Source organism: Hyalella azteca, unplaced genomic scaffold (assembly GCF_000764305.2).
Source record: "Hyalella azteca isolate HAZT.00-mixed unplaced genomic scaffold, Hazt_2.0.2 contig17082, whole genome shotgun sequence".
In the NCBI taxonomy this organism is placed as follows: Eukaryota; Metazoa; Arthropoda; class Malacostraca; order Amphipoda; family Hyalellidae; genus Hyalella; species Hyalella azteca.
This window is the reverse complement of record NW_025946882.1, coordinates 88,884-160,972: the sequence shown is the minus strand read 5'-3', so window position 1 is coordinate 160,972 and position 72,089 is coordinate 88,884. Positions and strand designations below refer to the sequence as shown.

The 72,089-nt window shown below is 37.0% G+C and overlaps 2 protein-coding genes across 2 annotated transcripts; one reads left to right on the top strand and one right to left on the bottom strand.

The window, feature by feature from the left end:
- Nucleotides 1–40,582: 40,582 nt before the first annotated feature.
- LOC125179382 lies at nucleotides 40,583–45,507 on the bottom strand. The gene is made up of 2 exons (XM_047885149.1): nucleotides 45,389–45,507; nucleotides 40,583–41,534 (listed from the first exon to the last, which is right to left on the bottom strand). The coding sequence occupies exons 1-2, from the start codon at nucleotides 45,499–45,501 to the stop codon at nucleotides 41,306–41,308; spliced, it is 342 nt and encodes a 113-aa protein (XP_047741105.1). The 5' UTR covers nucleotides 45,502–45,507; the 3' UTR covers nucleotides 40,583–41,305.
- Nucleotides 45,508–50,004: 4,497 nt separating this feature from the next.
- On the top strand, nucleotides 50,005–71,161 carry LOC108665062 (E3 ubiquitin-protein ligase XIAP-like). The gene is made up of 6 exons (XM_018151779.2): nucleotides 50,005–50,070; nucleotides 61,755–62,588; nucleotides 62,907–63,176; nucleotides 64,081–64,226; nucleotides 65,331–66,645; nucleotides 67,573–71,161. Exons 2-6 carry the CDS (start codon nucleotides 61,847–61,849, stop codon nucleotides 67,767–67,769), a joined length of 2,670 nt encoding a protein of 889 aa, XP_018007268.1. The 5' UTR covers nucleotides 50,005–50,070; nucleotides 61,755–61,846; the 3' UTR covers nucleotides 67,770–71,161.
- Nucleotides 71,162–72,089: the final 928 nt, after the last annotated feature.

Below are 72,089 nucleotides of genomic sequence, written 5' to 3'. Positions count from 1 at the left end.
GGTATGTTTCAATACACCTCATTATGTCCATCGTAAGTCGTGGGACATCATTAAGGTCTATTTGGCCCAGCAACTGATACATACAAACTCCCTGCGCGACTATTTGATACAAACTGCCTCGTCTGAACAGATATGCTAAGCGCTACCCACGGACTGAGACTCGTATCTCCCTAAACCATTCTATACATTTACCTGCCCTAACAAATGGCCGCGGCTCGTGATCATTTAACTGTTGACTTTAGATCCCCATCCTTTGCCGCTTAAATATTGGCTTTGGCATCTTATTTCGTTTCTGTCCAATAATAGAAATAAATATTTGTAGTTATTGCGGTGCACGTCTGGTTCCGGCGAGATTGCTTTGGGTTGAAGTTAAATTGAAACAGGGTGTTAGGATTCATTTCTATGCCTGTGAACTTGTCCCTCGATCGTGCTTATATCTGCATGCGACGTTAGTAAACAGTTTGCTTCAGAATCTCATTAATTCAACACTCAACCTCCTTTACAGCAATAAGACCAGCATGTTAGGGCGCCGAAAAAGAATGCGACAACACTTGTTATTATCTGGACCAGAAATCTTTATAAATAAAACATTTTTCATGAAAGTGTGCATCTTGATAAGATATGGTTCATGTTTTTAAAATAATCATCCTCTTGATGTTATGACTGGATTAGATCACCCAACATTTATTTTCGTTAATATTAGCAACTAGGATAAATTACGCTTGAATATTGTTTGCTGTACTGTATTTCAATAAATTGAGGTATTACAATTAAGTAGTATATTATTTGCAGGACTCCCTGCCAATATAGAGGTCCCGCAACTCCGCCTCGCATCGCAAATTTGACTATGCAAAATCGATAGTTTTTTAATAACATGTGCCATATTTATGCAATGATGGCTCAATTATTTTATTTCATTTAATTTCACTATGTGTGTGTATATATATATATATTATGTCAGACAGTTAGATATGTCATACAATATATGTTAGGCATTTTTAAATGCATGTGCACATCTTTATATGTACTTTAAGCAAACTAGGATCATTACTGAGCTGGCATTGCAGTCTCCTGTACTCGGTTATATGCTGTAGTGGGACAAATGTGCTTCATTTAAACATTAAGTTTCTGCCCCTGCATGTCACATATGAGGATGATGATAAACAACTAACGAAATCGATGTCAGCACAAATATATTTCATCAGACGTGAGAACAATGTAAACTTATACGGATTCGAGGAGACATTCACATAATAGAACCAGATCGTGGCAGTCTGACAGAGATAAGATTTAAACTAACGCATATAAATCAAATTAGTTTACCAAGAATAGTTGATAGTTGCAGAAATGCTGATACTGTCATTTATGTAGGAACCAGCTAACAATGGATAATGATTCTGGTAGGAGTCCAGCTGTCTTTAGCTGAATTGATAGCCGAAATTTGAATATCGGTATATGGCGATATGGGAGGAACCAGTCACAAAACGGTATTTGTGGTGCACTAAAATATTGCCAGATCAATAAAATAAAATATGAAAAAAGTTTCACCTTAACCTTTATTTGGTTGAGACATTACCCGTCTTCGATATTACTCGCGTCTAAAAACCTGGCAAATAGATCCGAGTTGCAATTGGCAAAGAATGAAATTATTCGAGTATCTTATTAAATCATTTGAAAAAAGTCTCCAACTGGTTTGTTCCAATAAATTTCATGTATATTTTTTACAAACAAAACTAGCAGAATTGTCGTGCACAGAATTTATATTTGGTACCATCTCACCAAATTCCACTTTGCATGAAGCCCGTAACATGTTATTCGTTACCGATGTTCGCATGGCGTAGCTATATATAATGAGGCTTACATCACTTCCACCTCGGTTGGGGGAAGTTTATACATCCTGCGATTACACAAACATTCCATCCAGCGATAAGTGAACGCACAAGCGAGTGTTCACGACCAGCTTCCGTCCAGATAGAAGACCAATTAACTTCTCGTATCAATGAATTATTAGACTGGGTGTAATACATGTATCTGCAGAATATGATTAGTGTCTGATACGGAATAATAACTTATTTGAAAAATAATGCAATTGTTGATGAGAGGAATGCAGTGTCAAGTATTATATTTATTACAATGGAAAAAAGACGGATGTGTTTGTCACATAATCACAACACTTGACAAATCCATCACTTACGTAAAAGTTCTAATTGCACCGTTTAGTTTAATGGAATTGTAAGCGTCATTTTTAAATAAGAATCTAAAGGCAAAATGAGAGAGCTAGAAAATGATTACGTATGGAAGTTTTCACAGCTAATCTCTCCCTTCTTATCAGATAAGGAGCCCGGCCAACACACACTGTAATTAGGGAATCAAATTGGACAAGTTTTGGCGCTAAGCAAAAACTTGCAGGAACAAACTCACTCTGCAAGACGTGCTTCATCACAAGATGAAAGACCTCCTCAAATTATAACCTTACAGCCAGAAAAATAACTAGATCTGTCTCCATTTTTCGCGAAGACGTCTGTCTTGATGGTTAACTAATGATCCTCCTCAAATACGTCATTACGGACATTGATGGACTTTTAGCATAAGTTTGAGAGGAAAGAAAGTAAAGTAGAAGACGATGTTTATGTTTGTTTCGAATGCTTGGGCAGCATCTGGCGTTAGGTCCTTGTCTTAGGATCCCTCGACAACTTCTTATCTCATCAACAATGTTTATTTGACAAATTTTAACATTATAATTGGCGAGCAAAATAGCTCACTATCCAAAGTATTCGTTTATGATCCAATCGATAAATATCGCGTTCATTGACACAGACATGTTGGTTGGCCAGATTGCAGAGTCGAAATTGTATACTTAAAACTCGAATATCTGTTGATATTGACTTTCAGTGTTAGGAGTTGTTGAAGTGAGAGAGGATTTTACGCTCATTGGCAGGGTCGGAACTAGTTTTCATTGAGAAGGTTTTTTTCATGCCTTTCTTCCATCCGGACCTTCCATCTTGCTTTGCACGAACTGACTGAGTGACGAAAGAGATTCCAATTTAAAGTCAATGCCGATTCCATTTGATGCTCTAATTGATTTTCTTTTTATGTTCGGAACTCATTGTTGGGATCTTGTTTGGAAGAATTGCATTAACTCTGCAGCAAATTAAAATTTTTACGTGGCTTTTGTGATCCGAAGGTGCGGACCAACGACAGCTCAACGAACTAAAGAAGTTGCCGAAACTCCTGCCCGCTAAGCGCCGGCGTCCGATGATATCGAAGACCTTTACACAACAATTTAATTTGAAAGCTCTTGAATTTAAAATCCACTTCTGGGATACAATTTGTTGCGGGAAATTGTCCAGAGTTACATAAATAAATATTCTGGTTCTAGCATTTAAAGGCTGCAGTATACAAATTTATATAATGGTGCATGAGCCTTCCTCATATTCGAAGCACTTAGCTTAATTATTTTTATTTTTTATACAACATACAGTGATGTTTGCAAAAACTTTTACAACTGAAAATATATCGATTTAATATACGAAATATATATAAATGAATGTAAAAATAAAGTTTTGCTCGTCTCGGATAATTTTTTAATTGCAATCCAGTTCTCGATTTAACGATTATTTTCTTGATTTTAATCATTGTACTAACCAGCTTGTTGCAGTTACGAATATTTAACGCATTTTAACGCTCAATGCAATTTGCTTTGGCACTTTCCAGGCGCAGAGCTACCGCGGCCACGCACGTTTTCATGCACGCTTCATGCAAGTTGTGAACTCTTTAACGCCGATTTGCGCGGCAGCTCCGCAAGATTTACTTCTCAATGCAGAACCCTTGCCATTTTATCTTAGCTCTACAAATTTTCCGTTGAAATTCAGAACCCTTTCGGCCGTTTTATTTCAGTGGCAAAAGTTTCGCTACAAAATGTAGAATCTTTGAAATATTTTCAGATTTATTTTTTATTTCAGATTTGCAATAAATTTTGAACACCGATCATAGGCATGCTCCTGATGGCAAATTTAACTTGCAGATGAAAATTGAACATTCAACGTCCACTAGAAAATATTCCATAAGGAACCTTATCGCTTGAAGCTGTGGACTGTGGACCACCGTACTCATATTTCACTGATGGTTAGGAGAGATGCACTTTTTAGTGCATGTACTCAGATGGTTTTATTCAAAGTATTAATATATGAATTTTGCTACCGTTTTATTCAACTCACTTTTTTAATTAAACTGACCATTGATGAAGATGAATTTTTCTTGTTTCTAGAAATAAGAATATGTTCCAAAGCTTTGCATCACTACGTTATTGACTTCTTTACACTTATTAGGTCGAAATTTGTTGTAAAGTCTATGTCAATTATTCCCGGATTTCAGTCATAGACGTAAATTCAAATACAAAACTTCATTTATTATCAACCACGAATGGCATTAAAACCTGGAACTTCATCAAAATATTTTACTCCTCATTTTCTAATTATCTTAACATCACTTTTTAACTATCTTACACCTTTTACAATTATAGCCTCCTCGGCTGTGATGATATTTCAAAAGCTATTCACCATATTCCACTCCCTCTGATCTTGCTTGGGATCTTTGCAATCCTGTGCAGATCGCGACTCATGATCTCTTAAGCCTGAAAGATCTCGTATGAAAGTCGTACCAGGGAAGGAGATCTTCCTGCTGACGATATTTCAAGATCCCGCGACACACACAAAAAGCATCTAAGAATCTGGCGCGTTCACGCTGGCCAAAAAAAAAATATTGCAAACAAAACCCGGCAAAAAAAACGCTTGGTCAGAGCGGGCCACCCACGTTGCTGCGCAGGCGCTCGTATAACAGACGTGCCTGTTGCAGCGTCTGTTGCTCTCTCCTGTTCCTTCTTTTTATCCTTCTTCTATGTCATCCTGCAGGCTTTGTTGCTCTCTCCTGTTCCTTCCCTTTATCCTTCTTCTAGTCAACCTGCAGGATCTGTTACCCTCTCCTGTTCCTTCCCTTTATCCTTCTTCTAGCCATCCTGAAAGCTCTGTTGCTCTCTCCTGTTCCTTCTTTTTATCCTTCTTCTAGTCATCCTGCAGGATCTGTTGCCCTCTCCTGTTCCTTCTTTTTATCCTTCTTCTAGTCATCCTGCAGGCTCTGTTGCTCTTTCCTGTTCCTTCCCTTTATCCTTCTTCTAGTCATCCTGAAGGCTCTGTTTCTCTCTCCTGTTCCTTCCCTTTATCCTTCTTCTAGTCATCCTGCAGGCTCTGCTGCTCTCTCCTGTTCCTTCCCTTCATCCTTCTTCTAGTCATCCTGAAGGCTCTGTTTCTCTCTCCCGTTCTTTAATTTTATTATATCCTGCAGGATCTGTTGCCCTCCTGTTCTTTCTTCTTCATATCCAGAAGCGTCTTTTGCCCCTTTTCTTTCATCTTTTTTTCCTGCAAAGTTCTCCTCAATTCACCTTTTCTCTGCTATCCTATCTATTGTCTTTCATCTACTCTACTCTCTATGTTACTACTCGTTTCTCTTGTTCCTTCGTCCTTCAGTGTTGGGCGTGTTATGCCTTCTGTCTGTTGGCTTTATTGTTTACTCTTCTTGTTCCTTTTCCTTCTCTTTCCGATGCATATGCCACTCCTTTAATCCTCCTACTCTTCATTCTATTCTTCTTCCTACTCCTACTCTTACTCCTATTCTTCCTCCTACTCTTCCTCCTACTCTTCCTCCTACTCTTCCTCCTACTCTTCCTCCTACTCTTCCTCCTACTCTACCTCCTACTCCTCCTACTCCTACTACTACTCCTCCTACTCGTACCCCTCTGATCTCATGTTTCGTGCAGCAATTACACCGCAACGCAGCCAGCAGCACGGCAGTTCTGTCACACCGCAGTCGCCATCCTCGGTCACGGCGGACTGAATTAAATCCCTTGAAACAAATAGCGGCGCACGCGACTGTGGTGGCGTTCGATGCGCTCTTGTGGTTTGGATTTTTCTGCCGCCGGCCATCATAAGAAAATAATCGAACCGGTAGCGACGGTCACAGCAGTTCTCGCTGTCGTCATCTTCGAGGAATTTCATTATAGTTCATTAACTTTCTTTAAATCTCTGTTGTTGATTCTGTAACAATTTATATGCTCCTTTTGTACATAGTATTGAGTAATTTGACATAAATTTGAGATGAATAATCCAATATGTTTCTTGCCGTCAGAGGTTCCTCTCGTCAAGCTAGAAAAAATCAAGATATTCCGACAAACCAATCACTCATCTACAGGTATTAGCATGCTGAAGATGATATATCTTTTTGAGATGAGTCATGATCAACACACACCGTCACTAAACGTCTCATGCACCAACACAAACGTCTCGACGTCTCGTCCACACAGGGCGTCATATTCTGCCCTATAAAAACAATATCATCAGGCTGTTGCCCCTGGGCTATTAACAACAAAATAATATTCTTATTGCTAATCATTATGTGATTTACTTACACCAGCCCCCGGCGATTGTCTGGCCGCCCATGAAATGCCTGAGATTTTTAGTCAAAATTATTTTGTATGACCTATATATGACTCCGGTTCCATGAGCGCAGCTGATGGGACAGAAATTATTGGTAGGCCTATCGCTGGCCTCCGGTCGGCCTCCGATAATTTTGTTGAATTTAGCCTCCGTTAAGTAAGTAATAAATAGTCCGGGGTTTTGAAGGACGGGACGTATGGATACCAAGCGTGGCTTGAAAAGATAATTCCACGATATAAAAACATGGAAATATTGTTCCATCAAAAATGTCCGTCAGTTATTTTCATTACGCTATATTGCGCGAGTTTGTGGAAAATTTGGATAAATGCTTTGACTGAGGCGAAAAATCCTTATAGTTTTCCTAAAGAGCTTGGTATTACATACGAGAATATATTTAGCATAAGAGGTCTTACCAGTTTTGGCAGTCTACAAAACATGAAAAATGCAGCATGAAGACTAAAAAATATGAAATGGCTTGGTATTTTTTATGTGAGAGTAGTGGACACTTCATAAATTACCTTACCGGCAATTGATTATTTACTTCATTGTGCTGCGGAAGTTGAAAACAAAGGTATAACACGCAATGTATACACACATCTCAAAACAGCTCAATGATATCAATGTCCTTCTATTCCAAGCATATAACGTACAACAAGCAAACAACATAACAGAAGCTAATGAGAGAAGAATTAACTCTCGCACGGCTACATGGTTGCAGTGACTGCATTCCTGCTATTCTCATTTATAAATTTCAAGTCAATTATGTCGCATATTATTTTCAGGTACAGCAGTTCCTGTAGTGGTGCATTATTTTGCAAGACCAGATAAGATCGGAACAGGAATAGAGAGGGGGGCGCCGAGCCAGGCCAGTGCTTATCTGAACAAGTCATCTCTATAAATTAATGGCAGACTTTGAATAAATCGACTCTGTTATTACTGTAATAATATTTTATACCGTAATACTGACAGTGTCGTGCATATGTTAAGCGCTTTATCAAACATGCCTTTTTCGTGGTCTTGGCTGCATTATAGGTCGAGATTCGGCCTTATTTATTATCAAATTAGTGATAAAGCTGTTTATTATTCTGATTATTCGGCTTACATTCTGATTATTATTCTGATTATTCGGCCTACAGCTGTTCTATATGAATGCTGACGTTGTCGTAGGTACAGCAATGGCTTACAAATATGCATTGAATAATTAATTGTATATCATTATTAATTAGCGACTTACATGAGTTCTTATCTAGTTACTGAATTTAATATACATATGTAAACTGCATTCTTCTGAAATAAAGTTCGCGTGCTGTATCATTAATTTATATAGTTGCATCGCCCCATTGCAAGTGAATGTGATTAAATTATAATGAGCACTTTCTGGTTAATTTAATGATTTAATAAGAACTTAATATTTAAGAGGCTATTTAGCGGTGTTCCTGCATGTCGGCATAAGTGAAGCCTGCTTGTATGTAACTGCAAATATTTTACCTGCTAAAATGCTGCGCTCAGCTCATGTGTACAGAGTTGAGCTTCACTGTTACATTGAAATATTATAATAGTTTATATATGACATGTTAGTACAGGTATTAGTTAGCTAATATTTTTCACAATATTAGTGCGATATGAATTTATATTCCATTGCTTCATGTATAATAATTAAATTGTGGGAAGATTCAGGTGAAACGTGTACAGAATTCATTTCGTTTTATAAACCGTCGGATGCCAACAAAATCCCTGCTAAAAACGTTTTTTGATGTTATTTATATAATAGGCTAAACTTACTTGGCAGTTTGACGATACTGATATGTCGAGCCTATGAGATAGCACGATTATGTTAAATATTACAATATATTACTAAAAAATGCGCTGAAAAGGGATACAATTAAGTTTTAAAACGCAGCTGTGTGAAATTAGAATGCTGCTTCCCCGATAACTACCGAAAGCATCATGCGCCGCATCACGAAAGTATTTTCATGATAGAAAAAGATCTCACCATGTATATATAACAGTACCACTTGAACTGAAAAAATTTCGTCAATTATAATATGACCAATGAACTTGCAAATTTCAGGACTCCTCCTTTAATCTCACCATTTCAGATTTCATTTAAATTCTTCACGGTTAAAGCGGTTAAGTTTTGGATGAATAATGACTCTGTAGGTACATGGAATTCCTAACTTTCCCACAAGACTATAAATCTTGCAAGGTGATAAATGAAAAAAAATTATACATGTATTCTTTTCGTCCATAGAATTTTGATAACATTCAATTGATGTCTTCGTGGTATCATGACGGTGCTTCTAATCTAAACATTATTTTCTCTAACGTATACTAAGCTGCAGGATCGAGGCTTGTGGCAGTTCCTGTCGTTAAATCTAATTGCAATCTTTACGATGTTACATTGTAAACATCATTATTTCCTGCCATCTCAGCGCTTAACCACGCAACACTTCCCCTACTCATGAGGCAATTTTAAGTGAATGACTGCTTCATTTGCACATCAATGGTAATCTGCATTCCTGTGAAAACATTCGCGTTAACGACGAGCGAATCTGAGGTACTGGTTGAGGTACTGGCTCGCGCAGCCGATGAGGAACATTGCGTTTCCAGCGTTCATATAGTGACATCGAGTTGAATTATTACGTTTTCAGCGGTCATAGTGTCAAAAATAAGTAGAAATATTACGCTTCCTGCGTTTAATATAGTGGCATAACCATGAAGAAATGTTACGTTTCCAGCGTTCATCGTGCTGTGCCGAGTAGAAATGTTATCTTTTCAGTATTCAAATATGGATTTATCAGATCTAACAGTACCGGAGAATTTAATTTATTATCATTTTTTCAAAAACAACTTACGTGTCCTTGTCCATTTTTAAGTAATTAAAAACGCTTATCTATAAAAGGCTAAAACGTTTCCATATGATATTCGTATTTGTCGACATGCTTTTAATATAACCTGTTTATAATTTAATTTTCATACATAAATAAATATTCCTGGCAGGTATTATCTGCATTCCGTTTGATTATTTGCCATGCAGATCAAGTGTCCATCACTGTAAAGAGGCTCGAGCAACAGTAGCGTTGTTCTAGACTGACCGCTGGACCGCCGTTGGCCCGATCTCACTGTGTAAAAATTTACAGCGGCAGGGCAACTGAAATATTTCTCTGCATAAAATGCCTTGATCATTGAATTGATTCGTGATGGAGCTGCCGAGCCAAAAATCCCTACTTCGGAAACAAATCGAACAAGAATACAGCTTCAGATGAAAAATAATTGCTCAGTGAATCGTCTCACGTGAACTGGTGCCTGAAATGTCTGCAGAATGACAAGCTGGATTTTTAGTTTTTAGTTCTCTTAGGTTTTCAATCGGCACGTATATTTATTTATTCATGAGTTGTCTTCTGCAGACTTTAGTTCAGCATAGAGTTTCTAAATCTCGATATTCCTATTCATTTACAATCATCTGAATTATCATTTACAACATTACTATTATAGGCGCACACCAGAGGTCATATCTTCCGTTTAATGGTAACGTTCTTCATTAAAATATTGTCAGGATAACTTCTTGGCACGCCATTTCATGCTATTTAATCAACAAAATGTCATGAATTTTCACTTTGAGCTCCCATTTTCTACGTAATTTTTTGTTCAAACCTTACGCTTACAATCTGCTTCATAAGCTTCATCTTACGCCTACAATCTGCTTCATCAATCTGGACCTTAGTGAACAAAGCACAAAATTTTAATTCCAACTTTGCTTCAATTTTCGCAAACTCATTCCATTACATTCTAATTGACCGCTTGAAACTGCCGGCCTCATTGCCTAGTTTGAAGCTTGAAGCTACTATGCCCATGTCTTGCAGCCACTTGAAGATAAGTGTTCGTTCATAAGAGTTAGTAAGTAAGTGTTCTTATACCAGGTCGGGTGAGAAGTCTAGTGTCTCGCCAGGACTAGTTTACAGCTCTCTCGCCACAATAGCCAATAGATTGCATGCGCCGGCAATTGCCTCTTTGCTGACACCTACACGTCTGGGGCAATCTCGACTCAATTATTTTGTCAGGACTACAAAATAAGATAGAGACCAAGCTTGGCCTGAAGCCGTGCTGCTGTGGAGCTTAAATGTGGTCATCTGCCCACTTCTGTGGATAGACTTCGGTGCTCGCATGCGTGCAGTGCAGTGTAAAAATCAAGTTTATTCAGACCTCAAGATTATAAGTTAGCATTTATTTAATGTTGGTAGTACAGGTAGAAAAATTTAATTTACATTACATGAAAAAATCTTTCCGTTTGCTTGCTGACGATCGTAAAAACGATATTAAACATATTAATTTTGGTTATTTCTCAACCTGATCGCAGATTTTAGTTGAACCCTCCAACCTCTTGGAGGAAAGGAGCATCTGGAAGTCAAGTCTTGCTAATAGAAACTCTTGGAGCATCTGGAAGTCAAGTCTTGCTAATAGAAACTCTTGCTCCATCGTGGAGCTGGAGCCATGCCAGGCTGCAGAGATAGCCAAGGCTCTCCAGTATATAAGCGGCCGGTAATTGTCAGTTTGGAAGAGCGGCTTCCAGTTCAGACCTCCGCCTCTATACCGCCTCACTAAACTTTATGGCGGACTCTGAGCCCATCTCCTGCTCACCTTCCTATCTCGCTGACCATCGCTTAGGCATCACGTCTTCACAAACCCATTATAAACACGAGGATATTAAACGATGAGTTTCAAACATTTTGTAATCGTTTAACTTCGGAAGATTTCTGGATGGTTCTACTGGCACGCTGATGAGCATCCGCGTACCAAACTCAATATTTTGTTATTTCTGTTGAATGTTTCATTTAATTTTAGTATATTTTTATGAGCCTTAGTATATAGTTCCTTGAAGATAATACCGCATCTACATAGGTAATTCATACTATGTGATTTTGATGAGTGGAATATATTTTTCGTAAGACCATTTCCAAGTCTACATAAACTGCACATAAATTCTGCTCGGCAACACAATTGTGTGTCCGTGAACATCATTGCGACAAAATATCACAACGGCTTTTACTGTTTACGGACAACTCTTTCTGTCAATAAAACAAAGAATATCCTCGTGCATATGTGCATGCCTATTATGTGTGACGCTCACCACTCAGTGTGAGTGCATATAATAACAATAATTTTAAAGACGACTTCTTTCACCACAAGTTCCCTTCAAAAAATTCCCCTAAATTCGTCGGAAATTTACATGCAGAAAAGTTGACGAGTCATCGTCTATTTAGCCAGCCACAAACAATGAAAGAAGTAATCCAGCGAGCTCAAATGGAGATGGAAATATCGAGGTGCGCATATGCATTTAGAGTTATCACACTTCTACTTCTACGGCTGCTCATCTGCTTTTATGAAGTGCGTATAACTTACCAAGTCCAAAACGGTTGCATTTTAATTAATACATACATATATAAGACTTATTCAAAAATTTGATATTTGCTTTTTAAGCAGCGGTTATCTTTCATATTCAGAATTTTCTAGTAAACATTTAAAATAATCCGCTATTCTACATTGGACTTCATGATATAATTGTACAACTTTATCGGTGACCTACATCTACAATCAGATACCATCGCCTCGGCAGATCTGATGTTTGCATTTAAAAAATTTTTAGCTTCCTTTAATGCCATGGCTATATTTAGTTCCTTTGTCACGGTTGTGTTTAATTCATTCAGCATGATTATTTTTAGTTTGTTTGACAGCTTATTGCAATTTAAACAACATATACTTATATAATGAATACATTAGCAGGTAATTAGATGTCATCATTAACTACATCTGTGACGCCGTCTTTATCACGGCACTTCATGTGCCATGCATGCACAAAAAGAAGCGGAAATGCATTTTCAGAAAATATTATAGAGCTTGACTACAACACATTTTCATACAAAAACCTTCCTCCCGTTATTTTCTTTGCTCTACAATTCCTGTGAGGATTGACTGCGGAGTTCTACACAATAATTTTGAGCGGTCGCAGCCTCAAAGTGTTTGTTTTCAGAGCCTGTATAAGAGAAGCGGTCAGTGCACCTCCAGAACCTAACAGGAAATACAATACGGTTCTTTCTGAGTTAGGCGACCTAAAACCCATGCGAGCTGTAAAAAGCTGGTTAATGTATGCATACATTAAAATAAGAATTAATTAATGAATTCATGCAGTAAACTACGATGAGTTAATTAATGAATGCATGCATTAAACTTAGGGTTGGTTAATGAATGCATGCAATAAACTAAGAGTTAATTAGTGAATGCAAGCAGTAAACTAAGAATTAATTAGTGAATGCAAGCAGGAAACTAAGAGTTAATTAATGAATGCAGGCAGTAAGCTATGTGTTGGCTAATGCATAAACGCAGTAAATTCAAAGTAACAAATTGGCTAAAATAAGCAGTTGAGTTGATTTCTAAATTTTCCAATCAGGGTAATGAGTCCGGGTCAAAAAATTCTGCTGTGGAAATTGGCAGTTTTGAAGGAGTTTCCTGTTGTTAGGTCTGCGTCACTGCGATATAACCTCGCATGTTCTATGAATACTGAAGAGCTCAAGCGCACACGTATATCTGATACACGCATCGATTGTAACTCGTGTCTTAAAATTGAAAGCAATATCCAAGTTTGCTTCAAAGCAGGCTGAAGCGTTTAAAATTTAACTAGCTGCGCAGCCGTAAAAATTCATGCGAATGCTAATTCAATATCAGCCCAAAGAAACTTAACCGAGAAGTGTACCCAAAGTCAGTCTAGAAAGAATACATGAGCAGTTATAAATCAACCTAATATCTGATCAACGTTACATATATACATTTTTTCAATTATACACGACTCATTGTTTAAACGAAACAAAAATTTGCTGTGGTAATTTCAAGATGTCCAAATTTTAGCATGAATCTACAACAAATTTTTTACTTTGATGTTCAGCGTTTTGTGGTCATGAATTTTCCCGTCGCCCAGAGCGCAGCTGCTAGTGCGCGTATCACATTTGCTTCGAAGCCTTCCATACAAAGGCACAACTTGTGAAGCACGAGAGAACCGAGAAGATCAAGGGATAGAGAAAGAGAGAAAGGGGGGGAAAGCACTAAAGGGAAGGTGATCAGGGAGAGATCCTTTCCATCATGCTCACGATGCTGGATGCCCCCTACCTCGCATCCTCCATGCTCGTTCTTCACGTACCATGTGAACCGCCATGTGAAACCAACAGCCGTGGTCGTCAATGAAGAGAGCAGCCCTTCGAAGGGTTCCTTTATAAGAGCTGTCGGCAGTAACTCATTTGTGTGCCCAATTGCCTGTACAGAATCAAAATCTTGGCCGGTATGTCCGTGGATTATGAATGGCCGTCGGTAGCGCGCCGATGATTTTCTTCTAATTATTAAACTATCATAGGTTTGCGTCAGCCGCTGATTAGGCCTGATAGCAAACTGAAACAAACATGAAGACATTTTAGCCCCACAAACACAGTTTTATTCCAGGTTTGTTATTAAATTAAATCCCAAGACAGCAACAAAAACGTCTGATTTACACTGAATTGCATCTGGTACTCACCTGAAAAATGTCTTCATATATATGCTTACAAATCACTCCCTATATATACATGGTGTGCATCAAATATTCAGAATTTTTCATCCAATTCATATTTTTACACATAGCTATCAACATTCACTTAGCAACTAGACTGTCTTTCTTTTAATCTAAATATGTTCATATATAAATCTGTTTAACGACTTAGCTTCTGGTTTTTTTCGTTGAGCAAAATTCGCTTATAAAACAACCCTTGTATCAGACATGATGATGCCTAGGTAGCTGGGAGCTGGGATACAAAACTGATATTTTTTGTGCAAACCCTCCACACAAGAGGAATATTTCAATCGAGATCAGGACGCTTTTTACCTGCGGGCCGTTGTTAAACGCTGGGCGACGATGTACATGGTCTATATAGCCTATATGCTGTGCTCCCTTCATACGCACTTTAGCTTCTGCCTCAAAAATATAGTAAAAATCTTAACTACGAATGAGCTACAAATTGTAATTTTTTTGATAATGGGATGACTATATCTTAAGTGCATAAAGGTATAATCTAAAAATTCTGTGATGTTCATTCATTGACAATTGATGCAGATGTTGTCATCACACTCTGCTTTTCTCCAGCCGCTGTTTGGACTGACAGTCAATTTACTTTCTCCGAGGATCACAATCTTTTCTATTAGCTTGTATAAGCAAGAAAAACATTTAGTAACGTTTCATTATCATGCATCATAATACTTGCCAGCAATAACACATCCATCATAATTATGTTTCTGGTCTCATCCACTGTATCAATTCAGGGGACATGGACACAATTAATGTAAATCATGTCGAATCTGAATACGTTTTTGGACGACGTAATTAGACTTCCCCCAATATCGTGAACATCGTTTTTTTACGCAATGACAAGTTGGGTCGCCGTTCATCATTGCCATGGCGTGCAATGACGATGCGCACTGGTCGTAAATCAAGAGTGTAATGCTAAGGCAGTGTGATCGGCAGCTTGCATTTATCCCAACGTTATAAGAGCTCCTATACATGGAAAATTTTAGTCGAATTAGAGCCGGCCATAGCCGCATCAGAGCCGAATCAGAGCAGGCGATCTAATAGATTTCACCGGCCAACTGTAAAAGCCAACAAGGATTTTATTAACAAAATTGGCCATTACTATGAAAACTCGCTCATGTTATACACGTAGCGGCAAAGTTCTCGTCTGTGATAGGTAAGTTTAACTTGAAAAGCCGTCAGTGATTGGCTGATGGAGTTACAAACTCGCATCTATTTCAGTTGTTTTTGCCAAAGACTAGCCAAGTTTCACTCGGCTCTTTATATAGACGGTGCTGCTGCAACTCAACTACCATATATATTGTATGCATGTTTCTTCTATAATACCGGCTGTATGAATCTTTGCAGTACATATATATATATAGCCACCTTATAGATTAATTATAAATTAATTAATTTATGACCATCTTATAGATTCGGCTTCTGAATTCATTCGACAGAACTAAAATAAGTACACATCACATACGTGAGCTAATTTCATTAACCTTTCTATTTATATACTTTCATTATGAAAAACTTCACGAATGAATAATTTCTGCACACTTCATTAATTGGAAGGCCTAATTGAGAAGTAGGTAAGTGACTTTTATGCTTGACTATCCGAATTAATGAACGAAATATATTGATTAGTTTTCTTAGTTGTGAGTTGATTCAAAGTCTATGTATAATGCGGGTTTGTTTGCACGTGGTCATTTTAATTTCAAACTGCATTTTTATGAAAAGCACTCCAACAAATTACTTCGAACAAAGCCTCCGATTCACATAATCACAGTCACTATACTTACATTCCGTTATATAGGACATCTATTAATCAGATCAGCCTATGTAGAATTTTCAACCATTGTTAATTTAAAAATTCCATTGCACGTGTTGAAATGATGACTATCACTCCGCAAATGCTAGAAGAGTTTCGACTATAATGCCTCGCAACACATAATTAAGGGTTTCAGTTTCTTTTCTCAGTTCGGTTAACGCACTCTGGCCTCGATAAAGATTGTCTATGCAGTCCATATTTATGTTCGCTATATTTGTTAATATGGATATTAGAAGGAGGCCAAAACTCATTATTTAGAGCCCCCAAACAAGCATCTTTGACGACTGGTAATGCCGGGGGCTGAGACATAATGGCGCTGCATCTGTTGCTTCACTAGCTGACCTATTAGCCAAAAACTTGGCTCTCTGCTGGAGGAAAATAGTTCCAGAACTGTGCAGATATTAGGGTTCGGTTTGCTCTGAGAAACATCTGTGTTTGGAAAACTAAAAATCAAGTAACTCTAGTCTAGCCTACAGCTGTATTTGATTTTTTCACTCTAGTGCAGTGTGAGAATGGACTGTTGTATAACATCCTTTCATAGAAAGCTTCTCATTATGCGGTCACTCTTTGTATTCATATATAGTTTTTTTATAAATTTTTCTCTAGTAAATTTTCCTCTCCCACCGTCGTCGCTGCCGTAAAGCTCTCAAATTAAGTGCTAGCATGAGTAAGAGCTATTTAAACCAGGCAGTTCTTTTCTTTATTGGTAGCAAAAACGCATGTAAATATTCTTTATCGAAACACATAATGCTCGCTTCTTAAAGCAACCACCGTCAGCTGCCTGAGTTGATATGATTTATCAACGAGTTCTTGCGATGTTTATCATTGCATGCCGTCTCCAACATGCAGTCGAATATCAAAGTAGTGACTTACTTCCTTGCATCCAGAGATCCTGCAATCTTAGAGGCACATCCCAATTGCTATATTTTCTTGCCCCAAACTGCTTCATACTCGAGTAATAAAGCTGTGATCTCATAGTCGCCTTGCAAGCTTCATACGCTTTTTTTGCGTACCTATTGACCAGCTCCTCGAGTTGGGGCCCTTGGTACCGGACCAAATAAGCGTAGATGGAGAAGAGAGAGATCGTGTTCGAACGCTTGTGAAAGAATGTGTTCCTAGATTGAGAAGTATTAGAAGCATTAGTAAACTTGTCTGTGATACTCAGTTTGTAAGTTATAAGAATCTATGAATTCTAATTAGACGTTGAGAGAAGGGATCATTCCAGCAGAAGAGGCTAAAACTCGCTGTCAGGCTTCGCCGCTCATACTTAATCGAAACTCATAAATCATAGACTGGAGTCTAACAACCGAAAGGTGGACCAAGCTTCAAAGCAGCTGGCGAGCGCAGTTCAAAATCATTAATATCTCAAAGCAGTTATCGCTGAGCCAATGAGGATTCGGCCTCCAAGGTCATAAGAGCCAAGAAACACGATATGGGAAGAACCGCAATGACGTCACGAAGCTATTAGCCAATAGCAAGACGGCTTTTGATGGCGTCGCCCTCTGGGTATACCGCTCTGGCTTTTTCTTGGCATAAGTGCGTTGCGGGTTGCCTGGTCCGATGATTATAGCTTAGCGGTTTCACCCTCCATTTTGGACCTTAGGTATCCTGGTGTTAGCCGCAGACTCGTGCAATTTAATGAATGGTACACTAGAATGTCTTCTTAATCAAGCGTTGGGGTTTGACGGCCATCGGCTAGTCTAAAGAAGGCATCTGGGAACTTTCAAGCTCCCCAGATGAGATGTTAACAAGTTTACGGTCGAAGTCTGATCATCAAAGAGACAATCATGCCGCATGCGCAACAGTATAAGCTATCATCATGAGGAGTTCGAAATAATCTCGTTGAAAATTGCATTTTGCTTGGTAATTTGTACATGAAATCTCACTTCAGAATTTTTTAAAATGAAACAAGTAATAAAATCGGTCAATTTGGGATGCAAAATTTCATGAATTACTAATCCATTGCTCACTTACGAAAAATGTCAATCATTTTGAACATGCGTATATTAATTGCTATAGTCCAACCCAGCCCTGTATAAATAGGAAATGCTGGGTGTAACTAAATATCTTGTGATTATGTTGCCATTGCAGTTACCATCAAACTTTACTCGCAGTTCCAAGTTATATAACAAGCACATTTCACTACCACAACTTCATCAAATAGATTTGAGAAACCCCCAAAATATGTTGTAATTGAGTATACAAAATAACACTGCCAAAATACACTGCCATAAAATGAATGGATTATGAAGCAATTTGTTAATGACTTCATACATATATCTTAATTAACGAGAAGTGGCGCCTGTTATATATAAACGCTGTAGATAAGCGACATTGCAAATAAATTTTTCATTTAATAGAGACGACTTAATTACCCTGGCTTAAATAACTCCTGTCGCTCACTGGACGCTCAACTGTTAGCATTTCCTGTTAACAGTTCACAATAATTTGTATGTTCCGTAACATGTCAGAAGCTTGTTTGAGTTGTGTTGCATGACGCATTAATTTTGTGTCTGCGCTTCACAAACTACTATAAAATCTTATTTTCTGTCAGTCGATTGCGTCAATATTTTTCAAAACTGAATAACTCTTTCTCATTAAATCTCCATTATATTCAAATTAGTAATAAATTGTTCTAATGGGTGGCAATTGGTATATTGATAGCATTAATTATGAGCAGCAGTGTAAATGTTATTATGAGCAGCAGTGTAAATGTTATTATGAGCAGCAGTGTAGATGTTATTATGACCAGCAGTGTAAGTGTATATGAACAGCAGTATAAATGTTATTATGACCAGCAGTGTAAATGTTATTATGAGCAGCAGTGTAAATGTTATTATGAGCAGCAGTGTAAATTTAATTATGAGCAGCACTATAATGTTATTATGAACAGCAGTATAAACGTTATTATAAGCAGCAGTGTAAAGACAGAACGATCGTAAGTGTAATGACATTGAATATGCCACTTGTTATTAAACTGCGACCGCAAAGACACCAGGTTTGTTATCCTCTAATATTCAGGATTATCGCCGGTTTTATAATCAGTAGTATTGATTAAAAAAATTCTGATGCCGCGCAAGTGAGGCGACAATACTGCGCTAGCGCGATTTTATTTTGGTCTTGAAAATATAAACATGTTAATTTACATTCGCGTATTAATTGGTAAATTCTAGTGCATGGACGATTTTAATTCCAGTTCTGTATCACGGATATTAAAATAAAAGGCGAAGAATATATACCATTAATTTGTTTTAATGACTCATGTTATAATAAAAGAATTATTTGTATTGTCCCACACATATAATAATTCCCACAGAAATATAATATATAATAGTTCCCATCTGATTTCCCACAGAAATGTTGATTTTCTGACAATATCCTTAATTGCCTCGCTACTTCTCGCTGTTGAGTCACTTATTTTAGAAATCTTATAAGAAAACTCATTAATATTACAAATAAAATTAAAAAAATCGAAAAGAAATATCGTTATTGGAGTTTTATAAATAGTAAACAATATTTTTTAATTATTTTCTTTGTTTTCGATATTCACATTAAGATGTAAATAACTTTTTTGATCATTATTATTATAAACATAATTGTTGCAGTGATTATCCTCATGGCTAATAAAATATAGGTCAATGTGAGTGAAATCCTTTTATAATTATTGTTACATATAAAATTATTATTCTGATTACTATAATTTTTATTTATCTATGTACATAACTATATTAATTAAATTATTGTTATAATTGTACTTTGAACCATAATTAGTGTTATGATTATCTTCATGGTTAATAATATTGCCGTTATTTCAAATCTATTTCTTCGCATAATTTTTGTTACCGCCTTAACTATTGTTAAGATTGGTAACAATTTAACATTACTGCAACAATTATTTTAAAAAAATTACAAAGATTATTTTAACAAATAATTATTGGTAAATGTTAATGGAGCCGTTTATATTAATTTACTTAATAGCTTGCAATTTTAGTTTAATCATTGTTACAGTTTCTATCGTAGAAATTGTGAGAATTATCAAATTTTCAGAATTTATCTGAGGAACTACCAAATTTCTTAGCATTACTTGCCCAATATGAGAAAATTCTACACGTGCAATATTCGATTAGCTCGTAATGGGTTATAATTCGGTGAAATTATTCCATCTAAGTCAATGTGTATCACGTGTATACAATTTTAACCTCTGCGACTGAAAATAAAAAATAAATTTCCTTACTTTTCTCGAGAATAAGATTTACAATCAAAGATTGAAACAATTTCCAGCACTGGACGCCAGTAGACTGGCAGTAGGACATCTTTTTTATTTGTTGTTGAAGTGCCACACCAAAAATCGAAAAATTCTGTGGAAAAATGTTCATCTATATAAGCTTAGGAATTATTTCGCACGTTTAGCAATGTTCACAAGTATATATATCCTGCGCCTATCATGAATATTAAATCATAAATAAACAGAGCATCGTTCTCTTAAAATATATTTATTCCTGGTATAAATTCTAACCATTCATCGCCCGTCTGGTGCCGGCGTAAAATTAGAATCGACCAATAATCCTGCGACATTCCTGAAGAACTTAACGACCTCACCGGCCAGATGTGTTCACAAGCAATCACGTTCAAAGTTCTTATCAGAACGCCTGTAAATTCGTCTAAGGTTGGCATCGTAACACAAGTGTTCGGTGTAGAACTCACCTTTAGAGTGTCACTTGTCTCAGGTCTTATCACACCACACGCTTAACGTCAAGTTCTGGAGCGTCATGCCCGAGAGATGGAGCCACCGTCGTGCGGTACAGCGGACAACCAACCACGATATTGCTAAGTTACAACAAACTTTTGTTGATATTATTAATTGAGTATTTATAAATTCCTTATTATCGTTATAAATTCATTTTTAGGAAGTTTAGGATTTCTTGACACAGAATACACAACCAAAATAATATCACTGGCAGATACCAACCAACCACGATATTCCTATATGTGCCTGCACTCGTTGAGAATCAGCAAAACGAATGTTATTTTTTTTTACTGTTGACAATTTACTTATCAAGGTAATAAGATCATGAATAGGAAGTTTAGTATTGTTAATCATTGCACAACATAAGACCACATTAAGTTAGCAAAGATACAAGCGATGAACCGCGCGAATTGGCCCCGATGCGGTGGCTGGCAGCGGCGAGGGCGGCATCTCTGCGCAAACTAAACTAACTAGTCAAAATTAAGTTAAATGGAGTTTAATAGTAAATAAAAAAGATGAATACAGATTGAATGAATTGTTATTCAAATTAGTTTCGAAAATGGGACGACCATTATCAGAAGAACAATCCTAGATTGTACATGGCATTAAATTTTGCCACGTTATTCTAGTATTGTATTATTTGATTGAATCCAAGATGTCGTACATATGCAATGGATGAATTTTCACAAACAAGCTTATATGTTTAGTACACATTCGTTCTGTGGCTAAAATGAACCAAAGCTTCAAAAATAAGGAGAAGACAATTATTTATTTATCCCAGATGATAACTGAAAATAATAAGAGGCAAATAAATTACCCCGGTTAGGCGGCCATGTTTAGTAGCTTTCTCGAATTATCAATTGATAAATTTTTCTATAGTAATAAAATTAGCTTTGAGGTCGATTTATACAATAATTAATGAGTACAATCTTATTACAACCTGCAGAGAAATAAAAATCTAAAAATGCATAAATAAATAATCAAAACAACGTAACAAAAATTATATAGATTAATTATGCATGTGATATGTTGTGATATGTACGAGATATTTTTATACATATAAAAAAAAAGAATTTTTTCAAGGCATGTTGATGAAAAACCTCTATATTCTCGTTCTTTTTAAGTGCATAATTACAAAATATTCCAATATATAATTCAATCTTGCAACATATATAATTTTCTTTGACGAAACAATTTTCTAAAATACACTATGAATTAATAGTTCAAATAACTAACCAGCAAATAGTTTACGGACTCTCAAGGCACACAAAAAAGTCCAGGACTTAACTAAACTCCTGGAGTCGCATTCCTGCGGTCTCTCTTGAGCGGCAGTTCGTTGTACCGCTGCTTTTCCGCAACATTTGATTCAATTACTCGGCGCGCGGGCTCTTCTCGTGGCTACACTACAGCGAAAAATTTCCGCAATGGCAAGCGGTCGGTCGGCAAGCGACCGCACCTTGTCACCGCAAGATCTTATAGGCCGTTGTTGCCATGATGCTCTTACGTGTTGCCTTTTGCTGGCGATCTATGGCTGTTGTCACCTAAACTTTACTTCGTTGTTTTCTTTTGCCCTAGATTTAAGATTTTGAGTGTTGATTTTTATTCTGCTATTCCATCGGTATCGTGCAGCCTACAGACGTGGTCGTATAAAATAATTTTCAGATTTCCCGCAACTTCCTGGAAATCTCGCGCTATTTAAAAATTACGTTGAATTTTTACAGGAACGACATGGAGCAAACATAACTAATTAAAGATCATAGTTCTATTATAAAGAAAATAAAAATCAACTTAGAAAAATTGCTGAAAATATAGATTTGCCTACAACACATTATACTGAACCCATTATATGGCACGTACGTTAATTATATATATCGAGCATATAGAGGACGATATATACTCTGTCTTATAAATTCAAAACAATTCACATTCTTTTTTTTCAAAATTTCATCTGCTTTAAATCACCTGTTCAAGTTTCTCAGCTGAAAAAATAATTATGCGTTGCTACAACTTTTCCAAAAGCACTGAATTTCTAAGTTTAGGAGACAACACTTATTTTATACCCAGCATTCCTGAAGGCTGCGGTTAGACGACGACACTGCGCTTGTCTCTCACATCGCGTCTCTTTCATAACATTTACGGCAAGGAACAGTGCCAACAATGGCAACAATTGTGATTACCTAATGTCGGGATGTGTCCTTCGCCGCAAGAAAAGATTCCTGTTACCTCATTGTGAACTTCCTAGGAACCTCTAATGGTATTGTGGCTTCCTATACTCACAAGCGGAGCCGGCCGGGGTGTCCGAGTCTTGGAATTTGGACGGCGTTTTGTCGAGTTCTACAACACAAATAAATGTAAAAATCATGTTTATCTTCTTCTAATATTATTTGGAATAATATTAATCTCGTACTGCTATAGTATATTATATTATATTATATTATATTATATTATATTATATTATATTATATTATATTATATTAAATATTCTCTGCAAATACATATACATTTATAACCAATTCAAAAGATACCTATATATAAAATTAATGAAAATGCCAATAATAATATTAGAAAGATCATTTTGAAGATCCGCAATTAGAAGAAAGTAAAAGATTTTAAAATAATGAAGGACAAAATGTCGCTGTTTCCTATGTAATTGGAGTTATTGGTATTTACACTGTGCAAAAGTCATCTTTTGCAAGCTGTCGTATATATCGGAGCTTGCACATATAGCGCAAATACTTCAGGCTAGCTAGAAGAAGAAACTAAAAGATTTTAATAAAACGAAGGACAAAATGTCACTGATTCTTAATTGGACTTATTGGAGATACTCTGTACAATAATCATCCTCTGCGAGCTGTCGTAATTCAGATCCTGAACTAAAGCGTCCAGAAAAGCGGTTTCTAGTGCCGCTCATCCAGCATCCGTCTTGCCTTAATCGGCAGTCTTTGGCAGGCGTGGAAAATGCGTCTATGCGACGCCCATGAGGCGGCCTAAGGAACAGCTTCAAAGCCTCCATACAAAGATACCGAATCCTCCTAAACCTCAGGATTTCAACGGCAGCCCTCAAACCGAACTTCAATGAGATTGAATCGTTCCAAAGAGATAAACTTGGCGATACATGAAAGTCTGTGTCTGTACACGAATAAATTTTTATCAGTTCCGCTGCATAGACTTCGATTCCGTGCCTGCAAATGACATGGAAAAATTAATGCCGTACGCATGAAGTTTATTCAATTAAATGCGGAAATTCCAACCATGAAATAAATATATTCTCATAAGCAGACCTTTACTCTTCCTCTGTTGAGTGTGGAGTTGAAGATATTGAAGTATATAATGGCAATACTAGAGCATCCACAGGGCAGGTCTCGCTAATGTATAAACTAAATAGAATCATCATATATTGGTAATTTAATAGTAATAAACTACTACTTGTTAATTGCCATTAAGTTTACTAGTGTTATTAGTTTACTATCATACATAGAGACAATTTTTTGATTATTGTGTATTATTTACTTCAATATTCTTTATAGATTTCGACAATTTTTTCGTCATTAAGTAGTTATTAATTAACCATATATATATAATGCACCATCAGGCCATAATTTCATCATTAATTATCATTTTATTTACAATCCTGCGCCAAAGTCAGCAATTATTTCGTTCTTAAGTATTAATTAGCTAACAATCCTGCTCAGACCAGTAATTAGTAGACTGCTGGGAGTGATTATGCCCTACACAGCGAGCAATTTTATTCCACTAACAGCGCAGGCGTCGGTTTGTTTGTGCGGCGTCCTGGGCCACGATGTCTGTCACTCATGGCGACAAATTGCCGTCCCAGGCCACCATCAAGTCCCGGCAGTCTGTAGGACCGCTGAGCACAAGCGTTCCCAGCATAAAAGTCCCTAGCCCAACTATATTCAGTTAAATATTGTTCATACAAACGTCCCAACTATAGCCTTATTCAGTAATAAGTGGCCGGCACCAACGTCCCCTACTTGACTTTATTTAGTTCAAATTTAAAAAAAGCCTTATATGTGGCCGGTGGTTGAGCAGGGATTGTTAAGGATAAATTAACATCAATGCCATTTATGGCTTCCTAAACTGGGTGTGCAGACAAGGCTTATATTATGGCGCTCATCCTTAATGCGAATTAATGCAGGAATATTAATATGTCGAAGATAATGTCGTATTCGTTTTGCAAGCAATATTTCTCCCGAATTCAGTTCTACGATGCTGTCGTACATTATTTAATATTATTATAGCTCCTTAGATTATAGAACAAGAATAAAGCGCATTCACAATTGCCTTTAAGTTGTTAGCGAAGGAATTAAAGCAAAACAATCAAGGATGGAATGACAATGGCTTTTGTGAGGCATGCGCGGCGCGACAGCAGCATGCGCTTCAACAAAAACATCCTCCATTGCTCTATTGTTTCTCGGCCTAAAAGACCAGCCCAGTTTTTGCGTTGCGACTCTGCACGAGCTGCGAGCGTTAAAATCAAACCTCACGCGCACACACCAACAACGAAAATATTTTTTACGATTTCAGTGAATGAGGAAAGCAAATGAGACCACCCAAGAATAGATATAAGAATTTTTTGTTAACAAGTAGAATTAGCGATGTTAGAGATGGTTCTCGACTAAGTAGCGACCATAAGTGTACTCTATAAACATATTAACTTGTTTCTTTGAAGTTTGTCAACACCCGTAAGCAAAATTGTTAGTCACACTCAAAAATGATATATACTAGGCATCCAATTAATTCTTCTTCCAACATTCATTTTATTTGGTGCATAATTGGGCTTAACCCACAGTCCATCCACGTGTTAAAACTGAACATAAATGTACTTTGAAATAAAGATGCTTGTAATATTCACAATCTTGTCACGATTTATATGAGACTCTTACTACTATATTTAAATAAAATGATATTCATTATTTCCTCTCCGTGCTAACCAGTCACGCAATAACTCACTTAAAGTACGACAGAATGATTAATATCTTATGCAATCTACCAGGTCCTGCACCGAACAATTTATTTCACCATTACTATATGAGAAGACTACACCTTGATCTTTACAGGTGACCGTACGTTATTACAATTTCAGTCCGTATTTCAGCTGCAATTAAACGGTGGCTGGCCTCCTATAAATAAACCAAAATTTTTTAACACGTAAAAGCTTGGCGCTGTTAGAAGTTGCCGCTGAGCCAGACCACCCAACCTCAGAGAGGCGGCGCCTTGTGTCGAGGCACCGCCACCCCCGCCGGGTTCTCGACTGCGACCAGCGTGTTTGGAACGCTCCTAGCGGCTCCAAACCGTTCCAAACGACTCCAATTTCCATACACGTAATGGTTCTCTCATTGCTGTCTCGCTGGAGCTTTAAAGATTATTGCCGTTATCCCAATGAACATCGATGGGCAGAATCTTAAAATATTACGTAATTAAGTTTTTTTTCTGTTCAAAGCCATTATTTCGCCAATTTTAATAATATTATACGTATTAGAAGTTGATGGTTGCATATACACTCATGATGAACAACGTAATTTAAACGACGCAACGTACATATTTCATTCATTACCGCGGGTGGATAATCTCTGTTCTCGTGTTCTGTGTTTAGAAACAAACACGCCGTCCACACGAAAGGCTCAATGAAAATTCATCAATTTTTAAAACCACACACAAAAATTGAAATTAAAAGTTATAAATACAGATAATGTCATATGAAAATCTAGACAATTATTCATTGACAAAAATCTCCAGGTCACATAATTCCCATAAAATTCATGGTTGCCAGTGTCGTGCATGTAGAGTACGGTTGTAAACCGCACGGCGTGGTCCCAACCCACACGGCTGGGTTTCCTGCGCTCAGCATGAGCCTGTTTAGGTAATAGAATTTAGAAGGCCCTAATAGAAAACAGAATAGGGCCCCATGGGGCTAGTGACACAACGATTAGGCTGCGCTGTTAAAGCAACTGCCAAATGAAGGCACTTCTCTAAGATTTTCCGCTGTTTAGAGATTATCGAGATTGTCAGGAAACCGCAGGTTTTGTGGCTGCGCCTGGCGAGTTCGTTTTCACAAGGTTTCTCATTCCTTATTTTACTTTTATTATTTTTTTCAGGAACTTCGGTTATTCAGGCTCTTTTCTTGAACAAATTTAATTTAAATATGGCTCCCGATCAGCAAATTTTTTCATAAGATTTTGATAAGTGCGTTAATTGAATCATATCCGACTAGATTTCATTTTAAAACAACTTAGTCTGTGTACAAAGTATAATATTCTAGCAAAAGCTCGCGTTGAAATGGACCTGGACTGACACTCTATAAATAGCGCGTAAAATGTGCAAATGATATCCTTTAAAAAAACACATCCCTGTAAAAACGTCTCAGAAATCTCTCAAAGCTTAGTATCTTCCGGAGCTTCACGATAAAGAATGACTTAAACCGATCTCTTCTTTCAGTATAAACATAAACCGCATGAAGCTTATTCGGCGCGTCTGCTAACATAAGGTAAGAGTCTAATGCAACTTCCGTTTCGGATACAAACAGCCTCAACATTGTGGCGGTGTGTGGCCAATGTTCTTAAACATATCAGGGCGACCCTAAAAGATCTCCTACACACAATGAGCACAAAGTGTGTCTTGTGTAAATAATAGCAGCATCCTGCCAAGCCGCGACAGATATTCCTGTTCTCTAACTCACCATCGAGTTTGTTGCAGGCAATTGACTCGATTCTTAAGACGCCTACTATGCCACAAAGGAGAGCTTACGAACACTGATTCATGACCACAACTTAAGATCAAATGCCGAAAAATTTACCTCCGTGACGTTATTGCCTTTGATGTGAACGCCGTATACGCTACCCAAACTATTCGGTCGTAACGAGAATTTCGTCTGGAGGCGGTAAAGTTTGCGGAACTCAATTTTCTGCGAGACATTTCCAATTCGAATCTAAAGTGTTATATCTGTGTGGCAGAGAATGGTATTCCAGTTGTTGTAAGGGTTTGATTGTAATTATATTCGTTACGTGGATATTGACGTTGGAATTTCTCTTTTTATGCCCACTAATACTAATTCAATGAAAAAAATTTAACAGCAGCAAAATACCATAACTTTTAACACTTTAATTCGGAAAACTACAGCAGTTTTCATTTTTGCTATTTTCCTACAGTAAAACTTAATTCCGATAGAAAAATTTTATCATTTAGCTTCGATTTACTAGCATTCAATTTGAGAACGAGGAAGTTTATTAAAGCAAAGTCTGTTCTATTTGATATTCTACATGGAAACTATAGAATAGAAAGTTGCTTCTTTGTATGGACAACCGACCGTATACATTTTAATACATGCATGCGCCCACATCTCGATATCATCTCACCACCTCAAGCTACCTTCTCGATCGCCCTGATACCTCACATATTGTCTGCATGTACACTCAGTAAAACGAAGAAAATTACTCCAAATAGCGATACACTTCTTGCCATTGTGTGGGTCATCCTGACCCAGTTTTTCCCGGCAAAAGTGCGTATCAGAGCTACGTACAGGGAGTACGTCACTATTTGGACAACATAATTCATACATTGTTCTGAGTGTAGCAGCGTCGTGTAAGGCATACGTTCAGATGTTAGCTGAAACTGTTAATCAGTATTCAAACGAAGAGCGATAGCCTGGCTGAGCATTTTAATGGATTCAATATCGTGCCCCAGACATCGACTGTACATGCATATGCAATGTTCGCTTTGGTAACCAGAACTTGCCAGAGATGGAATGATCTAAACTTTGTATAATGCAACCCGGATAAAGTCAAAACACATTGGATTACCGATCTGAAATTTTGTATAAATACAATTCATAAATTCAGATTTATTGGGAACTCTAATATCATTCGAACAACTCATCTCTAATATCATTCAAGTTTCCAAAAAATCTCAGCAAATTATTCTAAAAAATCCCATTATTTCACGTATAACAAATGTGACATTTCTTTTATGATATCCTCCTCTATACCCTTCATGAAAATAAAGCTGAGGAAATGGTGCATGCGCTGTACAAGGGCGCAGCAAGTCGCCTTAAATGATGGACGGCTTCCCGAGTCCCGTATATGAAGGCTTCTGCTGCTCCTGTGGAGTTAATAAATATCATATTATTTTTTGAGGGATTGTTCGCTCAATCAAACTAATTGGGCTCCTCAACACATCTAAGAAATAAACAATAATTCTTATAGTCGTGGCAACTCACGAATGCCGACAAATTGTAATCATACGAATACTCTGCGAATTGGTTTTATTCCCCATTTGTTTTATAATACGCATACTTTTCATAAGGTAACTTCCATTATCCGCTGATGATACTATTTGATAAAAATTGTAGATATAAATATAAAAATGCACAGTACTCTAACTCTAGAAAAATAATCCAGTCCCACTTGGTTCTACCAGAGGCATGAAGCACAAAATGAATATAACCTGCTTTCACATGTGTTCCGACAACAATCTGGACTATAAATTATCTATAACACATGCTATGTCAGTCAAGGCCTTTGAATGGCGACTGCCTCAATATGGAAGTAAATTAAATCTGTACCTGCAATACCGTAGACTTTAGTGTCAAATCACTGCCGTCCTAAGGCCGCGTGTTCCCTGTCTCCACGGGAAGATTAAGCCACAAAAATACGAATACAACAGCGGCAGAAGACATACATACCTATGACATGATGAATCTATTCTGGTATAAAGCTTAAACGAACTGAGAGAAATTATTACAATTAGTATTATCTGGAATATTGTTTGGTGGAACGAATTACAACTGTAAAATTCTATTTTTAATTGGAATGGTCTACATGAATATGAATAAGAAAAAGGAGCACATAACAAATCTCTGCTTGTATTGTGATATCATCTACAACCTATACCCATCATTATCATGTGAACACTAAAGCTACAATTTATCCATGGCACCTTACTCGCATCTCAATAAGCAACGTACGGTCCCTAGTTTGTCTCGAAGCATTACTCGTCAAGACCAACCGACTTCTACGCCCTCATTTACGTATAAATAAAATATTCAGACAACCCTGCCCGTCTTCTGAGCGTATCTGATCAAATTGTATGTTTTAACGCAGTGCCCGTAACCAAGATTGACGTTTTCTTTCGCTCCGACACGAGACCACACAGGAAGAAAATAGGAGGAGTGCAGGCCTGCACGCTGCCATGGACATGGAATGTTTTTTCACCGAGCCTGGAGACCACCAATCAATGCCTGGCTCCAACCGCACAGCAAGATGACCAAAGCCTAGGCCAACCAATGGCATAAGCCCTTCTTTTACAATGGGACTCTCAGTTCCCATAGCATGAGATATAGCAATTCAGAAAGGCTTCGTACTGATCTCTAGTTTGACTTGTATTGAGAATGGTATTAAAGGTTCGGTTACTCAGGATATCTCTTTTCCTTGCCTGCCCTCCCGCAATGAATTGACCACGAGTTTGGACGGAAACACACACGATTCCTGTACTTGCATGATGAGACTTCCTTCGCTAGAAAACGTCCTAGGGTGAAATATGAAGCCAACTCATGAAACGCACTGATAAAAATCTCGCCTTTTCATGGGTGAAATGGAGATACGACTTTCATTCTTGAGTTGAAGCTTCAGAGTTCGCGGTGAACGCACGACTTTTTGGGTTCGCAAAATCGATGTGATTAGCTGTGATAGGTTGGGTTGTAGAGGTTAGGTTAAGTTAGGTTGGCGGTGGTTGGTTGCAGGGTAAGCTAGATTGATGGTGTTAGGTTGGGGTGTAAGGGTTGGGTTAGGTTGGCTGAGTTAGGTTGGGAGGTAAAGTATTTAGGTAAGCTGTGTCAGGTTGTGGTGAAAAGGTTAAGTAAAGTTTGGTCGGCCCCGTGGAAAGTTGGCTGTGGAGGAGAACTTACGAGCAGCAGCATTTACGGTGGCAATACCTTTATAACCTTCATGTTTGTCGTATCTATTACCCAAATTAGAATGAATTCCACAGAAAACTTAGCTGACAAATTTCATATAGGGTAACATGGGGCAGCGAGCCCACTGCGGGTCATGGGCCCATAGCGGGTTTCTCGCTAAGTATGGCAGATATTGGTCCGTGTTCTCTACCGCCGGTCGGCAGTTTCACTGGGATGAAGTGTAGGGATTTACGTTTTGCTAAGTGTTTGCGTTATTAAGTTAAAAAATTGAATAACTCTATAGGCGTCTAATTCACATCATACATTCCTCATTAGTTGCACCTTTAAACAAAACAAAGAACCACCTCGTATCAATTAAAACTTCATCAAAAATTTAGTTTGAAAAAAGTGGGGGGCGCGCTGCCCCACGTTACCCTCCAGTACAAATAACTGCGGATCATTACGTTCAGATCTTTTATTCTAGTATATATAGTCTCTATAAAAGACTAGATCCCAACATTAATTTTCTGAAATTTTATGATAAAACACAAATTTTACAACATCTAAACTAAACATCAACTAATAAGGAAGAAAATAGACACTTCGAAAGTGCAAGCACTGTGACTGATGCCAATTTAAAATTTAACCCCTAAACGAGAAACTCGAACTCGATTCTTCTATTTAGCGCACTACGATTCGTTTAGACATATAACGATATTGTAAATAAATTTATTTGAGTCATTCTTATGTGTGAATCATTTTAAATATTACAAAAACCTCTCTAGGGAAAAAATTACCGGGGAAAAGCCATTGATTTTCCTTCTGAGAAGAGACGAGAATTGATTTTCGACGGCTGACATGCGCCCTTTTTCAATGCGTCATTTGATGATCATTAATACGAATCGATTATTGGTGAAGCCATTATCGTGTTCTTATCTGTATTTCTCTTGCTAATTTTCTCCGCCACGTTTTTTTTTTGCACTTCTAATCTGTTGCCGCATGATGATTAAGGAAAATGAGGCCCGAACTCTTAAATAAATCAGGGAGCTACTTAAAATAAGCAACGGCTTTCATTTGCAGTCGCGTATCGCTTGCACTATTGTAACATCAAAATTGCCAGCTCATACAGATATTTATGAACTTATAGAATTTAAAATAAAAAAAAATACTAAAAATTGGACCATATTTTATAGATAGCATTTTGGAGTGCAGTAGCAAAGTATAATAAACTAAAAAATTAGGAACAAATTCATTTGAAATGTTGTACATTGTTGATATGAGTTTTGAGTTATTATTTAAGTCTGGAGTCTAAGGAACAAAGTTGTTAATGTAGAGATAGAAGGTCCAGAAAATACTTTTCGTGGAAAACTTTTCTATTTTCAGCGAATGGAGATAAATTTTCACTGCTAACCCCATTTTGGAGTTGATTTTTCGCCGACGAATTCAGCAAAAATTGCCGAGTTTAAACAAATTCGACTGAAACAAGATTCCATATGAGCCACATGTCGCGTGGCTAAAGAACACAGGTTCACATGTCGTAACTTATTTCGAAAATTATTTCTTTATTGTAGCCCTGACCTCTTGTCATCCAATCTTGCCCAGCCGTTCTCACATGGTATAAATCCGCCTCAGAAAAATCAAGTTTCCGTGAGCCAATGAGAGTCTCGCTTTAGTTTCCCTCAGATTTCTCGTCGACCAATCAGATCCACGCCCTCTGTTCTCTCGGATATTGGGCTCTTTATTGCTTCGTCGTGCGGGTAAATATTGCTTCTGTAATATACATCGCGGGTCACAAGTACGGCGCAATTGTGGCGCAAATATGGCGCAATTGCGGCGCAAATATGGCGCAATTGCGGCGCAAATTTGGTGCACGGCTGGCACAAATGTGCCGAGGAGCTGGCATATGAAGTGATGTCGCTCTAACTTGTGTCTCTGATGCACCCCCATCCACTTGCCTCTGTTTGGAGTGAGAAAAAATCTCAGTGAACGCTGCAGATAAAACCACTGTCACTTGAAAGGTTCACTGGATGTAACAATAGAAATAATATAGAATTTGGTCGACATTTTGACGAAAAAAGGAATTGGACTGATTTTTATACCCATTAAAGTGTAGAAAATAATCCCAACTAATGAATAAAAACATAATTGTGCCCTGAGACTCATCATACGCATTCTCAGGCAAATGATACTCGGCCAAATTAAGTTCTGTACGACGATGTTCGTGATGCAATATTAATAAGATATAATAATGAAACTCTTATATGAATGCTGGTAGATGATATACACACTTCCCAAAAACTGATAAATTATATTCTCCTTCAAAAATGGGCAGCTTTATTCATTTCTGACACAAATTCAAGATGAAGATATTCGCCCTGCGCCAATTTCAGACAATGATTCTCTTACGATATATTTCAAACCAAATGATACTCGCCCTAGCTGAACTAAAATGGAATAATGATAATAACTTTCCAAAGAATAGGACTATAACACTGACATCCAAAAATGTCGAAGATGATATTAGCCATACTAAACAACCGGACCACGATATTTGACCGACCAATTAATCATAGGACGACGATGATCTCTTCTTAAAAATATACGATTATATTCACCCTCACAAATTTAATAAAGTTATGACTGAAAATTTTTGCTGCCAGGCGTTTTAATTCTTCAACGATGAAAATTTTCCTTTCAAAATTCACAATTCACAAAAAAAGTAATCAAATCATTAATTGGTTAACTTATAAATTCCCCGCTTCTGCACACTTAATTTCCTTGCAAGAACAGGAAGTCGTTCTAACTGACAAGATACTTAGTTTGAATAACTGATCAAAGATGCATCGATTAAAAAATCGCTAATGTTCCTAAATACCATTAAAAATCATACTTGTCATTTAACAATAATTATAAATATTCGTGACAATTGATGTGCCGGATGAGAGGAGAGAGTTCTTTAAGATGAACCTGTTTTCGATATTTTGGAAATAGAATTTTATAGCTTGCTTGAAACAGCGAAACTTCGTAAAGATTTGTCAAACAATTATTAAATCTGTCAACAGATAATTGATGAAAGAAATATATTTGTAAACTTGCACTAAATAAATATAGTAAACGCCTATAAAAAATAAAAGTGGAGAGGCTACCTAAACGCTACTTTTGAAGAGCCGTGCAGAAAAGTAGAAGCCATGAGATGGATGGAGCTTCAAGTGTACGCGCGCACGACCACAAATCACGGTAACAATACCAGCATTGTTGCCGCCACTCTCATTGACTGACAGTATATCATTTTAAAGCAGTGCTGCACCACGCTGCTGGGCTCGGAAACAACCCACACTTCCTGTCGGTCCCCGATAAATCAATTAAACTTGATGGGGGCAGTCGACGTGTCTCAGTGATTCAACAAAAGTGAGGGTAGACCTACCGAGGGGTCGAATAGCGAGTCCTGGCAGAGTTCAATGGCGTCACGAGCGCTAATGAAGCGTCAATGGAAAGTAATTGGGAGAGTGCCTTAGGGCGTGCCCTACTGTGCATGGGGATCGTTTGTATTATCCTTTTGGATTATTTTTGTTGTTATTGTTGTTGTTGTTGGGGTTGTTGTTGTTACGGAAGGATGAGAATTATGAGATGGCCGATGGTGGTTGGGTGTGAGTTATAAAAATCACGTTATATGTTCTCGTATGGGAACTATATCTCAACAAATATAGTTGTTATCGAGCTATCATTGCTATAGTGAAATTGTATGACTTAGAATTTTCACGTTTTTACTACGTTTTTCTTAGCTCGCTTTCGTGTCTGTCTGTCTGTGATGATCAAATCTTGCAATCGATATTTCACCAACTTTCCCACTAGCTAGCGTTTTGAAACTTTTAGGGAAGCTCAGCTCCCGATAACAATACAGTTATCAATAATTTGTTGCACGTTTCCAGGCGTATATATTTTTGGGGCGGGCCATAATTTATATTCTACTTTCTAGTCCACAAGAAAAAAACGTAGTTTTTTAAAAAAGTTATTTTTATGTATTTTATTTTTATTACGTAATAATATAATACATCGACTTTCGATTGCGAATCGCATCAACTCAGGACGAACATATTTACAGAAAGTCCGGCGCATCGATGCAAACTAAACTTCCATATAAAGCTGCTAGAATAGACGAGTATATATCATCCCTACTTTACATCATATAACTTCCGCGGTCCAGCGGTTACAAATATAAATGATATAAGCCATTTTATTTGCAAAAACCGTCGGTGATTTCCTTTCCATTGGAAGTTATCGCTATTGATGTTTCGATGCGAGTGCGACTTAATTTTCTATAACGAGAGAAAAAATTCATGATAAGAAATAGAGAGAAAGATGCAAAAATCTCAACTGTCGCGAATTTATCATTCACTCAACACGAATTAAATGGTGCCAATTAATAATAATTTCAGTCAAATTTGGTTAAATTGGCGATTCTGCATGTCTCTGACAAACTGCACTTCCGAAAATAGTGCAGATCGAGTGGGTGACGTGTGTGTTACTGCAGTAACAGCTTCTAACTCTCCGACTTTCATTTTTGAAATCTACATAACATGTACGTACCTTGTGAATAATTTGTCAAAAAATATAACTTAAGCGTCAGTTCAAGAAACCCATCACCCTTCATTATGATCATATCCCTGCTCCTTATTTTTTTCATTTCATTGTCCAATGGAAAGTTCTGGTAGCAGACTTTATCGGTCGTATGAAATTTAAAAGAATTTAAATGTGAAAAGATCTCGCATCGGAAGATTTCGTTTTACATAAATGTTATTTGAACAAATTTTAAGAGTGGTCTTTTCAAATAATTTGCCTATTTGTAATAAATTTTGTCAAAAAATCAAATGTATTTACGACTCAACAATTTGTTTGAATTCGCCAGGAACATTCTGAGGCAGTTCTCTGTGTTGTGTTATAACACTCGTATAGGCCTCAATTGGCAGGAATAAAATCGTGTATTTATATAATAAATAAATCGTAATAAATAAAATCGTAAAATAAAATTCAATCGTGTTTCTAGTAAATTATGATTATATCAACCTAAATAATTGGCTAACAAATAAAGATAAATTATCAACACACATTCGCTCGCACGATTTTATTAAGAGTCCATCCAACTTCATTTATTATTTTTTTTAATCTCAGTATTTTTACTCTATTTATGACAGCATCTAAAAATTAGTGAAAGTGAAACAAATTTTTAATAACCCCGTCCAAGTTAATGAAATGAATTAATGAAGAAATTCAGCCCTAAGCCACAAAATAGCGCTAATGCATAAATGTACGTATTTGTTAAGCATAATGCAGTGCATTCCATTGTGAATATTTTTCAAAGTTGGTTTAAATTAGTGTTACGTGTGGAAAATCCTGCACGAGTTAAAACACTGTTCATCGTCTGCCACTCCTTCCATCAATCGGAATCTTGAATTTGCCATGTTCAATAGGACAAATGGACTGATTATTGAATTAAATTACAGTCATCTAATGACCTCATTCTACTGGCTTAAATTCCGAGTATGAGTGAGTTAATGCACGTTCATAACGAATATTCATGAGACCAAATATTTTATTTAGTTTCCCATCTCAATTCTGTCGTTTTTTGTGTTTGCATCATACAAAATTTCTCAATTATAGCGTAAACTTACCTATATTGATACGAAGGTGTAATATCAATTAAATCACATCGTGTTAAAAAATTAGAAATATGTTACATATTCATTTATTAAAAGAGTGCAGAAAATCTGAAGAATCTGCTTTACAAGTAAGAAATAAAAAGCCTCGGTGGCATAATTTCAGCACGTTACCTCGATAGAATCATAGAAATGAATCCGTCTGTTGTTAGTGCGTACCGAATAAATCCTACTCGAATGAACTATGTACCATTAATTACACATGATGTAATTACGTTCATTTCATTAAAGTGTCTGTCCCGCAGAAGATACTTCACTTAACTCGCCTTTCCTCCGCATTCGTCAAAAACAGTTTCTAGTGTTTGAAAACGAATATACGTAATTGTGATTGATACCATTTGTTTTTAGATTCCACTAAAAAGTGGTAGCTAATTATTTGTCAGAAAATATGTCGTTTTGATTGAAGGCCGGTGACATAAGTACATGGTAATTTCTGTACTCATGTCGGCGACACAAGTACATGGTGACTTATTAGGTGTCATTGTCATATGTCATATGCGTTAGTCAGGCCCATGGATAGTACGCAGTAAGATTTCGGTCATGGGTGTTGACCATGTATGGCCGTTATAGGTACGTTGTGTGTCTGTTTACACCGATAACAAACTTTAATCTTTATAATCATGATTCATGAGATTGTGAGTACGGAATCAATTTAAAGTATCCGTCGTGTTGTGTGCATTAAGAAAGCTTGTGATGCGGATGTGAGGGGACTCTTTAACCTGTTTTGTGGATCTAATTATTAATAATTCGTACGTTACTTAGTGTATATTTAATAAAAGTAATGTAAAAATATTTGGCTCTGAATAACTTGAAATTTGAAAACCATCTATAAATATTTAAAAACATTTACGTAAGTGTTAATGAGAGTAATACAATAACAATTGATATTGAAGTTAAATTTAATTCATGGCTGAAATAGCTTATTGCTGCTAATCGTTTACATATGACCCTATATAGGGTAACGTGGGGCAGCGCGCCCCCCACTTTTTTCAAACTAAATTTTTGATGAAATTTTAATTGATACGAGATGGTTCATTGTTTTGTTTAAAGGTGCAACTAATGAGGAATGTATGATGTGAATTAGACGCCTATAGAGTTATTCAATTTTTAATGAAACACTATTTTGTAAAAAGTGTCAAAATGGGCCCATTGCCCCACCCCTGGGGACGACCGGCGGTAGAGAACACGGACCAATATCTGCCATACTTAGCGAGAAACCCGCTATGGGCCCGTGACCCGCAGTGGGCTCGCTGCCCCATGTTACCCTACTGAGTTCATTATTCGTTTATAATATTATACTACAAAATGTTTATATAAAAGAGAGGTCAAAAGCAAGCTATAACTAAGAACGTGACACAAAACGAGCGAAGTTTTGTGAACTAGAACTATAGAACGAGCCAAAACAACGACGGACGAAGTGAATGAGAAATTATTGAATTATAAATAATAAATGTTTAATTGATTATTACTGATTATTAAATAGGGGACACATTGTGACCATGATTTCTAATCAACGAAGTAAATTTAATAGAAGCAAATAGACCCATTAAAATGAAAATTTGTTTGACCGCTTTCAATAAATTTTATGTAGCCTATTATTAAATATTCTTCACATTCATTTTAATTTCCTGCACGGAAATGTGAGTTGAACTTTGTACATAATTTTTGCAATTCATTATTGCCTTCAGACTTCAGTTCATCATCTTATCATTATTATGTACTCTTGATATTACATGCAAATCATAAATTATAGTTCCCTTACTTGTTATATTAATTGTTCTGTTAATCACTGGTATACCAAGACCAACAGCTGATGACGGTATCACTTAGAAATAATAAGACTTGATTATCTCTAGGATAATGATTAGCACTATATTGGTGTCTTTTCCATTGTTATATCGATGAAATATTTGATAATTCGCTACCTACAATCAAGTTTAGATATATTTTAATTCAAGTTTTTGTTCATAGTCTTCTCTTGATGATTTTAATTTAATTTGTTTAATTTATGTATTGCGATGTATGTTTGTCGGCCCGCATCATACTTCAATCAACGTTGAGCTTAAAGAGTGTCTTCCATCCGGCCACTTCAACCCAACCTAGGCCACTATTTTCTTGAAAATTATTTAGGAAATTAAACCTCTATAAATACAAAAACATATAACTCAGTACTCACTGCAGTGAGTGACAGAGAGCGCATTTTCTCGTCGACGAAAACTTGAGGTCACGGACGGACGGACGGACAGACGGACATGGCGAGCACAATAGTGCATTTTTTCCATATATGAGAAAATGCGCTAAAAACAAGTCAGTATTTACATAAACATAATCTGTTTTCATTAAAATTTTGTTCTCATATCCAACCTATAAGTTAAGTAATTAAGAGCCCAACAGAATGAACACAGAAAAGGTGCCTATAGAAGCAGACCATATTGTCAAAACTTGCGTAAACACACGTGGCGGCATAAGTATATATATACGTAACGGCTTAAGTACAGGTATAGCGGCTCAAGTATACGTACGTAACGGCTTAAGTATACGTAACGGCTTAAGTGCAGGTAGCGGCTTAACTGCTTTAAGTATACGTAACGGCTTAAAGTACAGGTAGCGGCTTAAGTATACGTAACGGCTTAAGTACAGGTAGCGGCTTAAGTATTCGTAACGGCTTAAGTGCAGGTAGCGCCTTAAGTATACGTAACGGCTTAATCACAGGCAGCGGCTTAAGTATACGTAACGGCTTAAGTACAGGTAGCGGCTTAAGTGTGCCTATATAACGGCCAATTTTTTCATCTGTGATTGGAGGGTTTAGCTTGAAAAGCCGTCAGTGGTTTGCTGACAGAATTACAGACAAATAACTATGTTTGACACGTAACTATTTTTAACACGTAACTATTTTTAACATGTAACTATTTTTAAAACGTAACTATTTTTAAAGGGAGCGTCTACCTCAAAAAAAATTATTTACGGACGAATCACTTTGAAACTTGGTAAAGCAGAAATCTAAGACTTTTTGTTCATGTAAATTTGAAAATGAAAGAAAACGTGAAATTCATACAAATCGGCAAAAAAAGGGTACTGTAGAAATTTATCTCCTAGGATTTTCAAGCTACAACATCAAGATACATATCATTCGATGCGTAAAGACCATATCTAGCAATTCGTCGTAGCGTCTTTTTTAATTCTCATTTTTGTGGGTGGAGGGGGGATTTTTTCCGTTTTTCGATTCCACCCCTCCCCCTTTTTTGCAAAATATAATTATCCAAACTATAACGAAATTACAGAAAAGCTACGACCATTGTCTAGTTCTTTTCTTTACGAATCGAATGGCATATCTCTCAATGCAGTAGCTTGAAAATCATAAGAGGAGATAGATTCTTTAGGTGGCGCATTTTTGAAATTGTAATTGTTCAGGCCGGGAGCCAAGTAAGTAAAATTTATTGAAAAAAGAAGGATATGCCAAAAAAAAATTCTTGATATTGTAGCCCATGCTTCACTATTGCAAATTATTTGCATTTAGGGTACCAGCACGCGTCTTTAGACTTATTCTTGTCCAGTTTTACGTGAATAATAGGCTAGAAATGTTATTTCTGTGATGTTCTGTGTTCTGTGTGAATGTTCATTTTATATAAATACAAAACGGCCTAACGCAAAAGACATTACATGTACATCCGTGGTATTTACTTTCTTAAGCGTGCATCGTTTGAAGCTCTCAAAAGAATGCAAACACTTTGCAATTAACGCAAATAATGATCTATATGAATTCATTTTTCGAATGAGAGTTTTTAAATATTGTCATGAAAATTGTCATTTTATGAAAATTCAAAACTGCCTTAGGCAAAAATTATTGCATGTACATCCATGGCATTAGCTTTGCTGAACGCGTATTGTTTGTAGCTTTCAAACGAGTGCAAAGACTTTGCAATTTACATGAATAATGACCTATAAATACGATTTAATTTTTAAAAATCTTTGCACATAATGTTAAAAAACGTTCATTTTTTACATTTTTTAAATTGCTTTATGCAAAAACTAGAGCTCGTACTTGCGGCGTATTGCGTTAGACGCGCCTTTTCAGCAGCTACAAAATGAGTCAAGAAAACCGATAAGCCAAAATTTTCGATATTTGACTGAGACGCTCCCCTTAACACGTGAATATTACCAACAATAAACAATACAAGCATCCGAATTATCCACGCAGAACCACCACGCCTACTATTTTACACAAATGCTTTTACTAGAATAATGTAGGGTAGAGGAAAATTGAGTATCCGAGTGAAAATTTTTTATTACGGAAGATAGAATATCAAGTTAAAGAGCTATGGTAGGACCAGATATGCTATGCTTAATAATGCTTTTGACTTTTTGAAAAGTATGAAGCGGAATCAACTTTACTTCATTGTTCCTTTAACAAACACTACTTTAAAACTATTCACCGAATTTAACAAAGTATAATACATTTTTCCTCATAAATTTCGTTAATATTATTATGTCTAAATAAAGAGCCATGTCTTAGATATGCACAATGTACACGTAATATGTGAACACAATCATGAATAAATTACGTAGACTAACTCTGAGCATGAATTGAGTTGAATTTGCGGTAAAAGTGGCTAAAAATTAATTTGCATTTACGTAATAAAGTAGACATTGTGATTCTGAGAACATTCATATCAGAGTTGCGATAAAATCGAAAGGTAAATGCTACATGTTTGATACATCGAGAGGATAAGAGAATGCAATAGAATAAATCTGAGGTAAAACGTGCCACAGTAGAATAATATTATTGTGTGTTTCTATTTCCTCATACATTTTCCAGCGACACCTATACCTTGATCAAATATGACTTCTCTTGATATTTTTTCTCTTAAATTCTTCCAATTTTTTATCTAGAATCCTTCATGCCAAGTTAAAGCAAATCATTATTTTAGGGACATTGATTCTAGGAACAAATTGATTCTTAGGTTGATTCTAGGAACATTCGTGACGAAATACCATAGAAATAATTTTAGCAGTTTGGGCTACTTGTCTATATTTCAATTCACATTTTGAGTTTTTCTGCGGCTCCCCGAGAAACTAAATTTAGGGGCTTTTTGCCTCGGGGTTCCAGAGGGGGGTAGAGGCGAAAGGGAGCCCCCGCCTTTGCTTGCCTTCTTGCTCCTGAGCGAAGGCCCTGGGGAAGCCGGTGCCTCGAAACTGAAGGACCGTAAATCCCCATCTTCTTCTGGGGAAGGGGGAGCTGACATGTCCTTCCGAACTGGGCCTCTGGGGATATAAAAATTCTTATGAAGGATGCAAAAGTATAATGCGGGATTAGAAATCCTTCTTTAACGGAAATCCTTTATTGTACCAGATAGTCGAAATTTGAAGTCGGTCAATCGAAAATAGTATCACAAGCCCAAATTAGTCAACCATTTTACTAGACACAGTTTATCGTTCATCAAAGTAATATTTTTCGCTTCAACAAAAGTAATATTATTCGTTTCAGTCGCGCGGTGATCATTTTGTAACGGACTCCAGTGATATACTTTTGTAGTAGACCCACGCATTTTAAGCCATTGACTACATGCATACTCCTCGGTCTTTCGTATTTGTGGTTAAATCTCAGTTGAGTCACGTTTTACAAAATTATTAAAGATCATTAAATAAAGTCTATAAAATATTTACCAATAAGCCACTTCAATTAATAATTTAATATTCTCAACCTTCACGAATTTCATTGCAATCTGTCAATAATTGGCCACTTATCTTGGACAATTTTGCATTCCGCAGATTTTGGCAGCCGTAAAAGGTTCAACATCTCGGCAATTATCCACGTTTTTTAAACGCGTTCTGTATAGCCTAGAACCACACCTGCATGGAAGGATGCTATAGTGATCCCCTAGCATAATTTCCGAATTCAAAATTATTAATTAGTGCCGTAAAGCCTCCCGTGCTTGTAATTTAAATAAACATTTTCATTAATTAGCAGGATTTATGTGTTCTTGTGCCAATTAGCGCATTGAATGAGCGCAAAAAATTCCAAAACATGCTTTGTGTGAACCTCCCGCAAGGGATGCACGGCACATTCGTCCCATGTCAGATGTGCATGGACGGGTTTTATTGTAGATAAAAAATTATAAATGGAACCTTGATTTAAACTTTATATTCCAAGTATATAAACACAATCATTTTTCGAAAGATCATATATGTAATAAGCCAAGATGAATGAAAATTAATTTCCCCACATAAATGGATAATATGTGACTAGAATAGCTGTATCGCTAAAGAACCTAAATTTTACATATTAATTTCATGCGTTTCCTATAATTCCGATTCGGTTTGAATCGGAAGGCTAACTGAGATTTTAAAAAATTTTATTTCAATCTAAGAGATTATAATCTTTTAATGGCCGGTAAATGAATAATTATTCATTTACCGGCCTTTAAAAGATTATATGGCCATTATTATTCATTTGCCGTCCAGCGACATGAAATTAACCAGAAACTACAAATCAAGAAAGCCCTCGAGCCCGACTTTTTACTTCCGTCCAAATTGCAGATGACTACAAACCTCGTGACGCCTAATGCATGAGACTGAATTACATCATATTTCTTATCACTGAGACTTGGAGTCACTGATGTGGTTTGTTCTGCTCCGTATATCTCCTGGAATCTGAAGACACACAATCGGAACACACAAACTTCACCACCCCAACTCCACCTATAATCTATGTGAGGATGTACATTATGTTATTTAATTAACACAAGACAATATTTGAATAATTAAGACGAATGTAGGACTCGCCCCCAATCTGAGGGACCTAGCTTGGTGGAACGCACGTCAAATAGTGACGCGCAGAAGCACTGCTCTCAGGGTTCTAACTTGTCTGTAAATTAGTCATTAAACACACAACTTCGTAATGATAATCATATTTTTCGATTGCGTCTTGCGAGCATAACATAAAACTTTTCACACTCAAGTTAATTCAAAATAACTTGATTATTTTCTTACTTAGTTAATACACAGCAGAACGTTCATCCCCTATATGCACACTCTTTGTTACGAAACCTGTGAGCGTTAATTTATCAACATTCTTCATTCAATTTTTAAACATTCTTTCATCCACCGTCATCCATCTTTTATTTATTGATCATTTCCACAGCAGGCTTCAACACTATAGGATCATTCTAGGCATATCAGTATGCCTTTAACTGTGACGCAAACCCGTCAGAAAATGCCTCCGATTTCCGGTATTATAGAGATTTCCGCATTTCTCAGTAAAGTGGACGCGTCTGGTGTTGTGCTGTTCAAGTGCTTCTCTGGTTACTTTAATCAGACTTGTTTTTTTCTCTCTTTTGCTTCCTTCAAAATCTCCTATTGCGGAATGCGATTCAAAGTTTATTCGAATAAAATTGCCAATCGCTGCTCAGATTCTTAATGATTCGTTAAAAATTACCCAGTACTCCGAGTTAGAATGTCTCAGTAAACTTTATTCTGTCAACTTCATCCAATAATACCGTCGCATTCACGGAACTTAACATTAGCCATCGTGCATTCTCATTTTGTTAGTTAACGTAAGCAAAAGAGGTTAAGGTTAATTAATAAGCGGATATGATCAACAGCGACAAGTAATGGATGCAATCGAGCGAGAAAATGTCTTATTAACAATTGGGGTAAACCTGTGACTGATATTAATTATGAAGAGTCACCAGGCAAGTGTGACTTAAAGTCAGGCCAAATTCAAGATGTGCCGTAGCTTGGATGAAATTAAGTTCAAGTCAGTTACAAGACAGAATAAATTCAGGAGGAAGTTTAGGCTGGAGGATAATCTTAGTCAGCCGCAGGCTCGCATCTTGTGCCCCACGACGTATAATATATTGGGGGACTCGCTTTTTCAGGCCTAAAATTAAAATAAAAATTAAAAATAAAATCTCGGGCATGGCAACATTTTGAGGATGAGCTTAAATTCAACACCTCAGTCTCTCTGCACTCATCACCCTCACTCATCACCCTCACTCATCACCCTCACTCATCACCCTCACTCATCACCCTCACTCAACACCCTCACTCATCACCCTGACTCAACACCCTCACTCATCACCCTCACTCAACACCCTCACTCAACACCCTCACTCAATCGTTGTTTCAAGAGAATAACATCGTTGTTTCAAGAAAATACACTAATAATTAACGACGTTTCAACGTCAATAGCCAGGAGAGTTCTTAATTGCCGTTAATTGCGTCCTTATGGGCATTAATTAGGTTCACTTAATTAAGGGTTAACGACGTCACTTGGCTAGGTAAAAGGACCAGTTCTGGTTATCACTGATACCTATTATCTGTGCAGTCGATGGTCATCTGCATTTTTTCTTCACATTTGACTGTCGCCTACAAAGCTGATTAGAAATTGTCACGTGACCAGGGCATTTTACAAGTAGAAGTAGAAGTAGGGCAGCGAACGGCTGACCGAATTATTGCCAATGAATTTCAGCTCATGTTAAATTGTTCTGATAATGGAAAAGTGAGTGCAAAGAAATTAGTCAGTTTACCCTATTAATCTGGATCCTATTTATGGGAATTATTAAATTTATGTGTTCATTGGTATGGATGAGTTGGCCCGTATGTTGATAATCCAGGCAATTTTAAATAAAAAACCTACCTTGGAGTCTAAATTCCTTTTAAAGTATTAATTTAAATAATAAAAGGGATTGTCAACTTATTCTAATGAATAAAATCAAATATAATGAAAAATTATGTAATCTGTTATAATGTTAATAATAATTAATCGCTAATTGATCACGTAGCATAATGTTAATGTTAATAATTAATGATGTAATAATTGATCACCTAGCATAATCTTAATGTTAATAATTAATGATCTAATAATTGATCGCCTAGCATAATGTTAATGTTAATAATTAATGATCTAATAATTGATCACCTAGCATAATGTTAATGTTAATAATTAATGATCTAATAATTGATCACTTATCATAATGTTAATGTTAATAATTAATGATCTAATAATTGATCACTTATCATAATGTTAATGTTAATAATTAATGATCTAATAATTGATCGCCTAGCATAATTTTAATAATAATTGATCGCTAGTAGCGACCGGCCCCAAGACTCACTGCCTGGCCCTGCTGGAGGAGCGCAGGCGGCGCTGCCTGGCCACCTGACGCGGCGTGAGGTGCGCGCCGTGGTACCCACGCAGGGCGCTCAGCAGCGACGGGATGCAGCCCATGCTTAGTGTCCTTAGTGTCCTTAGGATCCTTGTGTCCTTAGTGTCCTTAGTGTCCTTAGTGTCCTTACAATCCTTAGTATCCTGAGTGTCCTTAGTGATCTTGTTATCCGGGATATCCTGAGTATCCCTAGTATTCTTAGTACCCTTAGTAGCCTTAATACCTTAGTACCCTTAGTACTCTTAGTACCCTTAGTACCCTTAGTACCCTTAGTACCCTTGGTATCCTTAGTATCCTTAGTATTCCTATTATCCTTAGTATTCTTAATATCCTTAATATCCTTTGCGTTCTTAGTATCCTGAGTATCTCGAGTATCCTAAGTGTTCTTAGTATATCGGACGCAGCAGTCCCAGGCCACGCTGGTGTGTTCTATATACCGCCTTCAGCCCCGGCAGGCAGGCCGTCCTCGCTGCCGAGGTCTCAGGAGCCGGGGTAACTCGTCCAAATTAGCTGCCCAAATGCAGGGTAAAAATAATGATATAAATAATTGCTTCTACTTTATACATCGACAACATTTTTTCAAGAGAAGGAAATAATGATAAACTTATTACTTGACTTGTTCATCTGACGTAGATCACTTAATTCAAAATAAAGAAGGGTAAATTTATATTCGAAATATTCGTCGTTCATCGTAAACCTGTTAAAAAAATAAAAAATAAATAGATCAAAGAGGTCATTTTCAGAATTCCTTTTACCCAATCAAAATTTGAAGCCGCCTCTGCTAAAGATTACCAAAATCAGAAGCTGTCATGCGTCAAAATTTTTCTTGGTTCGCGGTCTCAATCCAGTAAAGATAAAGCGATTAGAAACTCATTCAACTTGCAGTCATACATAAATATAAATAAGGGCTATTTTTGTCAGTTGTTTATTCCTGGTACCTAATTAACTCTATTTTAAGAAATAAAAATAAGAAATTAATTTGTTGCTTGTTTCTCAATTATCGCATTTATAATTCTAAAGATGACATGATAATCCTCTTAAATGCGATTTTTATTAGTGCAGCTATCAATAATTCAATAAACTTACTTGCGTCTCCTAGCTGAGACTCCGATGCGAATTTTGGAACAGTGTCGTGAATTTTTAATCACTAAAACATCGTAAGCAGGATCCTTTACAACCTTATTCCATTCAGTATTGTAATTGATTACGACTTGTGTTGATGGATATCACAATAATTAGCTGTAAGGAAAATACAATATAAACAAACTATTATTTTAAAAATTACAAATTATTAAGAGGCAGCTAAGATAATGTGTGTTGCCACTACCTTCGCAGCAAAGGCTCAATCTCGCAAGATGAAAGCGCGTTGGCAGCTAACTTTGTACTGATGATCAAAAGGTCACGATGACAGCCCGGTAATTGTTATGTCATAGACTAAAACTTTAACCAAAACTTCGAGCACTTTGATCTTAACCATGCATGTTCTGAACATAAAGCCTTTGAATTTAAAAGAATTCAAGTTACTTGATCGAAAACATCAGAGCGAACACAAGCTGTAAAATAAATTATGTCCACCGCCTCTCACTGTCAATGCATGCAATAATGAAATAATAAAAATAAACTTTATTATTTCATGTTCGCGTGCTATATTGACGAGCAGTTACAAAAGTAGCGAAATGCTTCCCTTCTGCATAAATAATTACAACCATTGCTAAAGCAATGCAATCAACCTAAACACGAATGTTCAGTTCTCACGCAATTAAAATATTCCGTAAAACAGAAGGTAAATTTTCAAGGTAAATTTATAACCTAGAGTGCACTCACACATGCCTCTTCATGCATGAGAGGATCCAGTAATTAAGAAATTTTGAGAATAAGATAATAAATTTTCACGAGCGGTTATGATAGAGGCATGGAATTGGTATGATATATATGTTATAACTTAACACTTCACAATACCGTAGAGAGAATACATTTAGCTAATTCCCTTCAATTTGCATACGATTTGCAATATAAATATTTTCATGCAACGATACTCAGGTACATGATCAACCATATTTTTATCCTTTTAATCATCATTTCCTAACCACTTGTTAATATCTTAATGATGATCATTTATACTAAACTAAGCAGGATTACCGAAGCAAGCAATGACTTCAAATCAACAATGATCGCTTGTCTAATTTGCAATACAAGAATTTTTATTCAACGATACTCAGGTACATGATCAATCATATTTTTATTCTTTTAATGATCAATTCCTAATAATTTGCTAATATCTTATCGATGATCATTTACACTAAACTAAGCAAGTTTATCAAAGACATCAATGACTTTATATCAACAATGATCGCTTGTCGACCCTGTGACTGGTAATAGTGGTTACAGATCTGGCAGGTCAGTAGGCGAGATGCAAATGATGCTTCTGGGTGATGCCGACCTGACTCGAGATGTTCTCCTTTAAGATGGCCTCGAATTTCTTAAGTTTCTGCAATATAAACCCAAAGTATAAGCCTGTGAAGCCTCCAGGCAGCTGACGTATTAAATGCTTTATAAGCATTTTTCTTTGATCTTTCCAAAAATGTATGCATTTTACAATAATTTTATTGAGGTTAACTATTTAATGCATTTAGTAGGATACGATACGCTGTAACCGTCTGCATGTCAATTATTCAATGCGTTTCGCTGTAAAAGTTTAATTATCGAATATTGTTTTATTATTTTTAAATATATTATAACGAATAGGATATTGCAACATGCCCAGTTGTTTATAAACCAACAAACCAGCCTAAAAATAGACGGTGACTCATTTCAGTGATGAATTCTACATTTTTGATACGACGATTTTGTGATTAAAGTTCAGTTATATCAGATATGACTAGGCAATCAATTCAATGCTCTTTCTGCCCCCAAACGCATGTTGCATGTATGTTTTTATCATGTCAAAGCATATATTGCTTTTCTGTGTTACATGGGAGCGTGCTGCATGCTTGTCAATATGACGTAAATGTGCTGCATGCATATGTCTTTATCACGTCACAGCGTGTTGCATGCATGTCTGTATCATGTCAAAGCGTGTTGCATGCATGTCTGCATGTATCATGTCAACTGCATGACATATTCCCATATCAATGTCTTCATTGTCACGCTGGCAACCATTGCTTGATGTAGCTATTCTTACTTGACGGGAGTAATGTTTTACTTGATGTGAAATATACTTACTAATGTACAAACTTACTTCCAACTTAATTCTATGAATTATGACTTGATATATATAATCTAGACTGACCGGAAATCGATCCCTACGTGATTTGAAGAGCTATGTAGAACTGAGTGATCAATAGTCAAATTTGCTGCTATGAAATATCGCGTATTCAAGGGCAAAAATTCTGTCTGTGTTAATTTTTAAAATTTATTAAGTTATACGCATGACAAATAATACATACGATTTTGTTTAGCATGTTAGCACGAAAAGGCTGCTGCAAGTTTGATGACAATTTACATCGTAAAGTGAACTATCGAGAAGTTACTAGAACAACACACCAAGATGCAGCTAATGGATTTTCATTTTCCTTCATAAATTCATTATAAACGATTCATTTGTTTAATAAACAATACTTCGTTTTTACATTTTCTGACATGCGTGACCATAAATCATGAGGTATGCACGTGGTCCCTGTACATTGCACTGTATTTTACTCTGATTTGTTTATCTACAATTTATCATCAGTTGAGCAATACGGCTTTCTAGCGCATTTTCTCATTTATGGAAAAATGCACTATTGTGCTCGTCATGTCCGTCCGTCTGTCGGTTCGTCTGTCCGTCCGTGACTTCACGTTTTCGTCGACGAGAAAATGCGCTGTCTGTCACTCACGGCAGTGACTACTGAGTTATATTTTTTATACAATTCACGGGCAAGGTAAAAATATTTTAAAATTAATATGTTATGATATGGTAAAGTCAAATGATACGGTTTTTGACGCGCCATTTTTTCAGGATTCTTTAGATTCTTTGCTGTTGCAAATATCGATGTCTTTGTGCCCGGCATTAATGTGACGCAATCTCGTCGTTTATTATAAATATTTTCTCTATGTACTTCTTCGTCATAGTTGAGTCATCAGATTGGCCTGAAATTTGTAAAAGTTGCACCACAGTCGGTCAAAAAAGTGTGATGTCACGAAATGTATACGATGGATGACGTTCGAGACTGTCCATCTTGTACATAAAATTCATATATACGTATAATGTTAGATAGTTATGAACATCAATGATTTAAAAATAAAATATAAAAAGGCCAGTATACGATTTTCAAAAATTTTGGAAAATACGTTTCGTAATTAAGTCGACAAAAAAATCCAAAACCAATAGTGCATTTTTTTCATAAATGAGAAAATGCGCTAAAAAGGCAACATTGGTCCTCTAATAGTGTACGTGTTATTAATCAGCAGATTAGGATATGATAATACCTTGATAACATCTCATATAAAAACTGTATCGTGTCATTGCAGCTCTTTAACCAGTTCCACTTCATATTGCATGCCAACAAAAATATTGCTCTCCACATTGTGCACAACTAAAGAAAATTTTTTAGTTATGTTTCCATCAACTAAAAAAGATGCTACTCATGCAGGTACGTTGTTATAGTACGGCGGCGTTCAACTACTTGGAAGAAATTTAAATTTTTATATCTTAAAGTTAATGACAATCTATTTTCTCCCACAATTTTACGTGCAACAGAAAATTTCAATTTTTTTCATCAAGGGTTTTTGCCGTGGCGATTTTGCCTTACATAAAGCACTTACTAAAGACATAAAAGTTTGTAAATCGGTTCCTACGTGTACTTAAAGAGTGTACTCCTTTAATGATTATTTTGAAAAGGTCATGCATGTTTGAATTAATCTACGCCTGTAGCGTATCCAAAAATATCAAACGCAGTCACCAAAGGAGCAGCAATTTCTTGAATTTTATTTGATGTTATTTTTTATTTCCCTAATTTTAGAGCATAAATGTCTGTGTATAGCTCGTTCGAATAGTAGTATTTGAACTGACATATGAAACTAGACTGACAGAACCTTTACTCCAGATATATTTTTTTATTTAAACGTCATTAATTGTCACTTGCTGAGTCCTGAAAATGAATTTTTAATTTGCACATCTGAAGTCCTCAAAGCATTGCATGAGACATATTATTTAAATATCATTAATTTAATATCATATTTAAATATCAAGCTTATTATTTAAATATCGTTAATTGTCACTTGCTGAATACATAAATTTGAATTTGAATTTGCTCATCAGAAGTCCTCAAAGCACTGAGATCTCACACAGACAATAGAGTCCTAAGGTTTGTTTCGGCACGGTCCACGGTCACGCTACCACGCCATCTTCACGACGTTCACCCGGCATTTCAATAACAATATTTTTTGCTTTTTCAGCTTTCACTATTTCAGTTCGTATCATTCTACGTTGAAATTAGCTTTTCACGCACCCTGTCTAATTATTGGACTTTTTAGTGCCGTAAGAAATTTAGTGCCATAAGGCAATGATTCACGACGAATGCACTTATAGTCATCTGATAGCTTATCAATAGATAATACACGTCATGATAACCGTCCTTATTAATCGTCATTATAAGGTCGCATAACATTAAACAATTTGGCACTGCCATTTAATTCAACAAAACTTAGAAGCCATTACGCTGGCGAAAACAATATCAATTACAACTAATTAACCCATTGTTAATGATGTCTAGCGATCGATTTATAAACGGATTATTATATGGTATATGTGCGCAATGATATTGCCGAACTGATGCAGCGTTTACGTATTTAGATACGCTTGATACGCCCGCTTGATACGCCCGCTTGATACGCCCGCTTGATACGCCCGCTTGATACGCCCGCTTGATACGCCCGCTTGATACGTCCGCTTGATACGTCCGCTTGATACGCCCGCCTGATACGTCCGCTTGATACGCCCGCTTGATACGCCCGCTTGATACGCCCGCTTGATACGCCCGCTTGATACGCCCGCTTGATACGCCCGCTTGATACGCCCGCTTGATACGCCCGCTTGATACGCCAGGGTCTCCTCGCGCATACCAGGCAGGATATCTCAATAACGCACACCGCGGCCATAATGATGACTACGGTGAAATAATTACAATTTCAAATGACAACATTTCTATTTATTATTTTCGTGATTATGCTAATAATTATAATGAATACTGCTGGAATGTAATTCGTGACGAATACAATTTTCAGCGTTTTTCTGACAATGGTAATATTTTTGTAACCGTTAAAATCGTTAATTTTATGCTAATTTTGCGTATTATGATATCACACGTCATTATTTGTGCACTGTGACATTTCTTGTAATTTTTGTGTACATTAAAGCTGTTATATGTTATGTTTGTAATATATATTGTTAAATTGTTCTGTCTTATGCTTAGCAGTTTTATTTTTAGTTCAAAAAAATCCACTTCTTTCCAAATATAGCCTCCACTCTGCAATCCGGGCAGCATGTATTGCTTCCTTTCTCGGGCTTTATTTCCCAAACTTAAACATACCTGCGTATTATTGATACTTGAAAGTTGTGTTTTACCTATATTATGTTTTGCTTTAGTTTTTTTAAACTCACTCATGTGACCAAGCCTACCCACGAACTTTTCTGCCCCAACTCTACCCAACAAACTTACTTGCTCAAGTATACCCGACTCTCTTATTTGCACCAACTCTGCCCAACTTACTGCCTGCCCCAACTCTACCCGATATATCGTTGCCTGGGACTGCTACGTCGAAACGTATACTATGGATATTAAGGATACTGAGGACACTAAGGATACTAAGGATTCTAAGGATTCTAAGGATACTAAGTAGCCCAATACTTTCTTTAATCAGAGCTATTATGAGGGCTTGTACACAGAGACAGTATAGTGGCTGCCAGTACAACTTTCAGATGCTAAGCGCAACTGAAAGCATGAAAATTATCATGTTTCTGACTAACATTGATGGAAAAATTTATTTAATAGCGTGCTGATTATCATTCTACTGGTCTCATGTAAAGGGTTACTGGACCCATACTCGGCCAATGACCTTCTAGCTTATTTATTATAAATTATTTATAATAAATTATTTATAATAATTACCACACGAGGGCAATAGCACGGCAATTATTTGCAGACAGTATTTGTAGGTTGTACTGTACTGGCCGCCACTGTTGTCCCCGTGTACAGTACCAGCGAGCACCATTAACAGCCAGGAGATAAATCGCAAGCATCAACATTCTTAACTAATCTAATCCAATCTTCTTGCGTTTTTCCTCATTAATATGATTTTTTTCTTTTTATTGGCTTTATTATGATGTTCAACTATCATAATATTCAACATTAATTATTACAAGTATATTATAGAGACTTAGGGAGCTGGATTTAAATGAACCAAACCCACTGAAACAAGCGAAGTAGTGTGAGTTGACGAAAACCTTTGAAACGAGTAAATTGATTTGAATGAACGAAACCCAATGAAATAAGTGGATATTATGAATGAACTAAACACACTGAATTAAGTACCGTATAGTACGTATTAGGAGTGACGCAATCCGCCACAACAAATAACAAATAGTATGAATGAACGAAAGTTTCTGAAACAAGATAAATTTATGAATGAACGGAACCCGCTGAAAATTATAAAATAATGTGAATGAAGGGAACCCGTTAAAGCATAAAATAAAATGATCAAACCAATTAATATAGAAAACAAGTTGAAGCAAGAAAAATTATATGAATGAAAAATTAATAAAATAATCGAAATAGGCGAAAAAAATAGTGACACAAATAAAGTGGTATGAATGAGCGAAAGCGTGTGAGAAGAGTAAGATTGTATGAATGAGCGTAATCAATCTAAGCGCGTAAATTATTATGTATGAACTAAACCAAATGAAATATTTATAATACTGTAGAGTGAATAAACGAAACTATCTCAAATCGCACATTTAACCTTTCGACCACTTGCAACTGCATTTATTATTTAAAAACTAAATTCAAGAAACATTAATCATTGTTCAACTTCACCTTGCATAATCAAAATTCGAACCCTTATCCTCTTGACATTATGTCATTATGTATGCATGTTAAGGAGACATGTTCAACATCATCACACTTGCCATTATTCGAATTGTAAACGCAACCTTGTTATAATAACCAATCATATATAGATCAAAGTTTTGATATGAGTACAATATGAATTAATATATCAAGACATATGGATCGCATTTATAGCAAGCTTGTCAGAACCTTCGAAGAAATAATCTCATGTATATATTTGACCAAATTTTTCCGTGTGTTTAATTAAAGCCCATATGGCACCGCAATATATATAATTGGGGGCCGTATATACGGGCGCGTATCCGGGATACTTATCGTGTAAAGATATTGTTTGGACCTGAAAATTTGTTCTACGTCGGAGAATAGCGAAGGATAATGGTAAAGGATAGTAATACTGGGAAGAAAAGATTAGATTGAAAATTTATTTTCTGGAATGGGTATGATTAAAAATAATATAAATCCGTAATTTTTGACTTTGAAAGGAAAGGCAGAAAAAAATTCGTCAGGGAGATCAACAAGCAACTTTCGTCAATGCGTTCACTGAACAGTATGTTCAAAAAATAATGTTCTTTATAATTTTCGCCGAACTGTTCGTTTAACGGTCGTAATGATGTTCCTAGAACACTCTGTTCTAAGAACAGCTATCGTAATAATGCTCCCCGACATTCGTCAGGCGCCAGAGTCCAAATACGTATAACACAAGCGAACCGGAAGTGTTATACGTACAGGTGGGCGTCACGCTATAGTGATAACATATCGAAGTGGTTGATAAAATTGAGAAAATATATAGTGAAATGTTAGTCCTTATGGTGTTGGTAGATCCAGAAGCCGTAGAACAGTTATTTACTGGCCAGTAAAATGCCTACACTTCAATAACTCCTTCGTGGATCTTGGATTAATTGTGATGGTCTTTAATAACCAATTTATTGATTAAATTCATCATGATAAATGTTGTCAATTATTGACTGTATCATTAGTTGTTCAAAATCATTTAATTAATCATCAGCATCGGAGACGGCGCTAAGAACCTTGACCTTGTAGCAAATGTCTGTGAAATAAAAAGTTTTGTGCTTACACAATGCAAGCACATTTTCATTTTTACTCTGGAATTTTTTTGTTATTAATAATTTATTATTTTTTATTATTAATATTACATTTACATGTTTTTTGCATATTCGGTATTGTCAGTTGCTCTTTTCATTGTTCGATCGCTCACGGCTTTTGAAAGTACTCTTCACAAATCCAAAAGTCAGCCCACAAAATCACTTATAAACTTTTGCACCTATGTATACACTTTTTTTCACCATATATATCGCCTACTGACAATAAAATGTTTCAGCTGTTAGCGCTGAAAATTTTACCATCGTTCTTGTCAGGACTTTGAAGCAGTGACACACTAGAAGCGAATTTCGCCAGCAGCGAAAATCCGGGCAATAAGTACAAAAGTAGAACAATTTTAGTCGAAAATTGTGCCAACATGCGGACACAAGTTAGGTGTTGTACTGTTGTATACTCGCGTCCGAGTTCAGTGATCACGAAGCGTTGCCATTAGAATGAGCGGTCTTCAGAACCTCATCCAGTAGCTCCCTTCTACACACTCACAGAGCTGAGCTTCTCAACCGAACTATGCGTACCTCGCTTGCTCTCTCTAGCCCTCATCCACCACCTCTTTCTGGAAGATTTTTTTTTCTCTCTCACTCTCTTTCAGGTTTACTCACTTCAACTTTTACGTCACTGTCTTCCAGGTTAACTCACTTCAACTTTTACGTCACTCTCTTCCAGGTTAACTCTCTTCAGCTTTTATCTCACTCTCTTACAGGTCAACTCCGTTCAAATTTTATCTCACTCTCTTCCAGGTTAACTCCCTTCAACTTTTATCTCACTCTCTTCCAGGTTAACTCCCTTCAACTTTTATCTCACTCTCTTTCAGGTTAACTCACTTAAACTTTTATCTCACTCTCTTCCAGATTAACTGTCATCAACTTTTACGTCACTGTCTTCCAGGTTAACTCACTTCAACTTTTATATCACTCTCTTCCAGGTTAACTCCCTTCAACTTTTACGTCACTCTCTTCCAGGTTAACTCACTTCAACTTTTCTCTCACTCTCTTCCAGGTTAACTCACTTCAACTTTTACGTCACTGTCTTCCAGGTTAACTCACTTCAACTTTTACGTCACTCTCTTCCAGGTTAACTCACTTCAACTTTTACCTCACTCACTTCCAGGTTAACTCACTTCAACTTTTGCGACGGAAGGTTGCACGATGCATTCGATGATAAGCGCATCTATGTTACCGTTTCATGAATTAAATCCACCATGTTTTTATTTTATTTGTTTTATTCCTCCATTTATTTCTCATCATCAATGCTCTATTCTTTCATTTGACGCATTCGTAGTTTAAGCTCTCGCCCTATTTTCTTATTATTTTTAGTCGTATTAGTGGTTTCCAAAAATCTTCACTATGATGCATAATTCAACACAAATGCCAAAAAAAAAACTTTTATATGGTAATGTTAATTCATTGTCAAATCCATATCGTTACATATTACAGTCGTGGCCTGCTTGAAATTTCAATATCCTAAAAGAAATTCATCTGGTGACATTAGGAATTTAGGAGCAAGGAAAATGCCAAGAAGATCTATTATATTTATATTTTATCTATGTGCAAGCGTGAAGTATAGTCAATTTTCTTGACATTTTCAAGGCTTTCAAATAATTTACAAATTTTTCATTTACTCAAAAACGTATCAAAAATACATCAGTACCAGTCGGAAGAGTCCTCACCAGTTTGCATGAAAAGTATTTATATCTTATAAAGGAATTCACATGATCCCAATGAATACGTAATGCCACGTGAAGTGCCGCATTCTTCCAAGCCTGCGAATGTCCCTATTGAAAATTCAGCATATTTAACTCGGAAATTTTCTGGTAAAATTATGGTTCTCCCCTCTACCATAATTGGTCATAATCTTTGACAACCGCCGATGTCCGAATACTGTTACCAGTTTCATTAAAATAAATGAACTTAATTAAAATCGTTTATCTTGATGTACCGTAGGTTTTTCTCACAGCTGCGCTCATTTACGATCAATGACTCATGGTCATCCTCCACTTGCCAGTCATGGCTTTAGTAGGCGTTCTCAATGTTGGTGGTATAATGATTGGACAATACATTTTATCTAGTCTTAGTGGCAACGAATTCATTACAATATTTATCGCCTAAACTAATGAAAGTAACAGATTCCTTTTTTTACTCCCTGTCTGCTTCAGCATAATTGTGCAACATTTCCATCAAATTCCTTAGGAAAATTTATATCTTTTAAAAAAGTTGCTTTTCGAACGTAGTACTATATAAATATGATAAATTCATTACAGTTTAATACTAATATAATGAATGATTTAAAACTCATTTATTTAATTACATATTTGATAAAGTCTGCTGCAATAATTAATAAAACTGTCGGATGAGCAAAAGATATTGCTGGAACCTTCAGGAATTGCCCCGAAGGCTAATAGTGGTGCTAAAGTGCGATTGTATCGTATACCGTGTAGGAGAAATGTTTTGTTAAATTAGTTTCCATCGTTTGTTGTTCATAGATTTTTGATGTGTGAATCTGTTGTTGAGTTGATTTTTATTTTCCATATGGTTGTACAGGATCGAAGGACAGAATTATGTTCAATGCGCGTTAATGTTAGCAGCCGTTCTCAAAGTTTTAATCATGGCTGCCCTATCTTTCCTGTGTCCTGCTGCGTGCTGCTTGGTCTACGCCCACAGGCCACAGCACAAGACTGAAAAGAGTGTAGGCCTAGCATTGCAACTTACAGTAATAATTTGTGTTGAAGTACGCCGCTAAGAGTTTTGAATTAATCCAAACGTTCCATTTGCGCGGTATTATGTGTGGAAACTGTGGATTGAAGCGAAATGATTCATTGTCAACATCCAATCGCTAATGATCCCTATGAGGCTATGACTGTGTCTAACTGTCTAGGTAGCTATGTGTCACAGTGTCAGGCACTCAGGCTGTCAGCAAGTTGAATTTTGGAGACTCCTGAATTCCACATACCTAGCTATATCCGGACTCCAGATCATTTAGATGAAGGGATTTATTCTTTTTTCAACTGATGTACCTATATATTGGGTAAATGGGGCATAGTGGCAAAGCAGAGAGTTTTTATGGACTCTCCCTCAAGTTCATTTTTGAGTCCTATAAGTAGTAAAGTAGACCAGAAAAGTATCTTGGATCATGGTGGCAGGGAATTATTGTGAGTACTTATTGGTCCACCGCCGTGCGTCGGTCTTAACCCTTCGCAAGGCCCCTCGGCCCTCGCCCCCATGCCCTTGGCCCTTGGGCCCCTCTTGCAAGTTGTAATGGTCTAAACTCAACAGTTCGACCCCTGGCCCCATCCCCATGGCATAGTGGCAAACCAGTGATTTTTTAGAATCAGTTCATTTTTATTTCCTCATTTACTCAAGATTTTAACAGATTTCTTATGTATGATAATTCTGGTATCCAAGATACTTTACTGGTCTACTTATAGGACTCAAAAATGAACTTGAGAACGAGTCTAAAAAACTCTCTGCTTTGCCACTATGCCCCATGGTCTCATCACAACTCCCTTTAGAAATATGTGGAGTTTCGAAATTGATAGTAATAAATCAATAAATATTTGAACTGGGAAATTCCTTAGTTACTTTCGTTGGTTCCACAATGATATCAATGACGTAAAAAATTACAATGACATCGGTTAAGCCTCACTGCCTCAGAGGCTCAGCCATGATTCTAGCTTTGCTAAGTCCTTACACTCTTACCTCTTAATTCATGATGTTAGAACTTCGATATTCAAATGTTGAATATCTGTCAAGTGTCAATATCACAATCAAGATTATTTCACAATCAGAAATATGTTATAATATCACAATCGAAAATATTATTCACAAATAACCATTCATTTCAATGCCGAAATGGACTCCCATCTAATCACGCTAGCCATATGTTTACAAATGTCACAAACAGTGACGTATGTCGTCCCATGGTGACGTCATCATACACAAGAACACATGGAGACAAAGAAAGCAATATTTCGCTGCACCACAAACAAATAAATGTAAATAATTGGTAATATAAAAGTTTTTCTGGAACATTTTGAGAGACTGTGCCTAAGCAGAATACTCGTATCGGTAGAATTTGAAGTGCGGACGGAATACGCCTCACCACGTGCCGAATATAGCCACACACAGTGACGGAATATAGGGATTTGGTAGGTTTCCATTCTAAAGGCTTTTAAATAAATATGGCAACATTTTGTGACGTTTCGTTGTTGCTGACACATAGTACGGTGTTTTGAGAGTCACATAAAGCAAACAGAACTTGAGTAATGCATACGGTTATTTTTTTATAGTTTTTTGTTTCTCGATGCTTCCTTAATGTGACGGAATATACCGCGTTTACCCTATCTTCATGCAATCTAAATAAACCAATAAACATTAGGTATATTAAACAAAAAGTAGATTGCCAAATGCCAATTGCCATTATCCACCAACATCATCTACCATGGCCTTGCAGATCTCACTTCTCTCACTGATCTCACAGTCACTGATCATAATAACATATGAAAACCCAAAATATAGAAGTTAGAACATAAAATACTTCAGCCAATTGGTTAAAGTTTAGACTGTTCAAGGCTATCAATTCTTTAATATTTCACACAATGTTTAGGTTATAGAATTATAGATGCTAGCATGATGGGGGCACTGGGCAGGCCTGGCAGGGTGACCCAGTGGTTACAGTTCAGAGTACCAGGATTGGAGCAGAGAGACATGGGTTCGTTCCCAGCTCTGTGCAACAGTTTCTGGTCAGAATCGGCAAGGAGATTGGGCAGTTAAGCACAGGTGCACAGTAGAATGGGAGCAGTGAGTTGCCAGTTCAAGACTGCAAAATGCTGTGTATGTTCTGCAATGTTAAGAATTGGCGACAGGCCTACGGCCTAATAAACTCTGAAACTGCTATTATTATTCTTATTATTATTATGAGCATTAGGTTGGCAAGACTGCAGGCTGGGTTGTGAGAAAAAAAAACATTTATAAAATTGGAATAACCTAACCATAATAATATAACACAAATAGTCATTCAGGTCCTAAGAGGCCCCCCATAGCTAATATAAAACTATACAGTGCAATAATTGACAAACAGCAACAATAAATCATATGAATTTCTCTTCCCCTTGATTTCATCTCACCCTTAACACAAACTTTCACACCTCTCTAGCCTCTTCTTTTAATGTTGCTTTTACCTGGCTTGGTCTCCCTTTTTCCTTCCTACTAACAAGTGAATATGTGATGCATGGCTGATGGCTGTTGCAATGGCCTTACACTGAAATGTCTTTTTTTTCTCAGAGTCACCCCACCCCAAATCCAATCCAAATTCAATATAAACCCAACTCCCAGCCCTCAGGTCTGAGCCTGAAATAGATGATAAATTTTTAACTACTGTCTGATATATATTTGCTGTGCCATCTTTACCTGAGATTAGTTATTAGAAATGCCTGAGTGATGTTCTTTTGCTTCAAAAATCATATCAAAGACAATGTAAAATCATGTCCTTTTGCATCAGAAATTGTATCAAAGACAATGTAAAATCATGAAGCCTGACTCAAAAAATGCCATCCAATCTATATGAATTTTGTAGAATTGGAGATTTATGACAACTTGAAAATAAATCACTTTCTTGTTAAAAATCCTTCATGTTATCCGAGTGCTTTCTGAAAAGTACATCATTATAGTTATTGGTTACAAAACTTCTTCATTAAAATTTCTACTGTAAGTTCACTGAGAATTTTCAACCTTTTTAGCGCATTTTCTCATTTATGGAAAATAGGCGCAATTGTGCTCGTCATGTCCGTCCGGCTGTCTGTCCGTCCATCCGTCCGTCTGTGACCACGTTCTCATCGACGAGAAAATGCGCTCTCTGTCACTCACTGCAGTGAGTACTGAGTCATATTTTCTAGTGATGAGAAACTGTGAGCCCCTTGACAATGATGTTACTGCAACAGCATCTCACTACTCATGCATTCTTTATCTAATTTTTCTGAAATCAGTTCAGGACAATAAACGAGGCGTCAGTGTGTCCAAATTTTACAAATATTAAATTTAAATAAACTTAAATTAACTAAATATGATAACAAGCACTGACTACTATGTTGGTAGTGTTAGAGGTAACCCGTAACAGGACTCTGGCAGAAAAGGCAATTGCAAGCCATGCATTGTGCCTGAGGTTGTTTGTTGCACAGGGTTCAGGAAAACAATAGCCTAGTGATACTGTTCACCTTCCTGGGCCTTACAACAACATTCAGCCACCATTTTATTTAATATTTGGTGTTATGTATTTCTATTTATTTATAAAAGTAAGGAACCGTTATATTAATAGAGAATGGCACTTACATAAAAAATAAAAGCCAGTGCCAAAACCAAGGCATGAGGTCAACTTAACCTCAAATAATGACGTATAACAGTTTGCCAGCTTGTACTCAGTCTGAAAAGCAAAAATAGAATGAAACCTGATGAACCTAAGGAGTGTGCTAAATCCATCCATAGAATGACACATACAATTTTAAAATGATTATATAATCATTTTATGCAGTCTACTTACAATGTTTACACAGAACATTATACTCTTGCTTTAATTTTATACTTTTACTCAACATATCTTTGCAGCGCAGGAAAAGGGGGTTTGCAGAACCCCTGGTATGAAAATCTTTAGAAGGCTTTTCCTGCAACAGCAGTTTGAAAATATATTGAAAAATCATCAAGGAGTGTTGAATTCTTATCTCCTTGGGTTTAAATTCCCACAACATAAATGTCCCACTATGTGACTGGTTTTGCAACTAGCAATGCATTTGTGATGATGTTGCTTTTATAATACATTATGAATAATGCAAAGGGGATTAGTTTGCATTGAAAATTGTCTGTGTTGAACTGACCCTAGACTACAGGAAACTATCAATGCATTCCAATTTCAAAAAAGTGACTGCAGTGTTGATGAACCTTATCATTAAAATTGGATTAATTCATTCTATGTTCTTGCTTGGAAGTTGGTGTCTTGAATTTTTTCTTTCATTCATTGAAGCCTGTACACTATGTATATAGGATACTTCAGACTGAGCCTAATTGTATTAAAACTTATCAATTTTGATGTTGGTCTTTTTCTTTCAGATCAATTCATGTCTGACTGACTGCTATTTTATCAAGCTCACTACAAGCATTCTGTGTTGGAATTGCCTCAGCAGCTTGAGAGTGTATTGGAAATGGGCAGTCCTTGTGCTCCCACTTCAGTTCTTGAGGACATCAACTACAGAGAACGTTCATGCAGCAACCTCCCAAATGAATTGGGGTCCCTCAAAGCTCGAGAGCTTGCAGAAGCTGGTTTTTACAATAATATCCCAGATGGTTCCTTGAAGTGTTATAAATGTGGATTTTCAATCAGCAGTCAACATGTTACCAGCATACAGCAAATTCAGCATGACCATGCCCAAAGAACTCCAGGTTGCAGTGAAGCACAAAATCAATTTGAGAGGAAACCAGTAGTTGAGGGCGCTGTAGCCCTGCCATGTAAAAGTGGCTTAAAGCCTTCACAAATGTCGATTGCTGAATCATCTTCATCATCAAGTCAAGATTCTTCTGGGGCAAGCACACCAACAGTTGTTTCCAAGCCACGTTTTGTGCAATGTAAAGGCTTTCACTCATTTGATTCGCTTAGATATGAAAGAGAAAGATTGTCAACATTCATTGATTGGCCAATTGACTGGCTAAGTCCTGAATCTCTTGCGAAAGATGGATTTTATTATTTGAGAGATAAGGATTATTGTTCATGTGTATTTTGCCGCGGTATTGTTGGGGCTTGGGAGCTTGGTGATGTGCCTCATCAGGAGCATCAGCGGCACTTCCCAAAGTGCCCCTTTGTTAGAGGACACCCTGTTGGCAATGTTCCTCTTACTCAAGGAGATCTGCTTGCTTCCCTACCTGCTGTCGGGCCGTTAAATACAAACTGTGGGTATTTTTGGACATTTTTATCATCTATATAATAATTAAACTTTTGAAATACTAGTTTAGTAACTTGAGTGGTTGATTGTATGCCTAGGTTTATATATAAGTGAATAGGCTACCATGAATTCTTGCTTGGTGTGTGACAGTGTGCTACAGAAGATATTATTACCACTCGAATTAATTACATTTACCCAAGCACTTGCTCAGTTGTATGTACAGTATAAGTATATATATTTTTTAGTGCATAAATGCAAAATCTCATGTTAGCTCATGAATTTTAGTCAAATTCAGATAATCATTTGACAAAAATCTTTTTCACAGGTGACCAAAATGGAGGAATCAAGTCTAGCATCAAGTGTGACTGCAAGAAAATTCTCTCACCTTCTTCCCCAAAGGAGGAATGCTCTCCTGCTCACTCTCCGAAACACAACCACCCTTGTCCTCATGCTCTCACAGGCCTACCTGAATATGCTGGGCCTAAGCGCAAGGAATTTTTGACTATTGAATCTCGGATAAAAAGCTACAAGAACTGGCCCAGAGGGGTGAAGCAACAGCCAGCCCAACTGGCAGAGGCTGGATTCTTTTATTGTGGTATGTTATTTCTAACAATATTATCAGGTTGCCTACCACCTTTTGCATGCCTTTATTTACTGCTCAAATGATTAAAAATTGAGGAGCTTTTATAAAATTATTCTATTTAAATTTTTTGTGCCACAACAGATTTCTTTCACTATAATAATTACGGAACTAGTGTTTGTTGAATCTTGACCCTGGAAAATTTGGTCATTCAAAGAATGAAGATGAAGTAAATGGAAACTGGTTTCTTGGTTGCCTTTGTGTTGAGGTATAAAAACAATACTGACGCCAACTCTGACTGCTGGATTGATTTGGCAACCATGTTGGTTCTACACTCCAGCCTACTGCACCTAATGTCATATGCACGTTATCTGAAGGATAAAATCATTCCTTGTTCATTCATTGTTAACTATTGCCTTCAGAAAGTAGACTGTGCAATTATTGTGTGGCTGATGTATATTTATAGCTCTGCTCAATTGTGTCCTTATTACTAAATTTCAGTTTTTTTCTTTAATTCCTTCATAGCACCAATCGTTTTTGATGTGATGAACGGCACTTTTTATGCATTAATTTAGTAGAAGTAACGTGACCAAAATGGAGGAATGGAGTTTTTTGGCATTTGTTACCGTCATAGTTCAACATTTACTTGCAAATAATTTGTGCAAGTGTTTTCAGATTTTTCATTTTAATTCCACATTGTTTCTATAAATGTTGATTGTTTTGAACAGGATTTAAATTGCAAGCTGGTGTGCAGTTTCTATAAATGTTGATTGTCTCGAACAGGATTTCAATTGCAAGTTGGTGTACAATTTCAATAAATGTTGATTGTCTTGAACAGGATTTAAATTGCAAGCTGGTGTGCAGTTTCAATAAATGTTGATTGTCTTGAACAGGATTTAAATTGCAAGTTGGTGTGCAGGTTTGAGTGACCACGTGCGGTGCTACCACTGCGGCCAAGGTCTCAGGAACTGGGAAGAGAATGACGAGCCCTGGGTGGAGCATGCCAGGTGGTACCCCAACTGCCACTATGTGCTTCTCAGTAAAGGCATCGAGTTCATTGATCAGGTATGTTTTTTCATATACTGCAGTAGTGTTTTGAGTCGTTTTCAGCATCTTTTTTATCTTCAAATTCCTACCATGGGGTTCAAGTCCTTATGTCCCGGTGGTCAAAAGGTTTGCACCCAATTGAATGTCTCGGTTTCACTCTCTCATATCATGTGATGGTCTTCCAAGTTCCCATTGTTATTTATGCTGTTGTATTTCATTATTTACATTCATTACCTGGACCTGATAGATTGAATTGTACTCGTCACCTATTCCTGCCTATCGATTATTATCCCTTTTGCCAAGCAGATTTTTATTGTTGGCTGATTTTTATTAAAATTTCTTACTGCTTTGTTTGACCTTGTCATATTGATTCCTTTGTAATTTTTATCTAATTTTGATGCCTCTTATACGCCATTAATTTTATTTTCCTTTGCAAGTATCTCCCATTTTATATCCTGAGATTGCATAATAACTGTGCTGATTTGATTATTTAAATAGTGAATGTGGACTTGTTATTTTATTTTAGATATCAACAATATTTTGCCTATTCTCTAAGGGAGCGCAGCCATGCACCACTAATTTTGTGCACCAATCAGCTGCATATTAATCCTGCTGTCAGTAACCAGCCCATGACATATCTTGTTCTAAATATGATATGACATCATCTTGCTTTTTAAATAAATTCGACCATGGGCTGATTCGATGCACGGGACACATACGGAGGGGTTGATGGAGGGCATCATATCTCATGCTCTGGCGCACGGTGTTTCCGAGTGGCGCAGAATTTTTCTGCGCACCAGCAAACGATTCTGGGCCAAACTATTGCAGGCTGTTTTCCTATGGGCTGATTGGTCTACTTCAAAGGATGTGATCTGTCTGGTAGCTTGCAGCTGATAATGTTACAGTCAAGAAGTTTTATAGGCTACGTTCTTGAGAGAAGGGATCATGAAAGTCCATTCGAATCACGGCAGTGGTGGTCTCCAAAAGGCATCCCTTCTCTAAGAATAGTAAGATGATAGTCTTCTCCATTATTTGTTCTCGGATTATTGTGTAATAAGATAGTAACTTTGTGTATTGATAAAATTTTAATGTTATGTTTGCTAATTGTCATTCACATTTCAGGTACGCCGAGAAAATCCACCCTTCTTTAAATGCAATTCTGGAAAGAATGGCACAGACTCCTGCAGGGGCGCCGAGACCAGCGACTTAGCTCACCAAGCAAGCACATCTCCTTATGTGTCACACAGCTACTCAGCAGATGTTCGGTCTAATTACCGAGTGCATATAACGGACGAGCAGCTGGATGTTCTCATGGATCTCGATGTACAGAGAGCCGTACTCGAGATGGGCTTTGCTAGACCTGCTGTTAAGAGAGCTTTGAGGTACAAGATAGAGGAAACGGGTGTTCCGTTCTTCAATTTAGAGACCTGTATTGAGCGGGTGTTGGCATGCAGCGAGGAAAGTAATGCTAATGACGAAGCTCACAGGCAGCAAGAAGCCAAATTGGCTGCCTACCAGCGAGAACGAGAAGACAGAATTCATCAAAGTCATGAAGACAGCCTCCTAAGAGAAGTTAACAATATCAGCACTACTACTGCTGCTGTAGAAAGGACAAGCCAGTCTGAAGGAGAGGATGTTGTCAACACCCAACGAATAGAGAGATTATCTTCACTGATGCCTTCTGCTGCCTCGCCCCCACGCGGTTCACGAACACCCATCATAACCAGCCCTGTGATGCCTCCTCGCCGGTTCAATGCTGCTGTTAGCAATCTTATTAGCGATGAAACTTCTTCCCAGGGTTCGAGTACACAATCTAACTCCTCACTCAGTGATGATGTTCAGTCATTGGACCGAACTTTTGACACCAGTCAATTGGAGGAATATTTCATGGAGCATGAGTCCATGGAGCCAGTGGAAAGGGTAGTCCAGTTTCTTAACGAGTCAGCAAGGGATGCTGCATCCAACAACACCAACTCAACTCATACTTCTCCTGTGAATGAGGCCTTCAATGACACATCTACTCCTAGAGCATCACCAATACCCAGGAGCATGGACTTTACCACTGGATCTGAACCTGAAATTATCAGCTCTTCAGGCATGGATGTGAATGTTCTTACCTCTTTGACTCCTCCCCTCTCTCAGTCCCCTTCCCTGCCCCCTTCATCCCCTTCCTCGTCATCCTCAACAATGTCGCTGGCAGCAGACCCTATCAGTCTGGAGATGCTGCGGCAAGTAGATCGAGTCATCAGCAAAGCAGATGCCACGCAGAAGCACGTGCGTCGCAACCTTTCGAACTGCTCTGCAAAAAGCTCGACGAGTTCCAAGTCTTCAGTGTGCAACCTTGAAAACTGCGAGCTCATGGCTGTTGAAGCTGGTGGCAGCTCTGATGGAGAGGCCTTATCGCTCGAGGAGCAGCTGCTAAAATCTGAGCAGAAAGGTAAGATCATTTTACTATTATTACTCTAAAAATATTACGGTACAGGACTTCATTTTATTTGAGTGAATTTCTTATACCAGCTTTTTCGTTCTGAATTTTACTTATGTATTCCTTGTAAAATACATCTAGAGTAACTTTGTTGCGATGAGATGACAAATTCAAATCACGAAGTGTCTAACTAAAAATATTTTCATAGGTTTTAGATGCACTAGAGAAACCTTGTTCTGCAGTGTTAGTGTCCGGCACTTATGTCGGGTGTAGTTTACTTTCGTTTCTTTGCAGTCCATAGACAGTGAACAAACTTGCTCCAAGTCTTTGACATCAAAAACAAAATTGTGCATAATCCTACTCTGTTCTGCAGCGCATTTTTCTTCGTCCTGCCGTTCATTTTTGCCTCAGATACCAGTTTTCATTTTTTTAGATGCCAGGCTTTCAATTTACTTTACTGCGCAGAAGCCAACACTGTGAAGAAATGGCCTTATAATGTACCTACTAGCAATTCCAGCGTTTCAAAGTGCTAGTATGTGTGTACACTATCATCATTCGCTTCTTGGTGGTTCTTCATATCGTTTTTAATGAAATAGTTTTTAATAGCCGTTGTCTAGTGTTGGAAATCTGGTAAAAGCTTTCTTTCTGAAAAATTTTGTGCTTTTTCATTTTTTCATGTATGATATTTCTCAAGCTTTATTTACAACTTAGTAGGTACTGTATTCAATACCCTTTCACCGATGACCTTTTTATGTTGAATTGTATGTTTGGTAGAAAGCAATTGTTATAGATTTTAGTGGATTCCATTTAACCTCATTTAATACTGTGGTTTTATTTTCTTCACTGTATATTTGCCTGGCCCCTTTTCGTTATTAATTTTTCAAAGTTGTCTTTTTAGTTAATGTTGACAATGCCGGTGATAAATGTGGCTCCTTGCAGTGCGCAACTTGACGGAACAAGTTGAGCGACTTCGGGAAGGCCGCTTGTGCAAGATTTGCATGGACGCTGATCTGAGTGTCGTCCTTCTGCCCTGCACTCACATGGCTACCTGCAGCAACTGCACCCTGGCTCTCTCCACCTGCCCCATCTGCCGCTCCAGCATCAAACATGTCATTAGACCTAACGTTGTGGCTTGAAGACAGTCGTGATCCAAGCAGGAGGATGAGTTGTGGCACGTTATGCTTCGCGTCGTTAACCTTATACTACACACGGCAATGGATTTGATAAATTACTACTTGCAGAGTACGACTTTTCAACTCTTGTTATGAGGTATAGAACGGAACGCGACTATAAAATTACTGTATATACTAACTTGGGGGTGTGCTCGTAATGGTATGTATTTAACCGGATATAAATAAACATTTTTGTACTGCCTATGCATTCTTGAAGCTGTTAAACCTCCATTAAACTGAATTTTTGGATAATTGCTTTCTTCTCAAGCAAACTTGGCAGTACGTAGTCTATATGCCTTTTTCTTTATACACTCAGAATGTGAGCAAACTTGATTTGTATTAGCTTAGGTTCTATAGTCATGTAACGAATATGAATGAAGCATCACCTTCACCAAGTTATTCTTGAGTAATGTTATAATGTTACTCTGATCATTGAAGATTTTGACTTTAACAATATCAATTTCTAACCTTGCTTGTCAATAGTTATGGCGGTAAAGTTCATGTTAATGGTTTGCGAAACAACTATTGTATTGGTTGTCGAATGGTCTGCTTTATTTATGCTGTCAGTTCTATTAGTTTATAGTTGATGCACTCTGTATCTGTATGCCCAATAATCCCTGTACAATGTACATACTTGTTATTGCTTTACTGTTATGTACAGATCTCTCTAAAAATAACTGATCTTATGAAGGGTTAAGCGGCATCGTTCTTTCTTCGTTATATTTACATCACCCGCATGCTTCGTGTTGCAAGCGTTGCATATGTTCCACCCGAACCGATCTTTGCTTGCTTTTAACGGCGCCTCCCCCTTGTGAGAACTTCGTCTTCCGTTCGCCTGTTCCGTTTTCGTTCATCCAGCTATAGGTAGTGCCGTGCTCGCAGTGTTCTCCTGTCCATCCCACGTATTATGAACGTAAAACAAAATACATTCTTCCACATATAGAAAGAATGAGTTCATTTATTGTGAATGTATGCTTTATTTATGGGGAAGAATGTATTTTGCTGTACGCTGTCAACAGCATTGCTTGAATCAGTTGAATGGAACAAATGCGTCGACTAGTTGAAATGTGATACATTTGGGCCCAGAGGGGATAGTCTTAAAGATAATGCTTGATGGTTAACATCGATGATTACGTTAACAATCATTGTTCGTGATTCAGTGCTTGAAAAGTGTCTTGAAGTAAATTGATGGTGTAAGTTGATTAATTGACTCAAACCGCTGTATGTGTTTTATGATATAACCCCACATACAAGAAGTGAATGGCAAAAACATTGCGCACGCTGAACGCGTGGGATATGTCAAACTAATCCTTGATTGGTACAACGTCTTTCAACGTTTCATTTATAACGGACAACCTTGTATCTCGTGTATTGTAGCTTCGGTAATCCTGTTCTAATTATTTTATTTAAGAAATTTTACTTGTTTATATTATTTTTTGGAGTGTTCTAACTGTGTTTGTTTTTTTCACTACGCGGTAAGTAACATACTACCAATCTAATCAATACTACTTCGTTTGAGCCTTGTCATTCATTAGTTGTATCTATAGCATGCGAGTTAATGCACTTCGCGTAAGTTCTAGATTATTTACCTTTTATAATTATATTTTACTTCCGGCCATTAGGCAAGTTGAACCATTGTTCATCATTTATATTATTTGATCTTGTTGCAGATGTATTGACATGTACTTCACTTTTGTTTTCCAGTCTCTTTATTCAGCAAGGAGTTTCGTATTGAACTTTGTTTCATTAGTTAAAACAGTGCTGTATCAAACGTGTATTCGGCACACAACTATGTGATCTTGATTAAAAGGCACAGTGAAGCAAAGAAATAAAGACTCAAAATAAATTAATTGTAAATTATTTTCAGCATTCGTGAAGGCCCTTGAACATTTAACGGTCCATGCGTATTTCAAACTGTCCTTATTTAGGCTCCGAACTTCGACATGCACGCAATCTTCTCGGTAACGTTTTTATATTATCTCTATTTTACTGTGCATTGAAACCTACATAAGATTTTCGCGTCGCGATTACTTCTGTAGTGAACTTTTGTGATATAGCGATTAAGAAATTCGCATTCATGGCTTTATTTACATACGTATCTCGTCGAGCTAAATTTGCAGTTTTGTAAAACCCTTAGCTGAGCAACCTTGAATCGCCACATGCTGCTTGTACTGCAAATCTTCCCTTGTTTGTTTTTTAAACCGTGAAATGCATCCTCTTCATTCAACTTTAAGTTTACAGTAATCACCAACAATGTTACTAACCAAACCAATATCTCCTATCGGAAACCAATATCTCTTGAAATTTTTGTCTTACTGATGTCTTGTAAATTTGGTCTTCTCGAAATCGTGAAACTTGTGTCTTATTATCGCAAAGATTAAAGGTAATATTATATCAAGTCACCTTCATCAATGCGTTTTAAGATACTTGGTACAGATGGATACTATCTCACATGCCACAGCTTTAAAATGCACTCAACTGTAAACCTTCAACGGATCTGATTTCAGAAACCAGGTTAGATTATTATATGAAATCCCGTATAGCTTGTGTATTGGTTAGCACTTCGCAAAGTGTTGGATAATTTTTGTTGTGATTTGAGCTGCAATATTGCTTTCTTTATTCAACGAAAGTGTAAGTGATTGTGTCGTGTATTTGGACATATCCTAAGATTATTATAAGAGCCACGCCTCCCGAGAGAAGCATCATATATCCTCACAGTAGCTTTTTTAATACAGTCAGTTTCCTTAGTAACATTTTGAGTTGTTAATGATATAATTAACCCTTGAATTCGCCTTTTAATCTCGTCTAATGTAAAGACCGCAGCGATAAGTTCTTTTCAATAACCTCTTAACTTTCAATGATTCCGGTCCCTGCTGCCAGTTTCCTCAGCCTCTTTGAACTCGTTTTCCGTACGTTCATGAAATGTTTTGAAATTCAATTCATAATTTAAAAGATTGAAATAATCTCCCCTTTTTGCCATCGAATCTATAACTCGAGTATCCATGAAGATGAAGGGAATTTTGACAACTGATATTTTCTTTGTTCTAGTGTCTATATATATATGACCGTAAATAAAGCTTAGTTTCCGCAGAAAGAAAAATTTTCTCAAGGATATCTATCACTTTTTCATGTCAAGAAATCTTTCACTCAAATTCTGAAATGTTTATGTTGGGATGCCCTTCTGACCATTTGAACGAACGTCGTTTGGTCGTGCGTTTTGTATAATTTAATGATCACCTTCGTGCGTAAACTAAAGCTTTATTTAAATTTTAGGTGCTCATAAATTTACTTCGTAGGAAAATGTTCTCCTAGCGAAGGATTTTAGTGTGCGAAAATAAACTTCTTTGAATGACTAAGGAGTGCGTCTGTTTCTTTCCTATAATTTCGTTTCGAAAGATCGGAAGTCCCATATGTTCCACTTGTTCAAAGCATTAGGAACATAACTGAATATATGTATCCAATTCCTACATCTAAATTTAATCTTTTCACGCGGTGGATTCACAGTGAACTGCTTCGAACTCTTAACTCATTATTTTTTACGTCCATCAAGATTATAGACAATAAAAAGATGCAAATCAAACAAAATAAGACGGAAGCTTGGTGAACGCTACAACATGTCCCAGTTTCCGCAGGCTGTGAACCGGAACCAGTCCGTAGTGACTAAAAGTAAGTTACAGTAAAGGTCGCTGGATCGCAGCCACGGACGTCGTAGCTTCTTTAAATAAAATCTTACTATAATTTCCTGTATTTTTCTTCTAAATGACAATTGAGTAAGAAAAACCGGCCGAGTAAGGATTCGCGTGCATAGCATTTTTTACCTCTTAGTTAAAGTTAAGCTCGTGAAATGTCATTACTATCAGCCGCTCTAGATGGCGCTAGCTGCCCGTAACTAAGGCGCGAATTTGTGCACTTCACTATTCTCCATCACATTTGCTGATTTATTGATTAATCTATACGATGGAGCTTCTTGCTATCTCCTTATTTGCTTTCCAAATTATTACAATTTCTTTGTCAAATCGAATGAATTTGGTAGCGAATATTTTGTTATTGTTTGTGGCAGTTTCCACTCATCTCGCACAATCTGACGGGCGGGGTCTCAGTGTGAAAGAGAGCTGAGCGGGGGAGACATCATGCGCCGTGTAGGGGTGAATGAGACTGGGGTTGAGAAATGGGGGTTCTTTGAGGGGCAGTAGCTTTGGAGTGTGTCAGATGCGGCCAAAAAGGACGGTGGGGGAGGGTAGGGTAATGATGCAACGTTCCGGAGTGAACTGACTGCTATAACTC

Coding starts and splice junctions, on each gene's coding strand:
- LOC125179382 (XM_047885149.1), bottom strand. CDS start 45,501: ATGGGCTGCATCCCGTCGCTGCTGAGCGCCCTGCGTGGGTACCACGGC. Junction 41,535..45,388: donor TCCTCCAGCAGGGCCAGGCA/GTGAGTCTTGGG, acceptor TTATATCCCCAG/AGGCCCAGTTCGGAAGGACA.
- LOC108665062 (XM_018151779.2), top strand. CDS start 61,847: ATGGGCAGTCCTTGTGCTCCCACTTCAGTTCTTGAGGACATCAACTAC. Junction 63,177..64,080: donor GGCTGGATTCTTTTATTGTG/GTATGTTATTTC, acceptor GTTGGTGTGCAG/GTTTGAGTGACCACGTGCGG. Junction 64,227..65,330: donor GCATCGAGTTCATTGATCAG/GTATGTTTTTTC, acceptor TTCACATTTCAG/GTACGCCGAGAAAATCCACC.